General features: G+C 50.4%; 4 protein-coding genes across 20 annotated transcripts; 2 read left to right on the forward strand and 2 right to left on the reverse strand.

Annotated features, from left to right (window-relative positions):
* Positions 1–6818: 6818 nt before the first annotated feature.
* Positions 6819–38559, forward strand: si:ch211-285f17.1 (sickle tail protein homolog). Of its 14 annotated transcripts, none has more exons than XM_049749002.2 (22): positions 6819–7074; positions 18459–18736; positions 24380–24463; positions 25034–25223; positions 26002–26200; positions 26793–26886; positions 28328–29007; positions 29503–29595; positions 29883–29932; positions 30649–30818; positions 30888–31063; positions 31410–31549; positions 31678–31825; positions 32159–32534; positions 32820–33012; positions 33082–33350; positions 33427–33573; positions 33834–33935; positions 34436–34516; positions 34593–34694; positions 36624–36749; positions 38117–38559. In XM_049749002.2, exons 1-22 carry the CDS (start codon positions 6825–6827, stop codon positions 38318–38320), a joined length of 4152 nt encoding a protein of 1383 aa, XP_049604959.1. In that variant the 5' UTR covers positions 6819–6824; the 3' UTR covers positions 38321–38559. The 14 variants fall into 14 exon arrangements, 13 of the variants coding, with proteins under 13 accessions (XP_049604959.1, XP_049604952.1, XP_049604949.2 ...); XM_049748995.2 differs by having other exon boundaries at positions 6824–7074; positions 34593–36155; XR_011085674.1 differs by lacking the exon at positions 38117–38559 and adding an exon at positions 37853–38018 and having other exon boundaries at positions 6825–7074; positions 34593–36155; positions 36624–37312.
* Positions 38560–39533: 974 nt separating this feature from the next.
* nphp3 (nephronophthisis 3) lies at positions 39534–60221 on the forward strand. 4 transcript variants are annotated; one of them, XM_049749006.2, is made up of 46 exons: positions 39534–40722; positions 40878–41003; positions 41064–41214; positions 41298–41450; positions 41588–41721; positions 41831–41991; positions 42179–42335; positions 42407–42481; positions 42553–42723; positions 42802–42905; positions 42991–43105; positions 43179–43322; positions 43390–43487; positions 43584–43686; positions 43748–43830; positions 43914–44043; positions 44130–44294; positions 44400–44494; positions 44569–44691; positions 44757–44946; positions 45012–45253; positions 45330–45405; positions 45531–45658; positions 45741–45981; positions 46120–46245; positions 46323–46438; positions 46511–46687; positions 50297–50396; positions 50938–51063; positions 51122–51283; positions 51381–51545; positions 51615–51756; positions 51844–51965; positions 52211–52317; positions 52537–52648; positions 52870–52947; positions 53018–53156; positions 53403–53510; positions 53933–54031; positions 58330–58399; positions 58540–58625; positions 58761–58832; positions 58952–59106; positions 59184–59300; positions 59419–59528; positions 59597–60221. In XM_049749006.2, exons 1-46 carry the CDS (start codon positions 40399–40401, stop codon positions 59703–59705), a joined length of 6087 nt encoding a protein of 2028 aa, XP_049604963.1. In that variant the 5' UTR covers positions 39534–40398; the 3' UTR covers positions 59706–60221. The 4 variants fall into 4 exon arrangements, with proteins under 4 accessions (XP_049604963.1, XP_049604960.1, XP_049604962.1 ...); XM_049749003.2 differs by lacking the exons at positions 50297–50396; positions 50938–51063; positions 51122–51283; ... (14 more) ...; positions 59419–59528; positions 59597–60221 and having other exon boundaries at positions 39534–40297; positions 40375–40722; positions 46511–47336; XM_049749005.1 differs by lacking the exons at positions 39534–40722; positions 40878–41003; positions 41064–41214; ... (22 more) ...; positions 46323–46438; positions 46511–46687 and adding exons at positions 49793–49867; positions 50110–50232.
* Positions 47299–49706, reverse strand: uba5 (ubiquitin-like modifier activating enzyme 5). The gene is made up of 11 exons (XM_049749020.2): positions 49525–49706; positions 49390–49435; positions 49227–49316; positions 48948–49057; positions 48782–48868; positions 48624–48708; positions 48448–48552; positions 48218–48345; positions 47873–48008; positions 47620–47796; positions 47299–47536 (listed from the first exon to the last, which is right to left on the reverse strand). The coding sequence occupies exons 1-11, from the start codon at positions 49671–49673 to the stop codon at positions 47459–47461; spliced, it is 1191 nt and encodes a 396-aa protein (XP_049604977.1). The 5' UTR covers positions 49674–49706; the 3' UTR covers positions 47299–47458.
* ackr4b (atypical chemokine receptor 4b) lies at positions 54044–58184 on the reverse strand. The gene is made up of 2 exons (XM_049749021.2): positions 57354–58184; positions 54044–56580 (listed from the first exon to the last, which is right to left on the reverse strand). Exon 2 carries the CDS (start codon positions 56572–56574, stop codon positions 55459–55461), a length of 1116 nt encoding a protein of 371 aa, XP_049604978.1. The 5' UTR covers positions 56575–56580; positions 57354–58184; the 3' UTR covers positions 54044–55458.
* Positions 60222–65310: the final 5089 nt, after the last annotated feature.

The following is a 65310-nucleotide window of genomic DNA, read 5'->3' on the forward strand; positions in this document are numbered from 1 at the left end:
TCTAATGGACTTTTGAAATGAGACACAGCGGCTGGTCTTGGTATAGAAAATGGAGGTGCGGACTTTTTGGATTGCTCCTTTCCGACTTCTCGGCTCCCCGGAGTGCCCGCTTAGCCGTCGAGTGGGAAATGAAAGAAGCGAGTCAACATTGATGTATTATTGATAATATTTGGTTAATATCTCAATGCCTTTGTGAGCAAGGCGCCAGAGTGAGGCACCTTTTTTCGGACTTGTCTGGTAAAGGTGGACGGACGATTGGCGTGGAGCGGAAGCGCCGCTTGGGCCGGCCGGAGATTGGCGGGCTAAAGCAGATCTAAAGATCTGCACGTGTGTTGAGCAAAGCGGCTATGATGTCCGATTCCCCGCTTAAGCCCGCTTAAAGCCCCAGACACTCGCCCAGCGATTGGAGGACGGGCGGCGTCAACAACTAGCTTGTCGTCCATTCCGGCCGGGGATGATCAAGTGCAAGCGACGCCATCAATGGTTTGTCTGATCTTCACAGGAAGCAGCCCTCCCTCCGCCGAGCCAAATGAAAAGACTGGAGAGCAAATGAGTATTTTGGTCTTTGAGAGCAACCACCCGCTTGTCATTTTAGCCCTCATCCGTAGATCATGGCTCCAATTGGCTACTCTGGATGGATCATTCCTGGGGGAAACGAAACATTCTCCACTGTATTTATTGCTCCCACTTTTTTCTTCTTCTTCTCCCCTTCACACATGTCTGCCATCTTCTGGGAAAGTTGTTCTTCTCTAGCAATAATGAAAGAAGTGTACCTCCGTTGTAGACGTCAAGAAGCTTGGCAGCAGCAGCCGGATCAAGTGACTCTCTCTTAAGGGCTCTAAAGTGCGCCGTTTCAACACGACGCCGTGGCGTGGCGTGGCCTTTTTCTGCTTGAGAGCAGACTGATTCTCTTGTTTGACGTGTTTTTTTTCTTTTCTATCTCTCTGCAATGACCTTGACTTTACCAGTTGCTCCAACAGCGATCTCAAAGGACCTCTTGAAATCTCCCCACCCCACTCTCTCATCATGCTCCCATTTTGTGCTTCAATCAGCATAATGTACTACACAATACTTTGAATGTGGCTGGCTGGCTTTACGTTGCACTTTTTCCACATAGCAACGATGCTTAATGGCATCGTGGGCGGGCGGGCGGGCGGACGGACGGACGGACGGACGGACGGACGGACGGACGGGGAAGAGTTGCAGACTGTCATTTATTTGTGATGGTCCACTTGAGTCGCTTTGGGCTGACTGGCGTTTAGCCTCGGATGCTCGGCATTGCCATTGCGCTCCGACCTAAAAGGCTCTTCGTGTGTGTGTGCGTGTGTGTCTGCGTGTGTGTGTGCGTGCGCGCGTGTGCGCGCGTGTGCAGCCGGCCGCGGGCATTGCGATGATATGGAGAGGAAGCAGATGCTTTAGTCCCCCTCCAAGCCATGTCAGGGGAACAATGAAGCTCACCTGTTCAGCCAGCAACAAGTGACTTCTCAGCGGCGGCCGATTTCAATTTTTTTCTGGCTCCGGGCCGCCGCAGTCCGGCCGCCGGCGGGATTTGCAGAGGAGTAAACAAACTCTTCTATCACGTTTACGGTCGCCTCAAGACCGAGAGAATCCGAAGCCTGTTAACGCGCGAGTGATGGATGCCGTCTGGCCTCCGAGCCGTAGCCCTGAAATACCTGGCCCGCTTTATAGGCAATTAGAGACGAGCAGGTTGTATTTGTGTCCGGGTAGGGAGGGAACTGAGAACGAGGCCTATCGTCGGCATGTCCTCAAATGCCACATTGGCCAGCGTGGTGCCCACCATGGTTTTTAATGACTTTCCAAATCAATCAAAAGATCTGGGTCGCCGCCACAGCGGTCAGACACAAAAGAATTCCCTCCCTCCCGCATCTGCAGTCCTGGCTTGCTCTCTGTTTTGCTCTCTACTGAGAGCGTGACGGATGTGCTCTGCGTTTGACATGACATACAGAATCCAGACATTTGCTGAGTCAGCAAACATGCGGGTTAGTGAAAGCGACTAAGTACAAATGAGGTTCATTCACCATGAGGAAGCAGGCGCACGTGCGTGGGAAGACGTGCGCTGCTGAGAAAAGGCCGGCCCGCTTTCTCTTCCGCCCTGAGAGAAACCCCTTCAAGCCCAGCAGTGCAGTGGCACATTCATTCGTAGCACTTTTTTGCATTTTCTGCTGATAGCCAGCCGTGTGTGTGCACCGGCGGCCGGCTCAGCAGCAGCAATGTGTACAAATGAGCAAAGAAAATCACGTAATTTTTTTTATTCAGCACCTCCTGGCAAAGTTTGTAGGGGTGATCCACTTTGGAAAGTCTGCAGCATGCTAAGGGCTGGCTGATCCATCACTCCTGACTCTAATGTGAAGACAACGAGGCTTTTCTAACCCCATTCCAACCGTATCACATTTAATTCAACTCTATGCCTATTTGGAGCAGGAAAATGTGTACGCTAAATACACTTGGTTGTAGTAGAACCTGATAAGAGATAAGTTTCAGTTAGCTAGCTAGCTAGCGAGCGAGCGGCTTGGTTGGTTGAGTATGATGCTGTTTTTATGAAATAAAAGGCCGCCGTCGTTTATTTGCATGACTAAATTGTTGTCCCGGGAGGTGTACCCGCAATCCCCCACTTTGTCGATTGCGCCTCGGAGGCAAGCAGCGGTCATGACTTAAGCTCAGCTCTCAAAGTTGAAATGTGGCAAGGAAAGTGGCTTGCTCCTGACGGATGGAGCTCTGCGCTTGGTCTTTGATGTTCCAAATGAGGCTCAGGTTGGGGCCAAAGCGGCCGGCGGCGGTTGAAGGACCTCAGCGGGCAAAAGGCTCGCCTCCCTCGCTTTAAAGCTTTATCATCTCCTCGCTTGTCTTCAATCGGCCTTCTCACCGCCTTCCGCGTCATCCGGCCGCTTCATCAGTGGCTTTGAGTCGGTCGGACTTTGTAGACTTTAAGGAGGGCCCTCCCTCCTCCGGGCCTCAGCACATAGATAAGGTTGGGCCTTGAAAACTCACCCGGCGGGGTCTCGTATGGCTCCGGAAGCAAGGGCCAGCCGGAGAAACGTGTGTACGCAACTCTGTGATGAGGTCAAAGGTCAGAGCAGATGTCAAGCAAGGGGCGGGCCAGACTAACCCCTGACCCAGGTTTTGAAATTGAAGGTGAATAAGTAACACGTGTGTTTGACTTTTCCCCAGACGCATTTGATGTATTCACGGAATGGAACAAAGAGCCCCTGTGGTGGAAAATAGCATCGATGAAAAAAAAACATTCATAGGTCAGCAATGGGGGGAAATTCGGCTTTTATCTCATTTTGGATTTGTCTTAGGATGTTACGGCTCGCTGAGGGCGGAACTGAAGTCTTTTGGGTTTCCCCTGAGCAAGCAAGCGGGCGGCAAAAGCAGAGCCCGCTACAGCTGTTCCCCACGCTGTCATTGGTCGCCATCCACCTCAAGTCGAGCGCTCTTCATTCCTTTCTTTGCCTTAAACCACCGGAGATCATAATGGAGGCAAGTGGAAAAAGGGGTCTTTGGAGCGCACGCGTGTGTCAATCTATCCGAGAAGCGCTTTTAAATCTTGTCCCGCGTCAGATGATTATCTATCTGCTCTGCTCTGCCCTGCGTCGACCCCGACCGAACCCAATCGCTGTTGGCTCAGCACGTTTCGGCTGCTGACTGCCGCGTGTGCGCGTGCGTGCGTGCGTGCGTGCGTGCGTGTGTGTTTTGCTGGACTTCCTGTCCTTCACTGTGACACCGATGCCCCGCGTTTGCTGTCGGCGCACTTGACACGTGATGGGATCGGCGGGGTCGCCCATCAGCCCCCTGCTTGTTCTTTGCATCCCAGCATCCAAGTGTTCCTCTTTCGTTCTCGTGTGGTAATGCGTCTTTTTTTCACTCACGTTGTCATTTGCATGTCAAATGGAGGCAGTGCAGGCAGGAGTGACTAATCAGGCCACACGGGGGCCCCAGAGAGAGAAGCCAGCGACAGCGACACACAACTATGGATTGAAAGGACAATGCAAACATCCAAACATCAATGTTTTTCTTTTCCACATGCTCTTGTTTATCCTCTACTACAATGGTCTTACTTCCTGTTCTGCTTCTGGCTATCAGCTGACTGTTCATCGACAAGACTGGGAGAGTCCCCCCAGCAACTTTATTTTGTTCCAGTTTCTGTTCAGTCAGCAGGAAATGGCCCTCACGTGCCCGTTTCACTTTGGATTCACACCGCGACACGCCGAACACTTGCGACCCTAACCCTCAACTTGGGTTGTCCCTGTGACTGAGCGAACGTTCCGATTGGTATTAAAAAAAAAAAAAGAGTTAGAGTACACTGAAAAGTCGCTGATAGAATATTGATTGCTTGTTCTGCTGAGAAACTGTTGGTGCTCTGAAGAGTTGTTTTGCCTCTGCTGGCGCATCAAATCAAATGACCTCATGAGCCAGCAATTTCCCATAACGTGTTTAGTGTATAGGTTTTTATTTATTTATTTATTTATTCATTTTCCCTGCCGTAGCGCATCGCAGGGAACGATCGCGATTGAAACTTTTGTCGTCTTAGCCGCACCGCACTGCACCGCACCGCACCGCACCGCACCGCAGCGCTGTTGTTGGGCAACTGTTTGAGTGGCTGCTGGTGAGTAATGACTCATGATGTGGCTGAGGGATGGAATGTCTGCTCCGGCCGGGGGCAGGCAAAACATCTACTTGAATCCTCAGCGGGGACCGTGCGCCTCCAGACGAGCACCCCCACCCACACATCCAGATGCTTCCTTGACATTCTCCCAAAGTAAGCTACCTTTTTTTTTTTACCAGCTACAATGTGGCTTGTCGCTGGAGTAGGACACCAAAGATGTACACAGCGCTTTTGCTATGTTGGCTCTGGAAAAGCCACAGACTGTTTCCTCGAGCCATGTCCTACCATCCAACACTTCCACTAACAACTGAGGCACAATTCCTCGACCCTTGTGACTACTTTCCTGTTAGCCTGGGCTTTGCTATCGCATCATCAAAGTATTTTAAAAAATCGAGTGGCGTACAAGCAATTCCAAACTAAATACACCGTAATGTGACAGGCTGGAGTAATGTGTCAACACTAGCCTGTATGATTTGCCATCAAGATCCAATTCACAGGCTTGTGTGGAAGGCTGAAATGACAAGCTTCTTTCTCTAAAGGCGCTGCTATTTCAAGCCTTTGAAGTGGGCTCTGCCTGACTTTTCGGATGCTGTACAGTAAGTGAGAAGTGGCTTCTTCCAGTGCGCACGGCACGGAGCGAGCGCTTTCATCTACTCCTAACGCACACAAAGCGCAAGCTAACCGTTGGAGTAAAACCCATATGCAGTCCTCAGTTTGGAGCTAATCCCCGCTGCTAGCTAGCATGTTGCTAGCGCAGCAAAAGCAATCCCCGCCGGTGACGCACGTGCCCAAATCCGTTGGCGATATCCAATGGCTCGCTAATGGCACGCACGCGGCTCTATCCTCTTGCTTCCCAAAAAAAGTCCCACGAATTTCGAATCCCAGTGTGTCATGGCCAGGGAACCAACGTATGTAGGTCAATCTGCTTTGCCTCATCTAAAGCCATGCAGATACACATATGTGGCCATCATATTAATATAACGCATCCATACAGTTGTTGCGCATTCTGGAAAATTGATCTTTCCGTCGTCGTTTTTCCCCGTTGAGCAAATGAGTCGCTTACACCAAATGTGGCTTTTCTCAAAGTGTTGAGGTTAACTCCTTTTCTGGCGTTTGGTCAGCCAGCACGCAACGCAACGCAAAGCAACGCAAAGCAACGCAACGGCGTCGCCCGTGTAATGCAGCACGAGCAAAGTGTCGAGACGTATCCAGGTGCCTCATGTCACGACCCGTCCGTCCATCCATCCGTCCGTCCGTCTCCAGAGTCCAGCCACCGCTATGAAATCCTCTTTTGGCGTGGAAAGCCACATCATTTGGCAAACGTGGCTTTGCGTGACGCTGGCTCCTTGCAATTTGTCAAACCAGTCAAATGTGTTGTTGTTTTTTTCTCCCCCTCTCGGAGAAGCTGTGATCTTCTCTTCCTTGTGAGCCAACTTGTGCTTGCGCACCCCCCTCCTTTTTCCCCCCTTGTCACAGCTGATGTTTCGGGCGCAGCAAATCGCACAGCCAGCGCACACGCGCGCTCCGCTCTCTCCTTTTTTTAATTCTCGGCTCGCTCGCGGGAGCGCCATTGCCGACTCGGCTCGCCACCTGACATTTGCGAAGGGGCGCAAAGCGTCTCCGGGGACAAGAGACCAAAGAGTAGATGATGGATGGATGGAGGGAGGGAAGCAAGCGGAAGGAGAGAAAGCGGCACGAGACCGGCCGAGCCCGGCCACTGAACCCGAGCCACGCACGCGCCGATGACGCCGAGCGGCACATCTGGAACAGCTTGGGCGGCTGCACCTGAACCGGGACTTTGGCTCCTTTTTCCACATTGACCTCTTGAAAGCGGGATCTGGTCAGAAAAAGAAGAGGAAGCAAAGGTGCAAGGTCGGAGTGAGATGCTGAAGGAGGACGAATCAAGAGTCACTGGCCAGGAACAGTCTGTTCGTTTTGGCAAAGCTGCTCCGCAGGTTGACGCGCACACACACCCGTTGTTTGTCTTGGAGAATGAGCCCAGCAGGCCACGCCAGGAGAGGAGAGCACCTTCCACAGAGCTAATCATCCCCCACCCCCAAATTCCCCTCCCTCCCCACTGCCTGCCTACCTGCCTGCCTGCCTGCCTGCCTGCCTGCCTGCCTGCCTGCGCCAGTCACAACACGCCGGAGAGCCGCGGGGAGTTCCGAGAGGACGCGGGCGCACAGACCGACTCCAGATGATGTCCAAAAGCTCCAGCTCCAAGCTGCCCTCCCCCAGGAAGGAATGCCCCGGCACGGCCGCTCGAGCGCAGAGCGTGGGCGAGAAGCCGAAGAAGGCGGGCACAGGCGGCCTCTTAAGCGGACACAAAGCGCCGAGCCAAAAGGGCCCGCCGGGCGAGGCCGGAGCCGCCGCTGCCGCTGCCGACACCGTAGAGTCCGTCATCCCTGGGAAGAGTGGAAGCAAAGTGTGGAGCCGCCATCACAGCAGTAAGTGGAATCCTCAACTTGTATTGGCTCACTTTGAAGTGGGGCCTTCTCGTCTTTCACTTGTTCTGTTCTTGTTGCTTCAATCCTCCTTTAACTCTGGCCATCTTCTTAGCCTGAAGGAAAGGCACTTGCTGCTAAAGGTTCTTCCAAGGTACTTACTACCTTTTCAAATCACAACAGACAATTGCTTTTTTGTCGCGAGAACTAGCGGCAAATAGCTCCGACCGAACAAAGGACTCTTACCGTTCCCTTTTGACTCTCGCTCGACTCGGCGGGGCGCCGACTTTCACGCTGGCGTCGGGAATGGCAGCGCCTTTCCAAAAGTCTGCTATAGCTTCCTATCAGCGGAGGAAGGGCCATTTTAGTCTTTGGCTCCGAGAGGCCGGCCAAAAGGGGCTGAACTTAGTTGGTGAAGAGAGTTGACACAAGGAGGTCAGGAATGCGAGCAGGGCATGCTGGGGAATCAACAGCCCAAAAAAAAAGCCTGCTTGTGGGGTACAAGAAGGGTGGGGGTTGGGCAGCTTTCTACTGGAAACCAGATGTTTGTGGGAAGACAAATTAGGCGGCTGTCTCTTTGTGAGGCTCTGAGCCAGAACCAAACCCTGGCCACGGGCTCACGGACGAGACGAGGCAAAGACGATAAGCGTGCGGGACAGGTGACATTTCCACCGTGCCTACCGAAGCTTCGGAACTGACCGCCGCTCCACACCGAGCCCAATTTCACACCTGCAAGGAGAATCCAATAGAATAGGACCTTGACCAAAGGATCTGGCTTTTCATTTCATTCACGCTCGCTTGGCTCATATCATTTGGAAACGCGGGCCCTGGCATGCTAGGATTCGCTCACGAGACCCGGCGGCCGGCCGGTTGGCCGGCCCGTTGGCCGGCCAGTTGGCCGGCCCAGCCATCTCTTTGGGTGATGACTCACGAAAAGCTCAGCGAGCGTGTCGCGGCGCGATCCCAGCTCTTGCTTGTGCAAGAAGATGACAAAAGGATTTCCATTCTTTTTGTTGGGACACATGTTGGGAGAGAGTGAAAATGAGAAGATGAATTGCATTCTTTGAATTTGTTGGACAATTCTTTTGACTTGGCCACATCTTCAGCACTACCGGTGAGGAGTGCAACAAAGGAGACCTTTTAAAAAGCTTTGATTCCAAATGCAACCCCTCTGAGTCATTGGAGACGCAACGGACTAATGATGCGTTGCTTGCTTGCTTGGTGGCCCGCAGTCTCACATTTGCAAATGAGCAGACCTGACTCAGGCCTCGAAACAGAACAAGTGTGGATTGTAAATTCTTCCCACTAGGCACTGACAGCAGTGTTTTTTTCTCATCCGTGGGTATAATTTCCAGTGTTGTTGTTTTTTTTTTTTTTCTTTCTTCCCTTCTCCTCCTTGGCTGCAGAGGCGGGAGCCTGTTGAGGTGATTGGCTGCAGCTGGAGAGTGAATTAAAAGAAAAGTGGCCATCTAATGGAAGACCACCATGGTGTTGCAACTCCATTTGTTGAATTATATCTTCTGAGTTGTCAAAAGTTGTGTTTGTTCTTCAAAGGATTTGGCAGCTCTTCAACTGCTTCTTTTTCTTTAGTCTCATTCAAGCTGAAAATGAAGTCCCAGAATTTGTTTGGGGTTCCACCGGGACCATCACCATAACCTTTTATTTTGGCTGTGGACTTGTGAACATTATGAACATTGTGAACCGTGTGGTTTCCAAGAACCGCTTAAGGTTTTTTGGACTGCAGGCCTTTTGTCCTACCCCCCCCTATTTGTCTTTTGCTGTTCAGTTTCACATGCTCGTCACCGCCTCTGTTTGGTCTGATCCAATGTCGGAATCTGCAAGTATTGACTACAGCCTCGTTGGCTGGCTCACTGATAGCAAGTTAGGGGCAAAAAAGCCACCTTAGATGAGGGCCTGCTTGCCGGCCTGCCTGCCTGCCTGCCTGCCTGCCTGCCTGCCTGCCTGCCTGCCTGCCTGCGAAAGTGTCCTTGAACTGCTCTGGGCGCCAAAGCTGGTGTCAGAAAGCCAACAAGTATTTACAAGTCCCGAGGCCGCTAAGAAAACCAAACGGGATGCGTCAAGGCAGGCAGGCAGGCAGGCAGGCAGGCAGGCAGGCAGGCAGGCAGGCAGGCAGGCAGCCAGGCAGCCAGGCAGCCAGGCAGGCAGCCAGGGAGGGAGGGAGGGAGGGAGGGAGGGCTGTGCGTCAGATTTATTCCCGACGCATTGCACTCGGAGCAAAATCCACTTCCTGCCCACCTTTGAATCTCTCGCTCTCTTTCTCAGCTCCTTCACATAATTGCTCCTGGAGGCTCCTTGCTCTTCTAGCACCTGGCAGGCAGCTGGCGCCCCCTGCTGTCAAAGCCATGGGATTTGAACTTGAACCCTTCATCTGACTCATGTGGCGGGCATTACGTCAGTGAGTCGCGTAACGTTTCCACTTTTATCCCTCCGAGCGTGACTTGTTCAATGAGGAATTTCTGACTTAACGCCCAGATGGTTTGGCTTCTCTCATCGCTTTTGTATAAACCGCTCCAATCATTGATTGAATCATTGATTTGGGGATAAGTGCCGCCCTTCCTTTTGCTCTCAGATCAGGGGGATTTTTTGGGAGAAAGGGAATAATGCGCTTTGGCCCGGCGATGAAGTCAGCGGTTAGACATTCGAGCTTGTCAACGAGACGGCTCAGCCCGGCCGCGTCGCTAAGCTGCGGGGGAGAGGATGGGGAGGGAGGGAGGGAGGGAGGGAGGGGTTCTGCTGAGCCGGGGGCTTTAAATTGCTTCAGAAAACTGAGAAACATACGGTGATGTCAAAAGTGGCTTTAGAGCGGAGGGGAGCAGCTCACTTGGGGCTTTGGCCCATCGGAGGCTAAATATACGGAAACGGCAGCTCCTGGGGGGGGGGGGCGGGGTGGAGGGTGGCGGCGGCGGCCAAGGCCTTTTAGGCCCTTTTGATCCCCCCCCGCTCTCGCTTTCCATATCACTTTGCTAGGAACGTGGCCCGCAAGCTAATGCTAACGTGAGCCAGCAAGAGCCTGACTTGTGGCTCTTTCTCACGCCTTTGAAATCTATTTGGGTACGAAACACAAATAGCCGAGGAAGGATTTCCATTTTGCTAACGTCTCACCAGCATCTTTAGGAATAAGCGCATTTTGTGTGGCTAGAAGAGAAGAGTCTGTACAGGAGAGTACAGCCGCCCCTCCCACCTTTCCTCACTCTAACATGTGATGCCCAGACTAAACACCAAGATGAACGTCTGCAGAATCCAAGCTGGCAAGCGAGGTGGCGCGATGGGCCTCGTGGCTCCGCTGATGTGCGCTCGGGAACAATTAAGGACGGCTTTTGGAACAAAAACGTGGCTCGAAAAGATAACGAGTGGCTCTTTTTGGTTTCACCGCTAAGATAATTGCAGTGAATTACAAATGAGGTTTTATTTTCATAGTTGAGCACATCAGAGCTGAACTGGGACCAGGTTCGAGCTGAGCTCTCGGCAGGTCAGGTCAGGTCAGGTCAGGTCAGGTCAGGAGGTGTTGGCGCAATGATGGTGTTGACGAGGCCAAACAAAAGCTCAGTGTGCTCCCGTCAAACTGCCTCCTCCCACTCGTCACCTCCCGGCCCCGCACCCCCAAATCTCACCTCGGAACTGGCCGCCCGACTTACGCTTGGGCGGAGGCAGAAAAGCCGCTAAAAGGCAGGCAGGCAAGCAGGCAGGCAGGCAGGCAAGCAGGCGCCTTGTCTTTGGAATTGGGCAGCTCTCAACTTGAGCCTCGTCGAGGTTTGTAACAGCAAACTGCTGGCTTTGGCGAGAAAGTTCCAGACGCATGGAAAAAAAAAAAAAAAAAAAATCTTCAGCGTGCTCCCCCCCTCCTAATTCAAAAAACCGATTCATCCTCGTCAGACATTCAAGCTGGGAGTCGAGCACCGGTTTTGGTCCGCACTCTCTCTTGCGGGCATACATGTGACAAGCCTTTGCCAAAACAATGGCCGAGCGAAAGGGAGGGAGGGAGGGGGGGTGAGCACTTTTGTATGGCTGACCTGATTGGAGCATAAGCAGCAGCCCAGGAAGTAAGAAAGCGAGCGAGCAAGCGAGAGAGAGAGAGAGAGAGAGAGAGAGAGAGAGAGAGCGAGAGAGAGGGGAGGCAGTGGGAGTTGGGAAAAGGAGCGGAAAAAGTTTTTGGGACTGTTGCGTTTGGACGCTTAATCGTAAAGGTGAGTGCCTCACCTCGCCGCTACCATCAATTGTGTACATCTTGCAATGACTTATTGTCATTTGCATGGCAAAGGCAATTTCCTTTGGGGATCTTTGTCTTTCCCTGCTCGTTTGCTTCCGTATGCCTGCCGCTGAAAGCTTGTTTTGCATTTGGGTTGTTGTGTTTTTGCCCTGATCGGAACTGCAGCCAACCGTTCGTTCAGTGAAGCTGCTTTCTGGCTGTGTCTAATTAAACTAAAGGGGGGTTGTTGGGCGGGGGGCTCCAAACAAGAGATTGTGCGTTAAGTCAACCAAGCGTTTTGTTGCATGCGTCGGCCGCCGCATAGTCATCCCTCCTGAGAAGCTGGCTGGCTGGCTGGCTGGCTGGCTGACTGCCTGCCTGCCTGCCTCCCTCCCTCCCTCCCGCCCTCCCTCCCGCCCTCCCGCCCTCCCGCCCTCCGTGGATCACGAGGAAGCCGACAGTCAACGGCTGACTGCGGCTCAGGCTCGCGTGAGATTTGGATGTCCGAGTTTGCTCAGGGGGCGAGCAAGGTTTTTCCCACGAGGGGAGACTCGCTCGCTCCTTCTCCGACGGCGGCACTGATGTCGTCACGGAAGTTCCAGCAATGTCCTGTATTTTCTACTTATTGCCACAATCTGTGTGTAAAAGGGACTTTGGCCTGAGCGCTTTCCCGCTACTGTCAATTAATCTCATCTGGAAAGCTCCAAATTTCAGCTTTTTTCCATCCTTCAGTGGATTTGCAGATGCAGGACAGTCTCAGTCTCTTGTTATCAGTGAGACGGAACCTCATCATTGGCCGTGGTCGTCTCTCCCGAGTTTCCTGCGTGCTGATGTTATGAAATGGAAGGCGACGGCTGCAAGTGGAATTCGGCCAAGCCGTCAGTCTGTTCTCCCGCCCGCCCGCCCGTCCGTCTTGAAATGCCATTATATGAGCAAACAGCAGCAGCAGATTCTGTCTTGGGTATGGGGCTGGTAGACCAGGTGTTTGTCTGCGCTGTCGTTTCTCATCGTGGCGAGGAGCCAACTCGCGCTCACATCGCATGACTGCTTCTGGAGCTGCTTGAATTAGCTTGTGTAGTAGATACTTGGATTAGCATTGCGCTTTCTTTGGATCTTTATGACCTCACTCACTCACTCACTCGCTCACTCGCCCGCCCGCCACTTGTTTCTCAGACTCCATCTCCTTTGTCGCTTGCCTTTGACGGGAGCGGAGGTCCGAGACAAATGTCCCGGGGCGTGAAAGGACGCTGGCCCGCCTGGCGCTCTTCTGGCGCTATTAACCTGCCAAGCTCTTTTTCCTCTAGTGTAAACAGAAGCCAACCCCTTTTAGAAGCGTAGCGAGTAGTTCTTGCTCGCCTCTTCGCAAACAGATGAAGGTCAAGGAAACAATCTTCAGCAAAGTTACCATTGGAATGAAGCGTCTCTTTTCCGCCGACTCTGGGATGTTTTTGTTCGCGAGAGCTATTTTTGGCCAAGGCTGCCTTGTGTCTGTGCGCGATGTGTTTGGAGAACTCCTTCCTGCTCAGACTGATAACTGGACAGCATTGTGTAAATCCCCAACTTGATGCAAAGTATAGTGTATATACAAACATCATGGCTTCCCGTCTATTTTGACGCACGCGGCCAACCCAGAAACGTATGGTTCAAAGCAAGCCCTGAAGCCTTCGTGCAGTCCAGAGAACGTCGGTGTTTAGCGTCGCCACGTAGCGCCGCAGTAGTTTATTTGGAGTGGGCGCTACGTAAAGACCTGGGTGCCAGAAGATGGCGTCCGTTGGCTGAGCCTCACTTCTTTTGGGGGCTCTCCACTTTGTTTCCACAGTAGGCGTTTGCGGTCTCCAAGTCGCTCTCCAAGTCTAGACGGCACCCCAGAGTACGTCTTGAGCCATTCCCGCCTCACCTCACCTCACCCGCTCGCTCTACAGTTACCGGCGCTAATAAAAGCTAAACGATTCCCCAGCGTGTAAATGTTTAGGTATGCTTTTTGCGGGCGCAAAATGAGATCAGAACCCAGACGGGCCTCTCGTATCTTTTCCCCTCACGAGACGTTTTGGCAAACTGTGGCCGAGATGTATTGGCTCATTAGGATTCTTGGAAGAAAGCCAAGACCGCGGCCCGGCTTCTCCATTCCCCTAAGATGGCGACGGCGCTACCTTAGGCAACGTTCCGTTCCGTAACCTTTCCGTTCATTTTCAGAACGGCAGGAAAAAGGCCTCGCAAACACACCACGGGATCTTGGTGTACTTTATCGCCTTTGTTTTCGAGGTTTTCTTCCTTCCGCAACAGTTTTCTTGGCAGCGGTGCAGCTGCCGCCCCCCGCCCCTTGGGTTATGGGAAAGAAAATGGCACGTAAAGCTCCAAAAATAGATAATTGAATTCCAGCAAAACAAATGGTCCATTCAGCTCTGACTTGTTGAAGAGGAGCTTTCGTGTTATTCGACGCATCCCGTTGAGTGGGTCGCCTCTGACAGCTCGATGGATAGGACTTGCTCTGTGGGGCCGCGGACAGACTTCATTATAGTCACTATCGCACTTTGGCTTTAGCGTATCCATAATGCATGGCTTCCTCGCAATCACGCTTTCCGACGCGCTGTGTCGCTACGCCAAAACCAAAGTCGCCGTTGTTCCCAAATCCCATTTAGGGGGAGCGTAATTGCAGAGTCACGGCAAACTAACCGGTGGCGACCAGATTTGACCTCCGGAAGATTTTTTTTGCTCAACTCTTCTGTCTGTAGGGAGACTCAATCCATGGCTTGTTGCTTTGTTTTTGGGCGGGTTGCTTGTTACAGCTGGCGAGGCTTACCGAGCCACGTGTTTTAGAGGCAAGGTCGTGGCTCGTAAATGGCCGACAATCCGCCGAAAGATACTATAGCGCCGTCTTGAAGCCGAGGGGGACCGTAACGCATCGTTTCCGGTGAGCGCAAGCAAAGCCATTTGTACATAAATCCGCCTGTCGTTAGAATAATCGGATCGTTATTAAGACGGGCCGATGGTTTTCGGACAACGAGGAGGGAAGGACGTGTCGGACGGCGCGCCGACAAAAGACATCAAGATTCCAATAAACAATGGTTTTAATTGGGAGCGGTGAGACCATCTTGGGGCTTAGAGGCGTACCTCGTTAAAAAGAGTGACGGTGGCGTTCCACTTTCCTGCCTTTTCTAAAAACACACACAAATGGTTTCTTTGATAGCTTGGCCAGATATCAAAGGAGCATTTGCTTGCACCGTAACTCCTCCCACGTGGCACAACAATTTTGTTCCAATCGGCTCGGCGAGTGCGGCAAGCGGGTGCAAGTGTGCGAAGTTTCAAATGAGGGTTTGAATTGAGATGTTCTAGCTGTGACGTATTTGCGCAGCGCTGGCTCGTAAAGCTGCGTCATGTCATGTCATGTCCTCCCTTCGGTAAGCTGAATTCGCCGCCGCCGCCGCCGCCGCTTTGATCAGCAAAGAGTCCCGTCGCTAATCCTCTTGAGCTGTGGATGTTTGCCCGGGACGCACAGACTTTCCTTTCCAAATGTGATTAAAAAACAGATGCAAAGGCCCCACCAAAAAAAAAAAAAAGTTGGAACCGGAAGTGACATAACGCTGACGTGTGCAACTTCTGATGCCTTGCCACCCATTTGGAACATCACATCACAACATTAGATGACTTGTGACGGAAGAAGAGGGAGAAAAGAAAGGCACTTGAACGTCAGCCTCATCCCCCCCCTCCATGACATCACTGGTGGAGTTCTGGGAGGGTGGGGCTGTCCCCTGAGGATGATGTCATCCATAACCAATCGGCGCATACCTAGGAGACTTGTTCCCGAGTTGTGGAGCCTCTAACATGTGAATTTTCATTTGAAAACATCCTAACTATTTGTAGCATAGAAGTTCTGATCTTTTGCTAAACACATTTTCCCACACCGAGCTGACTCCCTCCCTCCCTTCCCCCCCAAGATCCAGATATCAAGCTTCAGCCCTCCATCTTGAAGAGTTTAGGAAGACTTCAGGTGAGAGAACTGGGCTCCAATTCCTTCACCCGGCGGCAGCTGTTCCGTGCATTTAACGCCCGCCCCCTCTTAGTTGGCCCAGAGAGCGCCGTTGCCACGGGAGACCGGCGAGGCATTCGAGTCTCCCTCCACACACTCGGAGCCCAAGTTAATGAAGTGCACATTAACACACGCTCAGCTCGGCGCTGCTCAGCTCGGCTTAGTTAATGAACGGCAAAAGACGGACTGGAGCGACTCCCTGATCGCTTCACAGCGCGTGGACTGATCAGTGTTTGCAAGTTGTGAGTGTAAGAAATGAATGTGACCTTTGGCGTTGCGCCTCCGGCCGGCCGGCTGGACTTTGCGACATCTCCGGAGTGGCTTACCTGTGGCCAAACTGACTGAAAGTCACATTTGAGCTGCTGCTTTGTAGCGCAGGTTGCTCATTTTCAAGCTTTTATTTCATACAGACAATTCAGCTGTGTAAAAATAAATCCTCATCATAATAGCGCTGGTTGTTTATTTCCAATGAGCTAAACCATTGAGTAGCATTTTTGGTGGTGTTGTTTTTTTTAGGTCCGAGTCAGCACTTTGTGTATCCAGAGGCTTAGTTGCACGGCAGAGTTTGGCACGAGCACGGGGCTGGCTTCATTCCTGCGTACGGCCGGCCGACAGGTGGAGGCTCGCCAAGCTGGATGTTCAAACTGCATAATTTACTCGTGGAACCTTTGTGATGCTGTCAGAGAGGGGGGGGGGGGGGGGTTAACATGTGGAATGCTAAGGGGAGATTTTGGACTACAGGCTGTAATTTTCGGTTGTGGTTGGATACATTTTACTCTTTAGGACAGCGCTTGTCAAAACTGGGGTAGAAAAACAAAGATCTTTATAGTTTATCATTTAAAACCATGCCTCCCTCGAAAAAACTAGAACTGATACTAAAACGGATACAAACTTAACTAAAAGTACCTCAGCAAAAAAATCAAATCTGCTGGAAAAATTAAAAAGGCCCAAAACAAAAGCAAGAGCAAAATCCCAACGATTCTCTAAGCCCGCTCTGTACCTAAAAGCTGTGAATTTCATTTGATGATGCTAGCTAGGCAGCATCTGCAAAGCAACAGGTTGGAGCCTGTTCTCCGGAGCTTTCCACCTCCATTTAAGGGCATTGCAAGACGCCATGGCCAACAAAAACACTTTGGCAAAGAGCCCCGCCGGGGCTGAAAGTGGCGCCGGAGCGGACGCGCCCTCTCCCATTTGGACATTAGCCGTCGGGTCGGCCGTGCGCTGGGACCAGCGCTCCCAATTACACGGCTCGCCCCCCCCTCCAACCCTCCTATTGATCGTGTTGCTTTCCACGGACCACCGTGAAGGTGCGCCAATGTCGCGGCGTCGGATCGATTCCCAGCCGCTACGGGCCAATGAGCTCATGAGGGTTGGCGGTGAAAGATACATAATATTGCATTGAAGACCAGACGTGACCAAAACGGCAGCGGCTGGGTTCTTCTCCTACCGGGTGGGTTCCTAATTAGGAGCAAGCGCTGTCGGCTTGGGAGAGGATTTGCTTAGGCTCGGTTCTAGCTCAAATGATAGCGCTCAAGAATCAAAGTCCAAGGATTTAACATGACACCTGTTCATTATTGTTGTTGTTGCAAGTGTTCTGGCGGTGTTGACACGCACTCTGTGCTTGCCGTAGATGTTCCGAGGAGTGCGAGGAGGAGCCTGGTCGCACTTTGGCCTGGAATGCAGTTGACTTTCTAAATCCCCCAGCAGTCTATCCTGGGGTGAGGGAGGGAGGGAGGGAGGCAGGGGGGCAGGGCCTATCTCAAGCCCCCCATTTTTGTCCACGTGAGCTGCTCCTGGAATCTCAAAGCAATTTTGGCCAGCGAGCAGCCAGTCAGAGGCTCAACCGGAGATCCGTCCCCTCTTTTGCGCGATGGAGGAAGAAATGCCAGATGAAGATTGTTCCTTTGTGGAAGGTAATGAGTTGTTGTTATTTGAGTTTTCGCATAGCACCCCAGCCGGCCGGCCGGCCGGCCAGCCGGCCAGCCACCGACCGGTGAGCCCGGTACACTTTGACTTTGTTTTTGTCTGCTGAGTGTAATTTAGTGAGCGGTGAGGGGGAACTGTTGGGGTGTTAAAAATAGCTCTCCAAGTACACCAGACGTGCCGTGGCCCCGAATTAGAGCAGGAAGTTGGGCGGGAGGTGCCGTGCAGGGTGTTTGGGACCACGGCCGGCCGCCGCATGCTTATGCACCGTCGTCGCTGTTTTTTGTGTGTTTGCCCATCAAAGCTGGGATTCTTCAAAAGATTTGCAGTTCGAAGCGGGATCATCAAATTTGCATCAGGTTTTCCTCCAATTTGCTTGAGTTCAAAGGCTGCTTGAGCGCAAACGGCATGGCGTCTGCAAAACATTTTCCCGTAAGCGACGGGACCTCTGCAAACGTAAACCTTAACCCATCGGCACGTTAGCTTCATTCTGTCATCTTGAGTTTATTTTCCCCTTTCTATGCTTTGACATTTTGTGTTTACAAGGATCAATCCACATCTGGTATTTTTGGAGAAATGGGCCATGATGATGATGATGATGATGTGTTTCTTGCGCTGTCAAGCGGAGACGCTGTTTATGCGCGCAAACGCTCGGACGACTGCGAGGAGACAACTCGGCGCTCCAAAAGTGGAAAACTCAAGTGGCGCTCTGTGGTGACAATTGTCATAAATAGAAAAAAGAGAAATAGCATTTGTTCCCTGGGTAGCGCCACTTGACAGTTAGATAAGATAAGAAGCCTTTATTGTCATTGTATGGTGAGATGAAGAGACCAATAAAACAAGTCAAACAGAGCATACACCGTATACGGTGCAGAGGACATTTGATGTGAAATTTCTAACCATAACGGTGCAATGCCATAGGCGGATGGACAGATGGACGGACGGACGGACGGACGGACAGGTTGTGTGCAGTAGCAGCAATGGCATTTGGACTTCAGTGCAGTGATGGCCTGCCTGTTCCTAAGTCTGTTTGTTCTGGTCCAGCGGTACAAGGTCTCAAGCAGCTTCTGGCACTAAACTTCTCGTCCAAATCACTTTTCATCTTCCAAACATTTCTCGACTGGCCTACGAGTATATAAAAGATGGAGTCCAAGTATATTGAAGAGCCTTGAAGAATACATAGTATATCCCCTTTCATGTGTCTTGACCTTGTGCGTTTTGTACGTTCAGAGCAGACCAAGAGCAACCTCAGGGTCACCTCCCCGGAAGACGCCGCGCGCAGGCAGGCCTCGCCAAATGGGCTGCCCGCTTCCAGGGCAGCAGACGCCAAAGATCGCGCCGTCCCGCGGAGACACACGTTAGGGGGCGCCCGCGGTAGCCGAGAGATCCTGGCCATGCAGCCGCCCGACATGGACAAGAAGAGGGAGGCCTTCCTGGAGCACCTCAAGCACAAGTACCCCCACCACGCGTCGGCCATCATGGGCCACCAGGAAAGGCTGCGGGAGCAGGTAAGATCGGCTCCGGAATGTGAGTGTGTGTGTGTGTGTGGGGGGGGGCATATTGCTGAAATTGCATCGGCGACTCGTGGAGGCTGCCGATGCTGTGCACCGATACTTAAAGGAAAAAAAATCTGACAAAGTGACTGTGTGTAGGCAAAACAATGAAGGTAATGGTGACTTTGGCATCTGGCCATGACGGACGCTCCAGGCCGTGATGGACGCTCCGGGCCGTGTTTCCCTTGGTGGTGGCTTGCGAAGCACTCGGTGCCCGCGGTGTCATAAAACAATTCCTCTTACTATTTGACAACAAACACTTCTAAAAGATGACACGCATGCAAGTTAAACATAAGCAGGCAGTGCACTGGATGTAAAACAATTGTACAGTTTGAACATTGAATTGAGTGATTATTTCACCTACCACAAGGGGGAGCAAACACTAAATAAATTCCTCTGATTGTGATGTAGCATCCCGTCATCATAAATCTGACATCGTATTTTTTCCAAGCAAGAGAGCAAATCTTAATTGTTGAAGAATACGGTACTAAGGTGCTTTTTTTAGTGCTGCTTTTGTTTTGAGTCACCTAGTGTCTGGCAAATGTGTGAGCGCAGCAAAATGCACTTTGCTGTCGCGAGCTTGTCAAACAGGTAGGTTCAGTCAGCTGCAGCCCGGCTGGATTGGCTAGGCCGGCCGGGCCGGGCCGGGCTGGGTGGAGTCACGGCCGGTCGCCATGGCGACGCCGTGTGATGTCACCACTGGAGGGGGCTCGCTGGTTAGAGCTTGACTTGCAGCAGCCTGCCTGCCTGCCTGCCTGCCTGCAAGAGAAAGAGGTGTCGAGACTGAGCTGAGCCATGGTCGCACAGCAGAGTTTGCGCGTGGATTATGGCTTTCTTTGAAATGAGCACAACAACTTCTTCCACACTCCGACTACAATTATTTGTTTACCAGTGAGGTAGGTTGCGATTCTTTTCCCTTCCTCTGAGTCCAAGTTGCGTTTGTTAGACGTGCGCAGACTCGTTTGGCAACTTGCTCGCTGGGCAGGTGCTTGTTGGCTCCATTGCAAAATGACCCAAGAAAAAAAAAAGAAGTTGTTTGGGGTTATTAATGGGGAAAACTGTGCTTGTGGGTGTTGCAACATAATCTATATAATCATTTGATAAGGGTGTCGTTTTGACGCAAATTGTTTTGCATCGGTTCAAGAAAAGAAACGAGCGTGTTCTCATTTGTTTTGGCAATATTGCAACAGTGTTGCCATTTGAAGTGAAATCCAATGCGCTGCTGTCCTTTCAACAGTCCTACTTGTTGAAGAAATATTTTGGAAGTCATATTTAATAGTTGCATCTGCCATTGCCAAGCTCAGTATTTGTTTTGACTGTTGGGTTGCAATGTTTTTGTGTTGTGCCATAGTAATGCTCTTATGCACAATGATCTCCTAGTGGCAGAAATGCATGTTATCAACTTGTTTTGTATTATAGTTTACAATATTGGAAGTAGAATTATCATATAGTGTCATTATTTTCTCTTCTTGGCCTTTTTGCACATTATTCCGAATTTTGCAAATATTTGGGTGGGCTACAATGAGTCACCTTTCACTGCGTGATTAATCATAAAATCATTTTATTGTGATATGCTAGTTGTGGGTCTCCTTTTTTTGTATTTTATTTCAGATATTGTGCAGTTATATTTTTATAATACTCTCATGTTTATTTTTTCCACTTTATCATTATTTCTTATATTGTTCTGCTACCCCCCCACCAAAAAAAATGCTGCATCTTCAAAAAGAATTGGACAGCAGTAAGTGGTGTCACACTGCACCCTTTTATTCAAGCAAGACTGAATGGAAGTTTTTCCCACGCTGTGCCCCCCACCATACAGGAAGAGCAAACCCCGCTGGCGGCGGACGGTGCGTGCCTCGCGGGTGTAAAAAAACAAAACGGTCTCAGGAGGTTTGAGTTACTCGAGGCGGAGGGATTGAGAAAAGCCCAAGATATTATCTCAGGCCTAACTTCCTGAATTGTCACCTCCAGAGTGTTTGACTGAAATTGACATTTCTGTATCTGTCTGCCTCACAAAAGCCAGTCGTTTCATTTCCGGGGCCGTGAAAGACACGGATCACTGGAGATCAGATAACATCTACGCTGGCACCATTGACCCCTCGCAAACACACGCGCGCACAATTCCTTCCTTCCTTCCTTCCTTCCTTCCTTCCTTCCTTCCTTCCTTCCTTCCTTCCTTCCTTCCTTCCTTCCTTCCTTCCTTCCTTCCTTCCTCCTTCCCTCCCTCCCTCCCTCCCTCCCTCCCTCCCTCCCTCCCTCCCTCCCTCCCTCCCTTCCGCCTCTGTGCGTGATGAGCCGTGAATTCCGAGGTGAACAGTTTTGTTCGACACAGTCGAGCGGCCTTTTGAGACCGTTGGCGGACCGGTCTTGCATCCCTGGGATGTGATCATCCTTTGGCCCGTGAGAGCGGCTCACCAAAGACTTGACCTGTGCGGCGTGGCAGGTCAGGGAAAGGTGAGCTGCGTTCAAGTGCAGCGGGAACTCTGCATGCTTCTGTCCTCCTATGAAACTGCCACCGTTTCACATTTCCTTGTTACTTTGCCTGATCAAATATCGATGCGTCGGGTATGAACGTCACTTAGGTAGGACCGCTTTTTGTGTCTCCTGTGAAAGCTCTCGAGTTCATTTGTTGTCGGTTGCCTCCAAACTGCCCGAGACAAGAGGTCAGCTCATCTCCGTTTGTATTGCAAAGCTTAAGTCGGGCTATCGAGTGCAAAAAAGCGCCCGCTGGAAGGAGCTCAGACCCGATTAGCTGCTCTGATTAAGACACTTGTATTGTTGTGTTAAAAACAACAAAAAGCGCCGTCTGGCTTTCGTGGCTATCGGCGGCGATCAGATGCAGGCCAATCATCTGGCCTTCTGTCGGGAGGGGCTTAACCCCAGAGACGCACCGGATTAGACGAGACGAGGGGGCATCGGCGCCACTGCGCGCGCCGCTTGCCCCCGAAACCCCAGCGGGGGGGGGGGGGGGGGTTCACGGTGCACGCCGCCAACTTGCTCGCTCGTTCCGAGTCATTAAGACGGACGGCCTCTGCTACGAATTTTGCCGATGATTGGAAACAGAAGCTCTGCTAGCAACCGCGGTGACAATCCTTCCAGGATGACAATCAAAGATTGTTTCCTGCCTGCAGGAGTCCTTATTCTAGCGTCTTGAGATGTTCTCACCCGAGTAGACCTTTTCACATCAACAAACCCACGTGAAATTTGATCTTCAGCCGGTATGACTGGATGGAAGCGCTCCTCCTCTTTGTGTTCCACCATCGGTGCTGTGTGTTATTCTGGCCGATTAAAGGGCAAGTCCGGGCAGATTGGAGCAGTGTTACCCCGTCAGCAAATAGTTTGGAGGTGGCAAGAGAGGCAGTTTGGACCGAAGCCTGTGTGTGCGACTGTGTGTGTGTGTGTGTTTAGTCCATCACCTGCTGAGTGTCTTGCATAGACTGCCGTCTTATCTCCGTGGGATACGAGTAGTATCTTTTTATCTTCCGACACGGGAGATCCGAACGCGGGCACGAGTGTTGAGAGGCTTTTTGAAAATGCATAAGAAGGGTTAGGGCAGCGCAGCGCAGCGCAGCGGGTTGAGGTAGACCAGAAAGGAAACGAGTCAGGAACAGTTGTACAGAGAAAGTGCTACAAGGTCTAAAACAACACCCAGAGGAAGAACTGCTTTCCTCTAGACCAGGGGCTTTCCATTTGCACATGTTGGTTGGAGTGCCACACGTTTCCAATATGGTAAATGCTGCATAGTTTCATGTTTCTTTCTTTCCTCTATTCTTGATGTAAATGTTGTCATGCTAAAGCAATAGCAAATGTTAGCATGTTAACATTTTCCCCATTTGACACAGTGTGTGAGATGCAACTGGAGTTACTGTCTTGCTCTGTTATGGAGCCAAAAAGTCATCCGTTTGGACTTTTATCGACTTTTATGAGCATATTTGAATAGAAAACCCAAAATGAAAATAGCAGAGCCCTTGAGTGCTGTGCTGTTGTGTGTAAATGTTATTAGCATTTGAACAATTTGACATGGTGTGTGAGAGATGTAAGTCACCCGACTTTGCCCTGTCAAGTGCCGAGAGTGTTAACAAGTCATCCATTTGTACTTTTTGATGAACTTTTTATTTGAATAGAAAAGCAGAAAATGAACCTTGCAGAGCCACGGAGTGATCTCTGTTCCCGGCCGGCGGCAGCCGTGTCTGATGCTTACGCAAAGTTGACTCTTGAACGCCACTCGTTGGGCGGAGCGCGCGCTTGATGTCTGCCCGTGCTAACCGCGACTAATTTGGATACGCTTGCGAGCGTGAACTCGATCGGACCGCTCAGACGTCAGAAATGTCAGCGAGGTGGACGGGCACGTCATTCATCGTCTTCGCTGTTACTGCTCAGATGTGGAATGGCTAGGACAAAAATAAAAACAAAAGGAGCCTCCAAAAGTCCCGTTTGATTCCCGCCCGCTTAAATGAGCGAGTTGGCGCAAGTCCGAAAATCCATCGGCGGAGTTTAGAAGAGGAATGCATCAGAGGAGGGAATGGATGACCAGGGCCGTAATGGCCGTCATTAAGGAAGACAAAAAGAGGTTCTACTGCTCTGCTCCATGCAAATCTTTTTTTAGATTGTGATGTGCTGAAAGTAAGCGATTTGGCGCTGCTTTGGAAAAACACACCTCCTTTATGGAGTTCTTTGCAAAAGACAACTAAGTGCGCCTGAAGGGAAAGCAGATAAAAGGAAGCCAAAATGTGTGTTTTGCAATGCGTCCCGTCCCGTCCCGTCCCGTCCCGTCCCGTCCCGTGTGTGTTTTGGAGCGAGGAGGCTAACAAAGAGGGACACGCATGAGCGAGTAGGAGCCATTGTTCCAGAAAATGTGACCCCAGCCCAGGACATCCTGGAAACATTTCCGCCGCCTTATTTGTATGCTAGTCAAATCTCACAGGTCAGCGCAACGGCTTGCTTTTGAGCACATATCGCCACGCGCATGGAAAAAAAAAAGAAGAAAAAAAAAGCTTTCAAGCCAACGACCCGTCAGCCTTCGGCCGCTCGGCCGAGATGGCGCGATTAAAGAAAATTGCCGAGAGTAGCCCGCTGCGAGGTTATTCTAGTGTAATGTACCTGGCGACAGACAGCCCACGCAAAGGCTACCGCCACCAGATGCCCTTTTTTCCCAGCAAGAGGCAAGGCCTGGCTGTGAATTTGGGAAGAGACACTAGCAGCAATGCACACCCAAAAGAAAAGGTTCCATGACGCCCGGCTGTTGTAGAAAATTCCAAGGCGTTGCTATGGACGCACATGAATCTTTCAAAGCGCGTCGCACGTGTGGTTTCGGCCGAGTGAGCTGTGGACTGCGGGTCGCCTCTTCCTGTTAGCATGTTTTTAATCCCATATGTGAAGGAGTCATCGATATTGTCGGCAAAGCCAATCAAATGGATGATTCAAAGTGACCAAATTGTTAGACGTGAGGCGAAGCACTTTTGGCCAGGCCCCCCACCCCCCCATCAAGTTGTTGTTGTCGCCACGGCGCCCTCCGTTTGCTCCGATGAGCGCCTCGTTTTCCAATCTCGGGCCGCCCTCCCGCCGGCATTTGAATTTGCTCCTTTTCCTTCCCGTCAGTCTCTGCAGGCCATGCTCTCCTCCCTGCGCTCGGAGCTGGACATTCAGAGCTACTTGATGACCATCCGCTCGCCCGCTCACACAGTTAGTCGGCTCGACCGGGGTCTCTGCATTTTGCCGTGTGGCGCGCGCGCGTCTTGTAACGATACGCTACTTTATCACAAACATTTCAAATGCAAACATGTGTGACAAAGTAGCAGCATGTTTAATGGGAGCAATAGAAGGTCAGTGCATAAAGAGCCTACTGTTCCACGACCCCCCCGCCCCAGCACCGCCACTTCGTCCTCGCGGCGCAGATCGTCTTACCGACGGCACAAAAGCTGGGCGAGCTCCTCGGTCCTGTCCCACACACGGCCGTATGGAAGCTTCGCTTAACCAAGGCCCGATCCGATTACAAACGACGGTCACGTCTCGTAACTCCGTAAGGACTGGCTGCGACTTTTGTTTTGTCTGTGTGAGAAACTTTGCCACTTAATGCATCGTTTGTCCGACGTTATCGCATGTTGACGAAGGCAGAGCCGACAGAGTCGGTCGGACTTAACAGTTCTAGCACGGCTTGACAAACTTGCACTGCATGAGTTAGATCGATTGTTTTTTTTTGCAATAGTAACTTTTGTTCCAGATTCTTACTGCATTTTTTTGGGGGTCTTCCAGAGCAGAAGCCCCAAGCACTGCCCCAGCCCGCAGCCCGGTGTGGACGCCGACCACCTCTCCCTCACCTCCTTGGACTCGCTGGAGGCCATGTCCGAGGCGGACGCGCCGATGGGCTTCACCCGGGGCAGCCGGGTCCGCGCCAGCCTGCCCGTGGTGCGATCCACCAACCAGACCAAAGATCGATCGCTCGGTACGTTGGCGATATGTGTATGCTTTCACCAAAATCATTCTTCTTTTTTTTTTTTTTTTTTGCGTGTGAGTAGTTTTATTACCTCTGATAGTTGGCAAAGAGATGCTCTACGTCATTTGGGAGAGGGGGCAGGGGGGTTGTTATGGCGTGACAAGAGGGAGGGGCGGAGTGAAGCGGGGCTTTACTGCCTTGTCCCTCCCATGATGACACACACACACACACAAAACGCTCATCAGAAAATGTCTGCGCGACTTCTCGTCTGAGAGAGAATATGTGAGTATGGAGCTTTTGTGTTTTTAACTTGGATGGGAGGGATGTAAAGTCGCAAGGCCGTTTGCGATCGCAAGCAGGCTCTGTTCGTTCACCTTTGTCCTATTCCGTCAAACATCTGGATGCAGAGTGCCGACAGAGCGGCTCTCGGGGGGGGAGCCTTTAGCCGCCAGGAATGGGAATCTCACCGGCATCTGGTAGCTTTTACCAGCTCGCACTAAGTAAAAGCGCGCTTTGTTTGCTGTCCTCCTTCCTCCTGTCGCGCCAAACCTTTCCTTCTGGAAATTTGTCAGTGCGGTCAGTTCAGCTACTTTCTTTTGGCGTGGAATCTTCACCAGACATTTTGTTTCTGTCCGCTATTGTTTGCACAAGTGGGCGTGTCCAGACAGTCGCACTGCAGCTGCTTTTTCCAAAATCCTCCCACGTCTGACTTTGATTCTGGCCTGTCGGCCGGCCGGCCGGCCGGCCGGCCTGCCGGCTACCGGCCGCCCACCCCCCGCCCCCTCAGGCGTGCTCTACTTGCAGTACGGCGACGAAACTAAGCAGATCCGCATGCCCAACGAGATCACCGGCATCGACACGGTCCGAGCCTTGTTCGTCGGCGCCTTCCCGCAGATGCTCACCATGAAGATGTTGGAGTCGCCCAGCGTGGCCGTCTACGTCAAGGACGACATGAGGAACGTCTACTACGAGCTCAGCGACGTCAGGTGATACGTGTGCCGGAAATGAAACCGGATTTGAAGTCATTGGCTGATTGAGGCGTCGTCGCCGTTTGATTGTGCCAAATATAGCCTTAACAAACAAACCATTTGTCGGGCTCCGGCAATAACCGTGAGAATGCTTTGAAAAGAATTCATCCGATTTTTCATTGACATTTCAAAACAAACAAGCTATTCTGCTATTTCTTTGCTCAGAGCGCACCAGCACAGGCCCACTCGCCGTAAGCGGCCATTTTGTTATCTCTAAACGATAAGCGCTTCCACCTTTGAGGCCGCTTGTACTTTGGGCCCGACACGTTTATCAGGTGCTGTAAAATGACTTTTGCGCTTGCTGAAGGTTGGCACAAGTGTCCCTCCCGCCCCTCATAGTGAGATAGGGAGCGGAGCCGAGGTGTCGGGCTGCATTTGAAAGCACCATGGAGCGCAGCGGCGGCGGCCGATGGTCAATCCCCGTTTCGGGCTACGTGCCGCTGGCCGGGCTGGTCAAGAGGAGGAGCGGCCCGTTGCCACCGCGTCGGCCCTATTCCGACGGCGACGCCTGGGCCGCCTTCTTACCCTTGTGCGGCTCATCCCCCTACAGGAACATCACGGACCACTCCTGCCTGAAGGTGTACCACAAGGACCCGGCGCAGGCCTTCAGCCACGGGCCCCGGCCGACCAATGGCGACGCCAGGGTGAGCGGGCGCCCGCCCGGCCCATTTTCTTCCCTGGAACTGATTTTCAGATCCTTTCATACATATATCTTGATACAATACGCTGCTCGTTTCTTCTTTGTTGTTTTGAGGGGCTGGGACGCACGATTGCCATTTCAATTCATTTCAGTCAGAAAATGTGATCAATCTCATGGTGTCTGTACTCCTTTCCTCTTGTCCTGCAAGTTTAAATTGTGAAAGAAAATTGCATAGTATACTTTACAACAGGCAGTAATGGTTACGTAAAAGCCAGGCAGGCAGGCAGGCAGGCAGGCAGGTAGGGCAGCTTGTAAACAACACTTTCTTATCGTCATTCACTGGAAGATGGGTGTCGCGATAGCTCTGTCACTCTTTCACCCGTGTGCGCTTGAACCAGATACAAAAGTTACGTGTGGATGAGACGTGCGTGTGTGTCAATGCATTGCATCATGATACGAACCGGCATATAGTAGCCCGTACATCTAAGAGGACACTGGAAAGTTGAAGAGAAGCCCTAATTGAAAGCAAATGTTTGTGTCATTTGCCAAGCGCTGCTGATTCAACAAGCTCCCTTTCTGTGATCTCCAAGCTTTGAGAGATTTATGCGTATTGTGCAGCGAGGTAGCCAAACGCGGCTCGGAAATTCAATATTTTTTGCACCATTATTTGTTGTGTTCTATGTGTTGTCCGCTCTCCCTCCCTGCATGCGAGTTTTCCTGACAATTTCAAAAGCACTTAAGTTGAAGTACAAACAAATGGAAAAAAACAAGGCTGGTAAAAGCTGCAACTTAAAAGGCGTCGGCCGCTGTGCTCGTCACACCTCTCCCTTTTGTCAATCTCGTGAGAAATGGAGGCCTCAAAAAAACAAAACAGAAAAGATACCTGGAGCCCAAGTGAACTTTGCATGTGGCTTTGGCTTCCTATGAGTCAGGCTTTTAGTCTGTGTGAACAATAGCTTGTTTGTTTGTCAGGAAGATTGTTGACTTTGCACTGCGACACAATTTTATATATATATATATATATATTTATTTATTTATTTTGTTTTTCACTCCACATAACTTCCCTCAAATTTCACAGGAAGACTTGCCAGATTTTTTTTTCAGGTCCATCTGCTCAATATTGGGAGCTTTGCCAGCGTGTCTGGAAAATGTGCTGACAACAGCGCTTTTGCCGTAAAAAGCAACAGTGTCAAAAATGAGCTGGGTGAATGTTTTTGTTTCAAGGGCAGTTTCCAGAAACTCCGGATTTATACGGGACACAAGCCAGAGCGGCACTCGGCAAGCGTAAGGAGCAGAATTTGGATGGGCGCCGACTGGCGGAATTTTGTGAATCGCGTGTTGACAAAAGTGGGAGGGAAAACGACTCCAACTAGTTTCAATTTTCTTGCAGACTCGTTTTGCCTTGTTGTGACATTCCACCAAAGTTCCACATTTTTGTTGTTCAGATGCACAGCGACATGGTGAATCCTCTGAGGCAGATTCCCACGGCGGCGCAGCACCCGTTACAGGCGGCCGTGCCGCCCTCTCCGCACTCTCCCTCCCGGATCCCGTTCAGCCCGCGGCAGGGCTCTTTGCCCGGCAACGGCACGGTGCCCAGGGAGCGCCTGTCCAACCCCCCGGCCCGCTCCAGCTCGCCCTGCCCCAGCGCCATCCTGGAGAGGCGGGACGTCAAGCCCGACAGCGACGTGAGCGGCAAGGCTCACGGCCTGACCAGGGGGAACGAAGGCTCGTACGCCGACCCGTACCTTCTGCAGGAGGGACGCACGGCCCACGGAGCGCACCCCAACCCGGGGCCCGACGGTCCCGACCACGGCTTCCACCGGGCGTCCATCCGTTCCACCGGCTCCTACAGCGGGCCCAGCCCCACGGACTCGGTGGACCACCCTTCCCTGTACAGGCAGAAGTCGAGAAACAGCCAACTTCCCACGCTGGGCTCCAAGACGCCGCCGCCGTCCCCTCACCGGATGGCCGACGTGCGGCTCGTTGACATCCACGTTCCCGTGGAGAGGAGCTCGTCGCTGCGCCAGTCCTTCCGCAAAGAGGATGTGGCGGGGAGCAAAGCCAGGAATAACGTGGCGCCGTCAGACCCGCAGGGCCACCCGCCGCCGAGTGACATTCAGACACGGTAAAGCAAAAGAGTGCGCCGGCCGCAGCATGGGCTAACTAACTCTGCATCCCAGTTTTCAAGCTAACGTCATGTCATGTCATGTCATGTCACGTCACGACTTCTCCCTCACCCGCCCGAGATGTGCGAGTTGCCGCCCGGCTAATGCGCAGGATCGTCACTTTGCTTTGTGGAAAAAACAGAAGCGGGAGACTCGGATCCATTCAATTGACTGGCTCGTTGTAGTTCTTGGCTTAGACTCTTACTTGGCTTTGACCCTGTATTCCTGAGACTTGACATAGTTTGCTTTGTCAAGACGGCCCGGCGTCTTTCCGTAAGGAAAAGTGATTTCAAAACCAAGCCTACTGAGTTGGGGGGGGTTAGGGTTAAGTGGGGGGCATCCATCCCTCCCTCCCTCCCTCCTTCCCTCCCTCCCTCCCTCCATTCCTTCCTCCCTTCCTTCCACCCTCCCGCATCTCAGGCGCTGAAAGTAGAATTTTCTGCTGTCTTCTGCAGAGAGCGAATGAAGGCAATGGAGCAACAGATTGCCAGCTTGACTGGTCTTGTTCAGCATGCACTTTTAAAGGGGCCAGACAAGGAGCCTCTCAGGTAAGTAGAAGACGCATCAGGACGGGGATCAGGGCATTAAAAAAAGGCAACCACCAGAATAAATAGCTCAAAATGAAATTGGACAATCCTTTTGCTGTAACGCTTTCCAAGCAGACCTTTGCCTGCCAGGCAGACAGACGCGCGCGTCATTTTAACCCGGCTTTGGCCGACTCTTCCCGTCCGTCATCCTTGGTCTTGCCGTGTCCTGACTAACCCCCCATGCCTTAGAAATGCCTGCAAATGTTTTGCTTTCAAAATTGCTGACAGATGTCTTTTTGTGGTCACAGTGAAAGACCCTCAAAGACGTCGTCTCCGGCCCACAGCGCGCACAGCTCCGGTGAGTATCCAAAACGTTTTCTTTGGACTTTTTCTAGGGTGTGTGTGTGTGTGTGCGTGTGCCTTTTAAACTGCTTGCCAACACCGATTATGTGATGATGTGACTCGACAATCGAGCTCAAGTCAGGGCCTGTATAATCTGCAAGTGGTCTCGTCGCCTACGAGCCAACGCTGCGGTCACCCTCGCTCATTCGAGTGGCGGCTGAACTTTGGTTGACACTGGGTGGGCTCGTGCGCACGCCAACCTGCACTTCAAGTTGGGGCGGCTGTCAGTCAGTCAGTCAGCAGATAAGCGGGCGTCATTTGTGGTGGAGACGAGTTTATTCCCCAGAGACGGAGCCAGATTTTACCAACCCACTTCCTGAATGATTGTGTTGCCTCTGGGCAGAGAGATAACATTGTTTTATGTTGCTCATTAGTGTTGCTTTGGAAAAAAAAAAAAAAAAAGAATGCCTTATTATTGCAGCACGTTTGGGTGCTGGAGTCATTTTGAGCGCAGAACACAGGTCGCAGTGCTGGTTGAAATTGCATCGCAGGGCAAAATTTGGATTTGCTCTGTCAATTTTCACGTACAATAATATAGACCAACTTTTTTCATTGGTAGCGCAATTCTGAAAGGTATCCCGGTGAAGTTTCAGAAGCACACTATAACTTGCCTGAAGTGTCCTAAGTTATGTTTGTTTATTATTTGTTATTTTGTGATTTTTCACGCTTCAGGTGGCTCACCCGTTTTGGCACCCAAGTGCAACGCTTCCACCTCGGCGGCGTCGGCAGCGGCAGCAACGCAAGACCAGCAGAGCCAGATTCCTCTCAAAGCCAACCTGCTGCAGTTCAGGAAGAATGTGTCAGACCTCAGGATGCAGCTGCATCAGATGAGGCAGCTGCAGGTAAACAACTGTATGTGAAAACGAAAAAAACAACAACATCCCCAACGTTTTTCAATATTTCCCATTCAGCTGCAAAACCAGGAGATCATGCGAGTGCAGCTGAAGCGGACCGAGCAGGAGCTCGGCGCTAAACTGGCGGAGGCCGTGCGACGCCTGGAGGACCCGGTCCAAAAGCAGAGGGTTCTGGTGGAAGAGGACCGGCAGAAGTACTTGGGCCTGGAGGAGCGTGTACTAACGCAACTGGGGTAAGGAGGCCGCTCCGAGCGCGCACGCACGCGCACACCCGTGTTGTCGGGGAAACATCTCCGAGGCTTGATTTATGTCGAGCCCCCATTTTCAAGACGCAGGTTAGGACAGGCAAGCTATGCCGAGCTCTTATTTCCACTTGCGCTATCTTGCCTGGGACAGCTGAAGCCTTTTGACGAGCACAATTTGGCCATCGGCGTGTAAACATTTGCGGGTGAGGTCTGACGCTAAAACAGGTCGAAGCAGTCTGGAAAGTGCAACGCTAATTGTCTGAGTTTGTTTTTTTTTTTTTTTTCGGGCCCTCTTTGAACACCGTGTGTCATTTCCAATGTTTTTGGTCTCTAGGGATCTGGAGCAATATGTGGGCACGCTGCAGAAGGACTCGTCGGGCCCTCACCGAGCGGCGGCGGCGGCGACCCTCAAGGACGTGGAGGATGGCGCGGTGAGGCTGAGGAAAGTCGGAGAGTCTCTCGCAGGGCTTAAAGGTGACTCTTGCCTTGCTCTTTTACAGTGCACCTACAAATGACACCACTCAATGCGAAATGGCACGATTTGCACGCCGCAATGTTGTGTACGTCGACAACAATGTCTTTCTTTTTCTGCCTTGGACCAGGAGAGTTTCCAGCCCTGCAAACCAGGATGCGCGCCGTTCTCCGCGTGGAGGTGGAAGCCGTCAAGTTTCTCAAGGAGGAGCCTCACAAACTGGACAGCATGCTGAAAAGGGTCAGGAGCCTGACTGACACGCTGAGCGGTCTGAGAAGGTGAGGGGGGGGGGGCAAAAGTGACAAGTGGAAAACAAAGCCACTGAGCTGGCAGGGTGACTTGCCGGCCGGCCGTAGGCACAAAGCGTGACTTGTCTCCATCACCTCTACTCAAACATGAGCTGGATTCAGTGGGTGGACACAGGAGCGCCACCTTTCCTTTTTTGTACGGAGTAGAATTAGAAGTGATTTCGGTCGCACTCACGCACGCACGCACGCACGCACGCACGCAGGCACGCACAGGTGTCTATTCTTTATCCTCTGCCAAGAACGGCTGCAACTTCCCGAGGAGCTGTGTATAAGTCGTTCAGTAGGTTCCTCTCATGGTTGCAGATCTGCAAGTGAGAACAATCAGAGAGTAGGCCATCCTTCTTCTAACATCTTGCTGGACAACATCCCATCTCCAGTGGAGAAGTCGGTCGTCACAGCCGCCCTGCCGGAGTCCCAGAGCTCCAGCGCAAAGCCCTCCTCACCGCCGCTGATCCATCATGTCCAGAGCCCTCCGGTTCCCGTGCGGCAGTCGGCCAGCTTGTCTGTGGCTCAGCCCAGCTCGCCTCTCACGCCCGCGGACCCGCCCAGCCCGGCCCACCCCAAGAGGGCGCACGGGAGCCCGGTGAACCACGGCAACGGGACCGCCAGACAGGATCTGGTCATTGAAGAGTTGCAGCATAGTAAGGACAAATGCAAGAACAGGGCAATGTCTATCGAGGTACGTGCAGCTATTGTTTTTCAAATGAATTTATATATTGATAACTATCAGATGAATAAATAGCAGGCAACAACTGAAAGGCTTTTTCCAATTCGATTTTAAAACCGTCCAAAGTAATCATCTCATAAAAAAAGGAATATGGGCTTGATTGTTTAGTTTTTTTCCTCATCTTTTTGTATTTCAAAAATAATGGTGTATTAATGGCTTTCAAAATTCCAAACCTTATGACTAATGTTCAGCCTTGGTGCTCTACTTTTCAGCCTTTTCTGTTTTTTCTTTCCGTAGGCAGCAGAGAAAGAGTGGGAGGAGAGGAGGCAGAACATGGGGCAGTATGATGAGAAAGAGTTTGAAAAGCTCCTGCAGGAGGCTGAGGCCAACATGATCAAGGGCCTTCCCAGTCCTGATGTGGAAAGTAACCCAATACTGCCCCCTGCTGTCTGCAGAGAGCAAACAAAGAGCCCTTTGGAGTCCCCAACAGGTGTCTGTCTGCAATAATCACCGCATTTGATGTTCAGTGACTAATAAACATTTTTCTGCTTCATCTTAGAGTCGCAACCTGAGCCTCGGTCAGACAAACCGGCCCAGAGGGTTCTTCCCAAGCCGGCCATGGAGAAAGCCGCCGCCAAAGCGCCACCGGAAAGACCCTCCAAGAGCGCCGCAAAACCCGCGTCCCCGGATTCTTTGAACAAGCCGGGATCTGAAAAGGCCGCCAAGTCCCCACCGCCGCCGCCCCCTCCCAGGAAGACCTTTCCCACCTCTGGCATGACCACCACACGTTCTGGAGAGGTGGTCTACACCAACAAGAGGGACTCTCGGGTGAGTCTTGTAGATTCAAAGCACACAAAAAGCACAAATGGTACAATTGAATTTTTTTTGGGTTTGTTTCTTCCAGGAGGGTGAAGAGGAGGGATTCCTTCCCGCCGCTCAAATCAAGCCCAACAAAAGCGCCCCGCCGGAACCCAAGAAGGCTGCCACCCCACCTCCTGTTGTTGCAAGGGAGGAGGAGGATGATAGTGACAGGATCATGGCAGAACTTCAGGTGGGTCACACACACACACACACACACACACACACACACACACACACACACACACACACACACACACACACACACACACACACACACACACACACACACACTTTCTTGTGTGATTTGACTTGGGTGGCTGATTTTTGGGTGGCTGATTTCCACACTGTCGGTGTCGGGGTTGCCTTCCTTCCCAATGCGGTGAGTGCTGGTCCTCGCAACAAATCCAGTTTTCCCTCAAATCCCTTGTCCCTGCAACTTTCCTGCACCAGGTTTTCCAGAAGTGCACTATTCAGGAAGTAGGCCCGCCAAACACGGTGGAGCCAGCTACTCACATGGAAGCTCAAATCAGAGAGCTAAGAGCCGAAAAGAAGGTAACCCCCCCCTTTTGTGCACGCTGCCTGCACCTCTAACACTCGCTTGGGCTTCGCCAACACTTTTAACCTCCAAGCCTCCCTCTGCTGCCTCCTCATCATGCTTCCCTCTTTGGATTCTGCCGCTTGAAAGGATTAAGTCTGCACGACAGGAAGACTCTGGACGCCAACACAGATAATGTCTTCCGACCTTGCTTTCACCAAATCGACCCCAAAACCAAAAAAAAAAAACAGTGCCCTTTGATCATCATCATCATCATCATCATCCCCAATTGGACAAAAACCTCGTAGTGCAGACTCTGTCCGTGCGGCCTGGCGCGCATGCTTCTCTCACGTCCGCCGCTTGGCCTTTTTTTCCCGTCACTGCTTAACTTTCCTCGGCCTCACGACTTCAACCTTTCAATCATAATCGTCGGTACGGGGAGGATACGTACAGTCGGTTCCAAAATCAAGCGTAGAGCCCAGCTTACGACACGGTGATATCATTTCCTGAACTGCAGAGCTCAGAGCCAAAACGGGACGAAAAAGATCCAGACACGGACGAAAATGGAAACACGACTGTGCGGCGGCAAAGCCAAGGGGTACGTACCGCGTCACCTTTGGCTGACTTCCAAATGCTGCCGGGCCCTTCCTTTTTAACAACGGCAAACTTTGCAGGTCATATACTACGTGACCGGAAAGATTCCCAAAGAGCATCCACCCCATCCTGGAACGGAGGAAAGCCACGCACACCGGGAGCCCGCCCAGTCTCCAACACAGGTGTCAAATGTCACTCTTAATGACAATTCCCCAGGCCAGCAGGAGCAGCGGCCGTCAAAATCACCGGCGCTCAAGTCCCCGCCGCCAATTTCGCCCAAGCCCGTGGGACTGTCTGCGTTCCGACTGCCCGGGAAGGCCCTTAAGCGCTCGGAGTCCTCCGAGACCAGTGCGGAAATTGAGAAGGCAGAGAAAAAGAGTCAGAGCGTCCTGGAGTCCGTTCCTTCGACTAAGCATGTCAAAACAGAGGCCGGCGGTGCCAAAGAGGGCTCTAGCAGTTCCACTCCGCCGCCGCCGCTGCTGCCGCAGAGGAGGTCCTCATCAAGTGAGGAGCACCATCCAGCCAAAGCTACCTTTGACGAAGAAGCCACTCTTAGTCCTGATTTGCCAGGGGAGGAGGCACCTCCTCCGCCGGACAACATTGCCTTTATGATCACCAACACCAAGGTTCAGGCCCTTTCGTGCGGGGAGTACAAGGAGCTGGTCAATGCCAAGAAAGGAAGCGTCCAGACCGTGACTGTCGGCGGAGGGAACAACGCGGGGGATCCCCGCACGGCGCTGGACAACGGCTTCAACAAGAAGCCCGTCATCATTATTTTCGACCAACCCATGGACATGGACATCCGGGCCGCTTACAAGCGCCTCTCCACCATCTTTGAGTGCGAGGAGGAGCTGGACCGGATGCTAGCGGCGGAGCGCATCGACGAGGAGAGCGAGGAATCGGACACGGACAGGAGCGGCGGGCCGCAGGGGATAGCCGGAGCGCTCGACGGCGAAAAGGTCGCGTCTCCTCGAGCCGCGGGAGATCGCACCAGCCTGTCGTCGTCGTCGTCGTCGTCATTGATTTCGGAATCCGCGGACGCCGCAGCGTCCAACGGAGAAGCCAAGCAGGACGGCAAGAAGAAGTTCAAGTTCAAATTCCCCAAGAAGCAGCTGGCGGCTCTCACGCAGGCCATCCGCGCGGGCACCAAGTCGGGAAAGAAGACGCTGCAGGTGGTCGTGTACGAGGACGAGGAGGAATCGGACGGAACGGTCAAGCGGCACAAAGAGGCCAAGAGATTTGAGATCTCGCGCCCAAAGCCCTCAGCGGAGGCACCGAGCCCCGCTCCGCTAAAGAGGCAGAACTCGGAGCCGCTGTGCAGGACCGACCAGATCCGCAAGAACACGTACAAGACGCTGGACAGCTTAGAACAGACCATCAAGCAGCTGGAGAGCACCATTAACGAGATAGGGCCCGTCTCCGCCGAGGAGAAGAAGGGAGAGAACGGGAAAGTGTCCGAAGGCCTGAGGAGGTCGGCCTCGCTCCCGACCTCCAAGGCCTCGGCGCTTAAGCTAGCCAGCAAAGGTTCTTTCCAGAAGAAGAGCAAACCTCTGCTCCTCCCGCGCCCTGTCGTCATCCCCACCACCGGCAGCGGCGGCAGCGGCACCATGGGTTCCCCCGGTGCGCCCGGCACCATCCAACAGGTCTCTCTCTAGCTCTTGCCGCTCCACAAAGGCTTCGGGTCCTTCTCTTTCCGACCTCCCCCCCACCCCCATTCACTTCGAGCTTCCCCGCTGAAATGACAAAAGCGTTAATCCACTCGGCAGGAAATGTTGGAAAAGTCCACCTTGGCTTTGTGTTGGGTTCCTGCCTCCCACCTAACTCCCTTACTTCATTGTTGAAAGGTTTTCAGCACTCAATAATCAAAGACACCTCAATCTCAATGGTTGCATGAGTGTGAGGTTCAACAGGGCTGCATGATCTGTCACCGGTGGTGGTGGTGGTGGTTGTTGTTGCTGTATTTTTTTCTTTCTTTCTCCAACTCTCGGTGCCTTAAAGTCTGACTCTTCTTACGTGTTTTGTTGTTCCTCCCTCTCTCCCTCCCTCTTCTTTTGTTTTATTTATTGTTGTTTTTTTTTTTTTTTTTTTGTTCCGTTTGGGTCCCCCTGCAGAACACCAGCTCCCCCACTAGTCGGATGCCCGTCCCTTTGTCGGCCAAGTCCAGGCAGTCGCCGGCTACTACTGACAAAGCAGCAAAACAGCAAAAACTGCAGGACGCTCAAAGGCAGTTCCGACAGGTAGTTTTACTCTAGGGCCACACCACGACCAAAGTGTTTTGATTGCGGACCCCCCTCCCCCCGCTTTGACGGGAAGGCATGATTGACTCTTGACTGTTACCCCATAACATCTTCTGCATGTCCACACTGCTCATGGTGTTCACTGTGTTGGTGACTTGAAAAAAAACAAAGAAAAGCGGAACGCGCCTGCATAATGCTCATCGCATCTCCAGTTCCCACCACAGCTGAGTTCCTAAACAGTGTCGCCGAACCCTGCCATCCACCCCCCCCCCCCCTTCCAGGATGCTTCCATTTCACACTTGCCCCCAACCCTTCTTCTCACCGTACACCCCAAACAACTGCTTTGACAACTTCTTAACCTCACTCCGACTGATTTCCTCTCCTATCCAATTTTGAAACTCAACTCACCACGTCCTGCCTGCTCACGCACAAACACAGCCCTTAACTGGGTTATCTCCCCCCCCCCCCCAAACCTTCCGTACATCTAACCTAACACTCTGACTAACAAAAGAAGCTGAAGAGATGCCCCTTCCAGTCTAACCTGCGCTGCATCCTGTTTCCTGGTAACGTCTCTCTGTTTCAAGTCTCCATGCGGATCAAGTGATGCGTACCGGACAAGGAGTTGAATCAAAGGCAACTGGACTACTTAATTGCGGTTGGAGCACGCCAGTCCAAAAATGTTCCGTTGAGTGGCTGGCTGGGGGATGAGATACGATTCTGGAAGGACAAAATGGCGGTGCTAGCAATACTGAGCTAGCATTAGCAGTAAACGAACCACGTTTAGGCAGCGCGAGTGTGACTATGTTAACACTAAATTCATGGGTTTCCGATGCACTTCAAAATGCCAACTATCCTTCTCCAAGTCCCTTGTTGTCCAGTTGCCTTGGTTTCAAACCTCCTAAAAAGATGACGGTGTGCCATTATCAAGAGCGACTGCTGTCTTTGCTCATGCAATCCGAGTAGACCGATTGTGTTCATTGTCTGCGTAGCATTACGTATTAGTCTTCACTGTTGTGTTCCAGTTTGTATCGACTTTTCATGTGTATAGTTGAACCTTTTTTTCTTTTGACAATCAGTTTGTGTTTTGGCATCTCTTTCCACAGGCTAACGGAAGTACTAAAAGAGTGGGAGGGGATCATAAAAGCACTTCCCCCACTGTCTCTAAAATCCCCGCTTTTTATCCTAGCGCTACTAAAGATGCCGCTAACCCGTCCTCCTCTTCATCTTCCTCCAAGTCCTCCCTCCCAGCCCCTCACAACGCTCGCTCGGCTTCCCTGCCCTCTTCGCACATCCCCTCACTGTCCAACGGCTCCCTGAAGCCCCCCTCGCAGCACGCGGCTAAAGCTCTCTCCTTCTCCTCCTCGCAGACCCCCAACGGTCGAGTGCACTCTTCCCCCTCCTCCTTCTCCTCTTCTTCATCCTCCTCCACCTCCCCCTCCCCTCTGTCACCTTTGGGCCCGGGCGGGAAGAGCATCCGCACCATACACACCCCCAGCTTCACCAGCTACAGGGCCCACAACGGCAGCGGTGGCAAATCCTGCATCCCGACAGCCTCGGCGGCTAAGGACTAGCCACGCTTTAGCCTCCCCGCGGCCCCCATCTTTTTTTTGTCTTTTTTTTTTTACACAGAGACCAGGCGAAAAGGCCGCATCATCATTTTTAGTGGGTGGCCGTGGACTAACCCACCTCTTAAGACAATCACATCATGTAATTGTGATGCAAATTTGAAAAACACCACCACCAAATTCCCCATAGTTGAAGTTACATCAGCAAGCACCCCTCCCTGCTGCTGAAGGCCCTGGGAAATGTGATTGGACAAATAAAATGTAGCCAAAAGAAATGTTCCAAAATGAAGAAAGTAGATTGTAGGGAATATTGTAAATCCAATAGTCCATTGACCATATATTGGAATTCATAGGTTTGAAAAAGGTCCGTTTTCAACCAGCAGCGATTGCCTTCCTGGCAAACTACTGCCTTAAAAAAAATGTCCAATCTTGCTTTCAGCGCTACAGAGCAGTAGAAACGAGTGACCCCGCTGTCCTGTCTCTCGTCGCTTTCTTCTAGTCTGCCTTGCTTCATCCTCATTTGTACGTATAGAAAGGTAAAAAATATACGGGCGCTTTGAAAGAGGCAACGGCATTCAAATCAGATGTAGTGTATTACACAGACGGTGTACAGATTGTTTTATTTTTCGTACCAGAACTTTGGGTAAGCGTAGTATATTTAATCTGTTGATGTTTATTCACCCTTGTAAATGCCTTGTATACAGATCGAGTATTTTCTCGTAAACGTTAACGCGTCTCAACTGACAACACTTTGTGGGGGGATCGATAAAGTAGCAACACGTGGACAAAAAAAAAAAAAAATTGTGCCTATTTGCCAAAGTTGTCCAGATTTTGGAGGGAATTTAGGGGGGCGTGCATTCGTGCACCGCCACGGAAACTACTCGAAACAAATCAAAGCGGGGGCTGTAAACAGTAAATGCCTATCAGTGTAAGGAAGTAGTAAGTAGTTTTGTTCGCACACCAAAGTTTTTATGCTTGACTTCATCAGACACTATCGGAGAGTGATGTGAAAAAAATGTTTGCACAGAGAGACCTTGTAAATATATTTTGTTTTTGTAAAGCTTTAAGTCATATCTCCATGTTGGGTAGCCACAGACATTGAAGCCTGTTTATAAAGCAGGCGTGGGCAACCTGTCATAAAACGCCTCACAAACGTTTAACACGCAAATGCTTGTCATCTCTATAACCTTGTAAAGGTTGTTTCATCTTATGTTTTCATCATTTAAATAAGGAAAAAGGTTCCCCACTCTTGCTGGATTGTGAGCTTCCATAGTTGTTTTTTCCTAAATAAAAGGTTTAAAAAAAAGTCCCGTCTGTGTCTGTCTGTCTCTGTCCGTCTGTCTGTCTGTCTCTCTGTCTGTGTTTGTCTGTCTCTGTCCGTCTGTCTGTGCGTGTGTGCGTCTGTGCATGCATGCGTGTTATTTTTATGCCAAGGAAAGGTTGTCCAGGAGTGAAAGATGCCGACATGACTTGTCTTCCCTGAAACTTCTGCATCAAGGCCTCACAAGTGAGAAAATGACCAGAAAGTCAATTTTGCATCTTAATACTTGAAATAAAGTTACATTGTAGGTAAAAGATAAGCACATTCTAATCAAAAGTGGGAATTTACCCAGTGGATTTTTTTTTTAAACGCGCCTTCAACACGGTTTGTCCCTGGCGCGTCCCCGTATGCGACTTTTACACGGTTTGTCCCTTACGGGTCCCCTTATGCACTGCCTGTTACCAAGGTAGCCCAGAAGAAGCCCAAGTGAATCTGATTGCAGAACGCAAATTTTATCTAACATTTTCTCTAACATTTTCACCGTGACAACCTTGCGGACACTATAGTGTAGTTAACCCCCCACCCCCCCCCCGTTATCCTAAAATATATTTTTCACTCGTGACATTACTGTTTTCTTCGAGAGCCATCTTCGTGATGCTAACGCTAACGAAACCAGCAACAGGTTGTACACGGTCGGTGCTAATTAGCATGTAGCATAGTGGGTATGTGGAGTGTTTTAAGACAAGTTTAGTTTAATGACACTTTTACGGCAACAATTTGCAACATATTCCCCCAAAAGGCTAACGGGGGCCCCTTTGCTAACATGGGAACGGCCTCCTCCCTGGTCAGCCCCGGGGAGGTGATCGAGGATGGCTACGGCGGCGAGGGCGGCGAAGCGTGCGAGATTCCCGTAGAGGTGAAGCCAAAAGCCCGACTCTTGCGCAGCTCCTTCCGCCGGGGACCTCGGGCGATTGGGGCCAGCTTCAAGTCGACTGGCTCCGTGGACCTCGAGTACGCCGCCGATTACGAGCGGCTGCGGAAAGAGTACGAGATCTTCCGCGTAAGCAAGAACAACGAGATCACGTCCATGCAGAAGAAGGAGTCCAAGCTGGACGAGGAGAATAAGAGGCTGAGAGCTGAGTTGCAGGTACTGCAAGACTGCTGAAAGAAAGTAGAAGCGCTGTGCTTAACTCTTAAAAAAGAAAACAAATAATAATCATAATTTGCAAGTACTTACCAAGTCCTTATAATATTCAGAGGAAATCTGCCGTTTTGCTCTAAGCGTCTTCCATGTGACCCCAGGCTTTGCAGAAGACCTACCAAAAGATCCTGAGAGAGAAGGAGAGCGCCCTGGAGGCCAAATACCAAGCCATGGAGAGGGCTTCCACTTTTGAGCACGACCGGGATAAAGTGAAAAGACAATTTAAGGTATGTCTCAGTGATTCAAATATCCTCTGTCACGTTAATCTTGTTGGATTTGCTCACCAGATTTTTAGAGAGACGAAGGAAAAGGAAATCCAGGATCTCCTTCGCGCTAAGAGGGACTTGGAGTCCAAAATGCAACAACTGCAAGCCCAGGGCATCCAGGTGTACTCTCCCGACGATTCCGATTCGGACGACAACCAAACGACTGTGACTGGTAAGGGACCCACGTTGAATTCGAAAAAGTAAAGCTGCCAGCAAGTTGCGCTATCTGTAGCCAATGACGTTTCACGTCTCGAGCTGCGGGAACCCAGTCCGAGTACTGGACCGGGGGTGTGCTGGGAAGCGAGCCTTCTATGGGCAGCATGATGCAGCTGCAGCAGACCTTCCGGGGACCCGAGTTGGCCCATAGCCTCATCGACGTCGAGGGCCCCTTCGCAAACGTGAGCCGAGGTAAGGGAGCGAGTGGGATGTCACCAGTAGCACGTGTTCAAGCGGTAGCGTGCTAGCAGTCGGTGTGCTGACGCCACAGCGACTTCAGTGGAAAGAGCGCAAAAGCAGATTGCTAACGAGAACTTGTCAAATGCTAGACGACTGGGATGCTGCGGTGGCCAGTCTGCTGCAGGTGTCGCCTCACGTGCCTCAAGCCTTGTGGAGCAACACGGTACGCTGCTACTTCATTTGCACACCGGAGACCAGAGCTGAGATGGACATTTTTACCAAGGTGCGACGAGTGTTCTGATGATGTGCCAAAAGATAACCTGTATGGATGGTGTTGGTTGCATTCAAATGATCTGTAAAATGAAAACCTTGCACAAATGACTCGAATGCAGAAGCACTCTCTGGTGCTGAGGAGGCTGTGTGAAGGTCTAGGACATTTCTACCTTAACGTCTGCTTCCACGAAGACGCCGCCGCCTCGTTTGCGTCGGCACGCAAACGGGAGATTGAGAGGAGCTCCGTGTGCGTGCTGCTTCTCAAATCCACCGTCAACAGGTCACGCGCCGAACCGCCCGCCTGCCCGCCCTCCCTCCCTCCCTCCCTCCCTCCCTCCCTCCCGCTCGCCCTCCCTCCCGCTCTCCCTCCCTCCCTCCCTCCCTCCCTCCCTCCCTCCCTCCCTCCCTCCCTCCCTCCCTCCCTCCCGCTCGGGCTGAAGCTTCCCTCTGCTGTTGTGACGTCACAGCTCCGTGGTGGAGGATTGCGAGGAGGCTTTTGTGAAGAATCCAGATGGCCATCCATTAGTGCTCTACCTCAGGACGGAAGGAGATGGGAACCTGTCCGGGCCCACCAGGAAGCTTCTGGAAAGGGTCAACGTTGCGGACAAGGCTGCAAAAATTAAGGTCCCGTTTGCTGACGCATTGTCAGTATTGGCACATGCAGACCTTGATACTTGTGTTGAACATGCGAGCAGGTCTTGGATCACAGCGGTTCTGCTGAAGATGGAGCCAGCCTCATTTCAGCTCAGCTGGAGAAAGTCATCAAGCAGGTACTTGGCCACCCATGCCTGCCTTGGTACGCACGTCTCCTTTTCAAGTCGCGCTGATTATTCCGGTGCAGGAGTTGCTCGGTTTGGAAGGAGCCGACGGCGACCCGAAGGACTCCGGGATGGAGGAGGGCCGCGAGGAAGACGCAGGCGACGTCCTGTGGGACCTTCATGACGAGCAGGAGCAGTTGGAGTCCTACCAGCAGGCGTGCGGCAGCACCGGCTCCCAGCTGGGCTTCCACAAGGTGAGCTTCCCTCCCACCCTCTTCGCCAAGTTCTTCCTCCTGGTCAACTTCAAATCCCCACGAGGTTATTCTTCTCAGTACGTGGAGCGGCTCGACGACATGATCGCCGCCCCTCCTCCGACTCCGCCTCTGCTGGTGTCGGGCGGTCCGGGCTCGGGGAAGTCCCTTCTCCTCGCCAAATGGCAAGTGTAATTCTCCTTTTTGTTTGCGGCTGTCATGTTTGGCGGCGAGAAAAGCAGCGTGACTATTTGCGGTCCTCCTCGCTAGGATGGAGCTGCAGCAGAAGCAGTCCCCCAACACCTTGTTCCTCTCCCATTTCGTCGGGCAACCTTTTTCCTCCAGCTCCGAGCCCGTGCTCATCATCAAGCGCCTGACCGTGAAAGTGAGAGATGGCTTCCCTTCTGTTGAATTGTCTCAAGTCAAACCCCGTGACGTCATTGGTCCTCCGAATGCAGCTGCTGCAACATTTCTGGTCCATTTCGGGCTTGTCCATGGAGCCCAGCAAGATCCTGGAGGAGTTCCCACGCTGGCTGGAGAGGCTCTCGGCGCGCCACCAGGGCAATATCATCATCATCATAGACTCCATCGACCAAATACAGGTGAGGGAGGGCAGCGATTGCAGTTCACCACGACGACGACGACGACATTGGCGTCATCTTTCCACAGCACGCGGAAAGACACATGAAGTGGCTGATCGACCCGCTGCCCGTCAACGTCAGAGTGGTTGTGTCCGTCAACGTGGAGACGTGTCCTCAAGCGTGGCGGTGGGTCCCACGCGGCAGACATCCATTCAGTATTTGCACAAATCATCGCAAGCAGCGTCTCAGCGCATTTGTGATTCCCCCACCCCCCACCCCCAGGTTGTGGCCCACGCTCCACTTGGACCCGCTGAGTCCCAGGGAAGTCAGTAGTGTGGTGAACGCCGAGCGCCTCAGCGTGGACCTCCAACTCGGCAAGGATCAGGTAGGAAGGAGCAAGTCATCGTCTGAGTGCTGTGGGAGTGACTTGACCGTTTGTTCTCAAGGAGAAGAAGCTGGAAAAGCACTGCCGCTCAGCCTCCACCTGCAACGCTCTATACGTCACGCTGCTCGCCAGGATGAGCGCCAGGTTCCTTTGATGTCTTCTCTTTTTTGTGCGTGTGTCGTTAGGATTTGAAAAATTGACGTCACCTATTTGTTTGTTGTGTGTAGCGGATGGTGGTTGGAGAAGAGCCTGGAGCGGTGCCTGCAGTGTCAGGACACCTTGTCGCTGTACCGCCTGGCGCTCAAAACCACGCTGGACTCCCTCGGCTCGGACAGAGAGCGACACGTCGCCAGAGAGGTGCCCGAACGACTAGGTCGGAAAGTGGCAAACGGGCACTCGTCGGGAACGTGACACACCTCTTGTGGTTTTTGTCTGGCGCGTAGATACTCTGCCTGGTGTATTGCAGCCACAATGGCGTGAGCGAGTCGGAGGTTCTCGACCTTTTCCCGGAGTTGCAATTTCCGGCGCTGGCGTCGCTGCTCTTTGGTCTGAGTCGACTCTGCGTGCTCACCCTCCGCTGCGGCCTCATCAAGTTCCGCCATCTGCAGGTACCTTTTTATTAGGAACCCAGGAGGAAATTGAAAGGATGTGATGCAGTATTCGGAATGATTTTTGCCTAGTGGGAAAAATCTTGACCTTTGTCTCCTCACCAGGCATGGGAAGCAGTGCGATTGGAGTTTCTGAGCGGAGGCCGCGGCTGCGCTTCCTACCGAGAAAAGCTGATCCACTACTTCAGCCGGCAGCTCAGGTGCGGCCGGACGTCCGTCCGTCTTTCTTTTTTTCCGTTCTCTCTGTTGATGCGGGATGTCTTGTGGGTGCTAGTCACGACGGCGTGACGTGGCGCGTCGCCGACGAGCTGCCCTGGTTGCTTCAGCAGCAGGAGGACCGCAGCAAACTGCAGCTGAGCCTTCTCAACCTCTTTGTCTCCCAGAACCTTTACAAGAGGTCGTAAATCCCAGGCCGAGGCGGCGCTCGGCCAAACTTTCTGCTAATTGAGTTTGGATTTCCAGGGGTCATTTCTCCGAGTTGCTGGCCTACTGGCAGTACGTGGGCAAGGACAAAAGCTCCATGGCCACCGAGTACTTTGACTCGCTCAAGCGTTACGAGAAGAACTGCGAGAGCGAAGACGGCGTAACCAAGCTGGCCGACTTGTATGAGACGTTGGGACGTTTCCTCAAAGACCTGGGCCTGCCCAGTCAGGTGAGCTGACGGGTTTTGGCTTCGTGGCTTGTGAGAAGCGTAAAAGCCAGCTGGTTCTCCGCCAGGCGGTGGGTCCTCTCCAGCGGTCGCTGGAGATCCGAGAGACGGCGCTGGACCCCGACCATCCCAGCGTGGCACGCTCCCTGCACCAGTTGGCCGCCGTGTACGTCCAGTGGAAGAAGTACGGCAACGCCGAGCAGCTGTACAAGCAGGCGCTGGAGATCAGCGAGAACGCCTACGGGGCCGAGCACGGCAGCGTGGCCCGAGAGCTGGAGTCCCTCGCCGCCCTCTACCAGAAACAAAACAAGTACAAAAGTGCTGCCGTCGTTGCCCCCGTCATTGCCGCAGCCGGGCCATCTACTTTTTATCACTGTCGTGGTCAGGTACGATCAGGCGGAGAAACTCAGGAAGAGGTCCATGAAGATAAGGCAGAAAACGGCTCGCCAGAAAGGCCACATGGTGACTATAGAAATAATAACGGGCCTCTCCACATACATATACTATACCATACCACACCACACCACACCACACCACACCATACTATACTATTGTGTCACAAGACTCGCGTGTTCTCCGCACTGCAGTACGGCTTCAGTCTGTTGCGTCGCCGGGCCCTCCAGCTGGAAGAGCTCACCCTTGGGACCGACTCGGCCGACTGCGCCCGGACCCTCAATGAGCTAGGAGTGCTTTACTACCTCCAGAACAACCTGGAGTCAGTCTCAGCCGCCGACGTTTAGCGCACGTGGATCCTCCCGGAAGCGCTTCCCATCCTCTTTGTGTCTTCCGACCACCAGCGCGGCCAAGGTGTTCCTGACGCGCTCGCTGGAGATGCGCCAGCGTGTCCTGGGCCCGGAGCACCCCGACTGCGCGCAGTCCCTCAACAATTTGGCGGCGCTGCACACGGAGAGGCGGGACTACGAGGCGGCCGAGGACATGTACGAGAGGGCGCTGGACATCCGCAAGAGGGCCCTCTCGCCGGACCACCCTTCGCTCGCCTACACGCTCAAACACCTGGCCATGCTCTACAAGCGCCGGGTGAGGCGGAAACATTCCTTCGGCGCTTGTTTCTTCCAGCTGAGATAAGATGCCTTACTTCAAATGCCAGGAAGGGATGAAGACGTCGTGGCTGGCACAGAAAATCAAAGAATCAAATCAAACATTCTGTCTACGCAGGGGAAGCTGGAGAAGGCGGTGCCCCTCTACGAGCTCTCGCTGGACATCCGGGAAAAGAGTTTTGGGCCCAAACATCCTAGCGTGGCGACGGCACTGGTCAACCTGGCCGTCATCTACTGTCAGCTGGTAAACGCCCCTTTTTTCCCCTCAATACATACATACACATATGGTCACGAGAGGCTGCGTTTGGGTTGGTTTGTCAGAAGAAGCACGACGAAGCCTTGCCCCTCTACGAACGAGCGCTCAAAGTGTATGAAGACAGCCTGGGACGCTCGCATCCTCGTGTCGGCGAGACGCTCAAGAACCTGGCAGTGCTGAGGTACGTAACCTGGAAAAACACTTCTCCGCCAAGCGCTTTTTTCTTCTTTGCGCGACGCTCTCCATTTTGCAGCTACGAAGAGGGCGACTTTGAGACGGCGGCCGAGCTGTACAAGCGAGCCATGGAGATCAAAGAGACGGAGCCGCCGCCATCGTCGTCGGCGTGCGGTAACGCGCCGCCGTCGCGCCACTCGTCCACTGCCGACACCTTCGGCCTGAGGGGACCGGCCCCCCTCCCTCAAGGCCCCAGGTGAGTACGCGCAGGTACACTATGGCTCGGGAAAATGAAAACCTCTACGTACAAATTTCATTCATTCCGGGACCTACTTCTTATGAAATATTCCCATAGGAATATGCTGTCTGTCATTTGTCCCACAAAACAACGATAACTCCTTAATAAATACTGCAGATAATTGCACATAGCAATAAAACAAAAGCACTATATTGGAGAGATGAGATCAATTGCAAAGAAATAAGTTCTAATGACATGATTTACAAGTGAAGTGTTAACAAGTGCGAAAGGCTCTTATTTGTGTAAGATGTGACTTTGCCAAATAATGTGTTCTACACAGGTTTTCTTGAAATCTGTTCTTCCAGTGTAACGTTTCTATTGCAAAGTTGCCAATGACCGAACCGAACAAATGTTATGTTTCTACCGGTCTAGAGAAGCTCTTTAACCCAAGTATGTTTAATGCTAAAATATGACTGCTTTACCAAAAAAAGTCCAATTTCACAGCGATGTCAAATTCGAGTTACTCACTTGCGTTCCTGAAAAAGCAGCAGTTGTAGTGACGTGTCTTTTTTATATGTATGTGTTGTAATATCGTGTTTGCTTCGTTACCATTCAATATTGCACATGTATTCCTGCTAATAAATACTTTATTGAGATGTTAATGTTAGCCAAGCATTGCAAGCTTAGTTCATGCATTCAGCTTTTTCTGTTTTTATTGATGGTCAGTCGTGGGCTGTCATCCAATGTAGTATGCCATGATCATTTCTTTCAATTTGCCCGCCGTGCAGCTTACAACTTTCTCATCTGCGCCATCAGGTCCTCCAGACTCTGTTCCGTCTCTTCCACCATCTCCCCGTCGCCCTTGTTCTGTTTCCAATGAAAAAGAAAAGCCTAAATTGACAACATCCCAGCCCCAACAGTCATCAATCGTTTGTTAGTTGTGAACTGACCGCCGCCGGGACGGTGTAGGCGACGGTGATGCCTTCGGGGAGGTCGGCGACGGCCGCCGTCTCCTCCTCGTTGGCCTCCTCTGACACCAGTTCGATGCCCCATTCGTTGTCCTCGTGCAGCACCACCTCCTCTTCTTCCTGGACTACCTCAGTCTTGGGTCGCTCCGCTTCCCGTTTCTGGCAGCACACATTGGGACGCCACGTTAGCGATGGTGGATATTAAATTGGAATCCAGCGCAGAGTTCAACTTGACCTCGTACACCTCCTGCTGTCTTCGGCAGTGGCGGTCGTTGCACTGCGGGTTGGGCTTCATAGCCATGCTAGGAAAGAAATCCTGCATGGCGTTGTAGCCCAGGTAATAAGTGACGCGACCGAACTTCAACAAATACCTGCAACGTCGACAAAGTCACGTTTAACCGACAAAATCCATCTCCAAATGAAGGAAATCGACTGTAATTTGCTTCTAAAATAACATTTGGAACTAATTACTCGAAATACTTTATTCTCATAATTTTCCACAACAGGAGCTTTTTGTAGCGGAAAAACAAAACAAAGAAACAAACAACTCATTTTTGATGGAGCTGTGTGTAAAATTTACTTGAGGACATTTTGCACCAGGATGCCAGCGACGACGCCCATGGTCGTGGGCAAGCTGGCGGCGCACACGCCCTCCCTCTTGAGTGTCTTCTCGTCGATGTTGGCAGCCACCACCAGAGGCGGCGCGCACTGTGCAAAGACACGCGAAACACTGACTTGGTAGAAACAATTGCAGTGATGCAGATGTAAGCCTCCGGAAAAAGCGCGTGTATTGGATTTGGGTGTATTTACAGCGAAGCACGCCGTCTCTCCCGGGTTGATGAGCTGTATGTGTCCCGACACGGCGTTCTCGCTGACTCCAGACTCCATCCAGGTCTGTCCGAGCTCATTACAAGCCTTGGCGAAAAAGAGTGCAACGATCACACGCAGAAACTAACAAAAGCTTAAGAACAAAAGTCATTCCTCACTGTATTGATGGCCATGCGGGCCTCGAAGTTGTCCACGCAGCTCAGGACTAAATCCACAGGCTTGCTGTCGTCCAGGCCTCCGTGACTGAGAAGACAGAGGAGAAGTGAGGAAGGACAATTTGGCTGAGGGCGGAAGAGAGAACGTGAGCAAAAGCCACCTGAGACGCTCCATGAAGTGGTTGAAATTGTCCAAGGTGGTGATGTTGTAGTTGTGCGTCTCAAACCGCACGTCCGGATTGATGTTTCTGGTCAACAGGTCAGTAAGAAAAAAGCAATTACTATTATTACTACTACTTTGTCCAATAGGCCAATAACGAGTGTTACCTTAGCGTGTGTTCCGCGGCCTCCACTTTGCTGAGGCCGGCCTGGTGCGGCTGGAAGAAGAGTCGGTTCATGTTGGCGAGCTCCACCTTGTCGTAATCGAACAGCAGCAGCTGTGGAAACAGTATTAGGTAGGTAAAATACATACTTTAAAAATGAGTCAAATTCTCATGTTGCAAAGAAGTCAATTTCACATACCTCACTTACGGCTATTTTTCAACGGTGCGGGTGTATCTAATATCCTGACCAACTTATATTAGGAAAAGAGTTTTGTATCATTACCTTACCGATGCCACACCGAGTGAGCATTTCGGCTGTCACGCTGCCCACTCCCCCGACCCCAACCACGGCTACCGTGAACGTCCGGATGCGCTGTCACACACAAGGAAGAAAAATATGGCAACAAACCATGAACAATTTAAGCAAACTGGCTAGGTGAGCTTACCTCGTAGTTATCAACGATGCCCATTCTCTTCAGCGCCATTAGGCGACTGCAAGAACAGTAAAAAACGAGTCACTCGTCTCCCGATGGGCGCGGCACCCTTCGAAATACATTTCAATTATTATCGCGAAACGTTACCTGTAAGGGTTGGAATCGACAACCTCTGCGCTCATCTTTTCGATTTTGGGTCTGTGTAACTGCTTGGCGGCGCACTGCTTTTGCTGACACTTAATCAGTTCGTTCTCCAATTCCCTCACGCGTAGCTTGAGTTCCTCCAGCGTCGCCATGAGCTCACGCTAAAACTAACAATGAAAACAATAAGTGTAAAAACGTAAAGCCCAGACAGCAACAACTGACACGGGAAAAAAGTACACGTCTTCACAAGTCCAATCAGCTGTCAGGATATGTGTTACAGCAAATACAGTTCGTGTGGAAATGTGGGTGTGTAGGACGTTCCAGATAACTTGCCCCGACATATCAAGTAAATTTGTTTTTTTACTCTTTTGCGTTCAAATATTACTGTGCGCACCGCCAATTCTTTGATTGATTGATTGATTGATTGATTTATTGATTGATTGTGGTTGTGTTTTGATCCAATGTGCGTCGCCAATTGATTGATTGTGGTTGTGTTTTGATCCAATGTGCGTCGCCATAAACGACTCGGCCATCGAGCTAGATGGCGAGCGAGCAACAGCTGGAAAATAATTAGTCAACTCTTTTCAGCATGGACGAATTGACGACTCCCGTGCGACCGCAGCATAAATTCAACGAGCATAGACTCAAAAAGTATCTGTGCGCCAAGTTGTTCGTGTCAAATGACGACACGCTCGTTGTCAGGCAGTACAGGTGAGTTAGTGTTTGGGTCACAGGTTGACAACTATGTTGGGCTAACATGCTAAGGTCTTTCCAGTGCGGGGCAGTCGAATCCCACTTTCCTGATTCAAACACCTTCCAAAAGTTACGTTCTAAGGAAGAAGCCACCCGGTGTGTTGCTACCTGGCGCACACAAGGTATAAGTCAACTCAAAAAAGCACGACATAAAGTACCGTACTTGGTCACCAATTCTTTTGTATGTAGTACTAATACTTGTCCAGCAGGGGGAGCTATTTAATTCGAAACCGCTGTACCATTTTATTTAAAACTATTTCTATTACGAGCCATCACAACATCATCGCTGACTTAATGCAACATACACACATACATACATACATACATACATACATACATACATACATACATACATACATACATACATACATACATACATACATACATACATACGTACGTACATACGTACGTACATACGTACATAAAAGTTCAATATTTTTGTCACTCATTTCAGAGCATTAAACCAATGTCATTCATTACACAGAGTGAACATTTTTAGCGTTTTTTTTCCTTGCAAGTTGATGGTTGTAGTTCACATAAAAGGAAAAGCAAAAATGACTGTCTCAGGAAAGGAATTACTATATTACATGAGCTCGGTTCTCAAGACAGAGAGCGTTTAAACAGAAAGAGACAGTATAAAGATAAATATATATTTGTTTACAGGTGGACAGGGAATATCGTGTCCAGAAGGCATTGCATTCCGCTGGTTTCCCTGTGCCTCAGCCCCTTCTCCACTGCACCGACATGGACGTCATGGGAACAGAGTTCTACCTGATGGAGCACGTTGTGGTGAGTTTGCAAAGGTATGCTTGAAATATAAAGTGTGACGGCAATGATAACCGAGCAGGGCCGCGTGTTTCGGGATCTTCGTCTGCCCGGAGTGATCCCGGCGGAGAGGGCGGCTCTGTACGTGGCAGCAGTGGAAGTTTTGGCCAAACTGCATTCATTGGACCTGACGTCCCTGAAGCTAGACGGCTACGGGAAAGGAGCAGGATACTGTAGGAGACAGGTTTGCAAATTCATCTTTTCTTTCTTGAGGCCCAAGCAATTCAAAAATGTTCAATATGTCCCCTTGAATGACATTAGCAGCGTGTTTCTTCTTCAAGGTGTCCACATGGACCAAGCAGTACACGGCCTCGTCTCACCGAGACATCCCTGCCGTGAACGAGCTCTCCTCGTGGTTGATGAGCAACCTGCCCGTTGACGATCAGGAGGTCACGCTGGTCCACGGTGATTTCCGAGTGGACAACTTGGTATTCCATCCGAGCGAGGTACCGTCCGTCCGCCTTCTCATTCGCTCACGTGACCGTTGGGAGTGACGTGCGTCGTGGCTCCTTTAGGCTCGAGTGCTGGCGGTGCTGGACTGGGAGTTGTCCACCAGCGGGCAGCCTCTGGCAGACTTGGCCTACTTCCTCATGCCTCACTACTGGCCCTTCGGCCTCAACATACTGAGCTCTATGGGTAGCTTGAAAGGAATAGAAGGTGTGATCTCGGCTAACGCTCGACGTTGAAATCAGCTAACAAGGCCGGCCTGCGCCCATGACACGTTTCTTTCTGTGTGTTGAGCAGGTATCCCCTCAGTGGACGACCTGATTTCCATTTATAAATGCTGCCGGGGGGTCCCGTCACCTTTGCCCTGCCTAAATTTCTACTTGGCGCTGTCCTTCTTCAAAATGGCAGGAATCGCTCAGGTAAGGCTTGAATGGGAAGTTTCTGCGTGTGCATTAAAAAAAAGTGAGTCGGCATTCTTGTTTTGCCTCAGGAGCAATCGTTGTTTGCAAATGCTCAAAAACATTTGAACTAGGTTTAAAAAGCATCCAAACCTTTTTAGGAGTTTCACGAAGTTTCACAATCTGACCCTCAAATGAACTCATTACAATCCTTCTGTCATCATATGAAGGCCACTGTGATTGACTTTGTTTTTCTCTCTGTCCAGGGTGTTTATGCCCGCCACCTGCTGGGCAATGCCAGCGCTCCCAATGCCGCCGAGTTAGGCCAGTGCGTCGAGCCCTTGGCTGTGCTCGCCCTGCAGCTGGCGCAGAGGTTGGTTATTTCTGTTAACGTGTTTCCCTTCACACCATGTTGTGTCTAGTCCATTTGACATGAGTTCCACCGGCTGTTTGGAGCCTTTGCCAGTAAACGTTGGAATCTCGCCTTTGCCAGTAAACGATGGAATCTTGCCTTTGCCAGTAAACATTGGATTCTCGCCTTTGGAAACCGGCATCCAGCTGCCGACTGACTTTTGTCTCACCCTCTTCGCAGGCCTCCGGAGGCCGCGCAGGAAGCCCGGCTGTTTCTGCAGACGGCCAAAGGCCAGGCAGTGCTCCAGCAGGTGAAGGACTTTATGAGGCAGCACGTGCTTCCCGCACAGAAGGTCAGCGCCGACACAAAGCCTCCCTTTGTCCACTCGCCGTTTTCCCACGAAAACTTTGGACCTAGTTAGTGGAGCGAAAGAACAAAACCTCTATTGATTTCACATGTCATACAAATTGCCCAGTCGTCACCTTTGGCCCAGCACATCGCCGCTGTCTCTCTGTTGTGCTTGTCGAAAGGAAAGCAAATAGAAGATTTTCACGACAGCTTTGTTTTTTGCAGGAAGTAGCGGAGTACTACATCAAGTATGCTCACTCGCCCCTGAGGTGGAACACCCCCCAAATAATCGAAGCTCTAAAGGTAGGTTTTAGAGGGGAACCTCACTTCGGAGCAATCTTCAGATCACTACATTGGAAGTGGGTGTGGCCAGGTGAAAGCTCGAGAGGCAGGGTTATGGAATCTCTTCCTGCCGGCGGCCAGCGGCCTCTCTCAGCTGGACTACGCCCACATCGCCGAGGAGACCGGACGCTGCCTCTTTGCTCCGGAAGTATTTAACTGCCAGGCGCCGGGTAAACAACAACCCCTTCACGGCCCATCTGCTCACTGACAAGTTGTCGTTCTTATTCGAGGTTCGGGCTTGCCTGAAAAGACGCAGGAAGTAAGTCTGTCATTTGAGGCTCAATTCCAGGGCTCAGGCAAACGCAAACATGGTGCATCCGTCCGTTTTCAACAGGAGGAGCCGTCTACCTATACAAAGCTGGCAGTCCCTTGCGTGTTGCATATTCCCAGTCACGCTTTCCCTCTCCTGTCAACAGACACAGGCAACATGGAGGTGCTGCACATGTTTGGCAGCGAGGAACACAAGAAGACGTGGCTGGAACCTCTGCTCAGAGGAGAGATTCGCTCCTGCTTCTGCATGACAGGTACACTCCACGCGCGCCAGAGTGGCGCCTTTCTTGATTTAGGAGGATAAAGCGTAAAGTGCTCTTTTTGGCGAAGCTTTTTGCTTTGCGGCAGTGAGTCATTTCTCCCAGTGTGCGCTTGCTTGCTGTGCTGCGTGGAAACAGCTGCAGGCCAGAGGTAATGACAGTGGGCGTCGGCCCGCCCCCGGGGCTTTTCCCATTGCCCCTGGCGTTTGCCGCACATGTTGCCAAATTGTAAGAGGGAAGGAACATGACGTAAGAACAATGTGTACAAGACTTGACGTTTGGAAGGACCTCGTAAAACTGAGTCACTACAACACAATGAAAGTGAGGAAAAAGAATGCAAGTGTACCAACTTTTCAAATGCCATCCAACACACAATTTCACCCTGTGAGACTCAAAAGGCACTTGTGCTTCTTCAGAGCCCGAGGTGGCGTCCAGCGATGCCACCAACATTGCCTGCAGTCTCCACCGTGAGGAGGACCAGTTTGTCATCAACGGGAAGAAGTGGTGGAGCAGCGGTGAGTCCACCCTTCGTTTCTTTTCTTTTCTTTTCTTTTCTTTTCTTTTCTTTTCTTTTCTTTTCTTTTCTTTTCTTTTCTTTTCTTTTCTTCAGAAGATGAGTCATTGAACGTGACAGCGCCGCACGTGACGTGGCTTTGTGACGGCCGTGCGTGCTTTGCCTCAGCTTGGCGGCGCAAACATACTTTGTTTATTGGAAATGTTTGAATCGGAGTAATCGTTTTCTCGCTTGCTCTGTGAAATTGTTCGAGGCCCTTGAGAGACTTGATGACGACTAATGATATATACTTCAAACCCTAACTCCGCCCTTGGTCTACAGGGAGTCATAACGTCTCTGTTATTCAATCTGACCCCCAAAACCCAAAAGTAAACATTGTTGACAATGACCGAGCGTCGTCTCGAGGGAGTTTCCCCCAAATGGGTCCTCCCTCACGTACTTTCAAGAATGACGTCCCCTGTTATGACCCGGCAGCTTTGTTTCCATTGTCTTGGCGTAAACAGCACGCAGGACACGGCATGATTCCTTCCAAATGCTTGCGGTCTCCCCTTGTTGTTTAGCCAGTGTGGTGGAAAGAGGATGACTAACAGGTACTGAGCATGGAAAAAATGATCAAATGGCGTTAGGCTTGAGCAGACTCTGGCTTACTTTTATTTTTTTATGTAGACAGCTTTAAAAATATTTCTTTCTCAAACCTAAAGCATTGAAATTGCACGGTAGAGCAATGTCCTTTTAATTCAGTCAAGATAATGTACAAATGAGATCAAATACAAAGGTTAGCGCGTGTGCCCACAAACGCTTTACGGCAAATGTTCCACATTAGATAGACTGCATCCATCTCATAACATTTCACTATGGAAATATTCTGCCTCTTACAGGTCAGTGCCTCAACAGCTAGCTTTGTGTGTGCTGTGCAGTGATTGTGTGTGTGTGTGTGTGTGTGTGTGCTGTGCTGTGTAGTGATTGTGTGTGTGTGTGTGTGTGTGTGTGGGGGGGGGGGGGTTCTGACATAATCAGAATTCATGTGTACAATGACTGCCCTCCTATTTGCGGTTCGCTATTCACCTTTTTCATGAATTTGTGCGCTCTTTCTGTCGTGCCCTACAGATGGCGCCAAAGCCCTGGCTGAAAAGGAAGTAGTATTGCGTAACTAATACATCTCGAGTGAGTAGCGGAATGCTGGGGAGAAGGTCAGCCTGGGATGTTAGTGATGGTTGCATGTAGCACGTGCGCATCTGGTGTGGTTTTCAAAGCCCATCTGTAGTGATGGTTAACTGTACGGGCTTTACCACTTCAGCTATGGCTACCTGGTCTTATGTATTACTTGAACACGTTGCTCCAGCTATCTGGGACCATAATAGTATTTTTCCTTTTCGGGACTAAAGCGCTACAACTGTTGCTAATTAGCAACTAGCCGTCGTCGTACCTTTACACGCTGAATGTGCTGGTGTCCGGTTCCTCTGAACCAGACTGTGACCGGATTTGGTTGCGCACATTGAGCGAGATTTCCACCGCCGGCTCGCCCTCTTCTCGTCCGGCGCGTCTCCCGAAACGCCGTCCGAGATGCTTTGCGGTTTTGAGGACGCGGCCCTTGAAGGAGGACCCGATGAAAGCATAAAGGAGCGGGTTGACGCAGGCGTGGGTCAACGCCAGGCTCTCAGTCACCTGCAAGGCACGGTCCAGGCCCTTGCTGACCTCGCAGTTGGTCACCAGCATGTAGATGATGTCCAGCGCTCTGCAAAGCTTCACCACGTTGTAGGGAAGCTGCGTTAGCAAGAAGACGGCCACCACCGCCAAGAGAACGCGTAAGGCCCGCCACTTTTTGTCCCGCTGCACCCCGGGCGCTCGGGCCAGGGCCCGGCCCACCCGGCAGTAGCACACCGCCATCACCAGGAACGGCAGCGCAAAGCGAAAGCTCACTTCCAGCAGCTCCAGGCTAGCCTTGGCAGGGCGTCCCATGCTTGCCGGGTACACGGCGGTGCAGTACATCCTGTAATGGGAATGCTTGACGGTTGAGAAGAGCAGTTCCGGGAGCCCCAGAAAGATAGCCACCCCCCACAGCGCCAAGCACGCCAGGATCCACTGCCTCCGCAGCCGGACGCCCCTGCCGGACCTGCCGGCCGCGGCGTGAGCCACCGCCCGGTAGCGGTCAACGCCGATGCACGCCAGAAGCAGCATGCCGCAGCTGAAGTTGGCGCTGTAGAGGAAGGAGGTGAGCTTGCAGGCGGCCGGCCCCAACCTCCAGCCGTGAACGGCGTCAGCCGCCCAGAAGGGCAAAGTGACGAGCAGGAGCAGGTCCGACCCGGCCAGGTTCAGGATGCACACGTCGGTGAAAGTGCGCAGGCGTGAGCGGGAAGCGTACACCGCCACCACCAGGGCGTTGCCCGCCAGGCCCACCACCAGAGCCAGCGAGTAGATGACCGGGAGGAAGACGCCGGCAAAGGAGCGCACCGCCTCCTTGTCGCAGACCGAGTGGTCGTAGCTGTAGTCGTAGCTGTCGTTGTGGCCGAGGTCCTCGTCGTCATGGTAATAGTAATCCTCCATCTTTGTCTGTATGGGGGTGGGGGGGGGATGAAGAATTGAACGTGGAAAGCGGAATGTCTCCTGCGTGGCTTCCCTAACGCTTTAATCCTCACAACCCCTCAATGAGCTTGTGCACTTTTAACTCATCCTTTCTCCTCACAGTGACGAGCAGCGTTTAACCGTCGGAAATTCATCAGAACGCGAACGTTGTCGAAACATAGAAAGTAACCGCGAAGCACCACCGGTGATTTAGCGCCTTCGAGTCCAGGTTTATTACGCAATAGATGAAACGGACGGAACGTTACGAAACGTAACACAAGTATTTTCCTAGCTGCGTTATTCAAGGTTGGGATAAGCGATGCCGCTCATTGTTTTTGCCAATATGGCTTGGAAACGAGAGCTTAAGATGACTGATCGAAGAGGATTTTGTTCAAGGAATGCATAAGAAAATATTGTAATTGCAGCGGAATCTAACAAGAGCCGAACATCAACCACAAGTCGTTTTAGGCTTTCATGCAATTTCGAAATGGTTCCTTTATCTTTCTTATGTAATTAACATCTCTTTAATACATTCATTTTTTTATGTGAACAAATCTTGTCCTTTACGTGTTATCACCATCTGATTGTAAAAATGGACCTTGACTTATTGTTAAACTCTGACGGGGTAAACAACAATTCCATTTTGATAGCATACCAGGAAAGTATAGAATACATTGCAAAAGAAGCCAAATAAACATTTATACACTTGACATATGATGGGCATACCAACTTCAGCCAAAAAAAACCAAAACAAGTCTTACCTTCTTTTTTTTTTTATGCTCTCTCTGACGCCCAGTAATCAGACGTCCAACATTCACGCACACTGCAAAGCCTGTTGTGTGTCTGTGGAGGCAAATTGTCGGGGCGCAAAAAAAAAACCCTACGCACACTACCCCTCCCTCCTCTGTCGCAGGGCGTCCCACTGTTAGCGATTTGTGTGTGTGTGTGTGTCTGTGTGTGTGTGTGTAGAACAGTAACTTGTGACTCTGGCCAGTTTACACAGCATGACATTCCTGGGCGGTGCAGAAAAACGTTTAGCAACCGAATATCACCTAAAAGGGAAAAGGTCTAGCAGACGAGAGGAGTGTGTTTTAAAACCAACAACAAAAAAAATGTTGGCAAGTTTGTCGTTGCATTCCGGTGCAGCTGGAACACGTTTGGACCTGACAGCCTCTGACATTCCGTCTAGTGTAACTACGCTTGGCTTGATGCTCAATACTCAAAAGTATTGGGACGGATGCCGGTTACAGCATCCGTCCATGTAAGGTGCAAGGTAAAATGGGGAAAGAAAATCTGCTAAAATGAAGAATTCAGACAAGATTTCTGTCATCATGTCTGGTAAAATACTAACAATGGGTACGAACGCTTGAGCGTGTTGCACCGTGCTGCCAGTCTTGTCTGGTGTCCATATGTCCCCCGTCCTCAGGGAGCGGAGCCCCTTTCATGGAAGTGGAAACAGGAAGACGGGCCTTTTTCCAGAATCCAATCTGCGTCAAGATGCCCTGATCTGCCCCCTTCAAATAGTCTTGTTTTGTCGCCCCGAGCGACAAAATGGAACCATTTCCGGAAATATAAATCAGCGTCTAGTCGCTCAGCAGTCCCTCACGGCCCGGCTCGGCCGTGCTTTCCAGCTGGGGCCGCATTTCCTAGCCCTTGTAGAAAGGTCACAGTGGTGAGACAGTCATTCAAGGTCATAGTGGTGAGACAGTCATTCATCATTGTTTGTGCGGTTCTCAGGTGCGGGGCATCCTCGATGCAAAGTGGCCATTGTGATGTGTAGGAGCGCCCCCGAGGAGGCCGGCAGCAGGTCGGCGGACCATTCATCGTCTTCCCAGCCCCCCCCCCCTCGATTGTTTTGTCAAATATCATTATTTGGTGCTCAGAGGTGAGAGCTAAGGCTAAGAGATAATGGATGTTTTTTTTCCTGTCGTCTAACACTTGTTGCAGACATGCCAGACACAGTATGATCCTGGTGCCAATGGACACGGCGGGCGTGAAGTTGGTCAGGCCTCTCACCGTGTTTGGACAAGACGGTACGAACACAGCGCAGCGCCCGTACCAAAAAGCGCTACTGCGTGTTGGTCACTCACTGGACAAATGCACAGCGTGAGTGAAATGTCGACGTTGGGATTTTTATTAAGCCGATATCTCGGTGTCTTTTTCCAAAGACGCTATCCACGGGGGCCATTTTGAAGTGCTCTTTGAGAACGTGCGCGTACCCGTCGCCAACATTATATTCGGTAAGTGGCGGCAACTCGATCTTAATGGCTGTGGTTTTTAAATGGACATAAATGAAGCCACCGGTCATATTTGCTGCCGTCATGCGTGCTTTTCTCTCTGAATGTCATCTTGTTGGCAGGCGAGGGTCGAGGCTTTGAAATCGCTCAGGGACGTCTGGGTCCGGGCCGGCTGCATCACTGCATGAGAGCCGTGGGCCTGGCGGAGCGGGCGCTGGAACTGCTGTGCCAACGCGCAGCCTCCAGGCGAGCCTTTGGCAAGAAGCTCTATCAACACGTAGGCCAGCGATGCTGATTTAAAAGCTTCTGTCGCACCCTAATGGACATCACGTGCCATGACGTGTGTGCGTGCAGGAAGTGGTCGCTCACTGGATCGCAGAGTGCCGACTCCTGATTGAGCAAACGCGCCTCCTCACACTTTGTGCCGCACATGCGCTCGACACGCTCGGCAGCCGTGCCGCGCGCAAGCAGGTGAAAGAATAGTCACTTCGATATTCATTTCCGTTTTTTACATATTTTTACACATATTTTTTGTAGAATTTTTGCACCCCCTCCCCATTTAGCCATTCAATTCCCTTCATTTGTGCAGATTGCGCTGATCAAAGTGGCAGCGGGCAGAATGGCATGCAAAGTGGTGGACTGTGCCATCCAAGTGTTTGGGGGTGCCGGTGTTTCTGGAGACTTCCCTCTGGCGCAGATGTGAACATGTACTTTGATTAAGCAGCCAAAGTTTATTTGTATAATGACCCCCCCGCCTCCCTTTCCAGGTATTCCTACGCAAGAACTCTGCGTGTTGCTGACGGACCAGATGAGGTGCACTTGTCCACCATCGCCCGTCTGGAGCTGAGAGATCAATTGTCCAAAGCCAAGCTGTGACGTCTTCATAACGTGACTTCCAACCGCAAGCACAGGTCTCTCACATTTGGATTCCGCTACGGTGACGTAAGACCGGAAATAGAACATAGGGTGCATTTATGAAATAATAATACACGGCTTTCGTAATTCCAGCGATACACACAAAATGCGGCCTGCAAACATTTGCAGCCAATTTCCTGTGAACTCTCAAGATAAACAGTGACCTATGCGTATGTTTAGGCGACAAGGGAATTGAGCTACGCAGTTGCTAAATGATCATAGTGCCAAGTGGCAAACCAATCATTCTGATTTACTAGTACAATATGACATGTCGTGCCTTATGGTTCATAATTTGATTTTCGCTCTTTGCCAAGTGTCATGACTGCCTCACGAGTGGGACAAGAAAATCGCCGTCGAGAAAAACAAACATGTTATGTTTTACGTACATCATTTTGATCTATCCACTTCGTCATCCTTGAGTCGTTTGGACTATAAAAGTCTCTGCGAGTAATAAACATGGCGGATTTGCAAAACCCATTACCTTGTTTGGTTTGTCCCGGTATTTTTGCAGCACCTGGAGGGGGATATATATATATATATATATATATATATATATATATATATATATATATATATATATATATATATATATATATATATATGACACTTTTCGACATTGCTGGAGACTTCAAATACACAAGAAAATGATTTTAAAAGAAGAAAAAAGGCAATTTTCCATGAGCTGCCTCGCTTTATTTAGGTTGAGTCAAAGAGGTATGTAAATATTTGGTTGGGCGTGGCAGTGCAGATGTCGAGTATTCAGCAATGGGATGGATCAAGTCCCAGTTTCTCGAGTCTATTTTAATATGTGCATGCTCCTAATTCTGTGTCGCTTTCTTGCAAACATTTTGAATCAGACAAATCTGCCAATGCATTCAAATGTGCCTTTGAAAGGTAAGCCCGTGGCACTTTGTATTTTTAAGCACGTTTCTGGTACTTGCAGGAAAATGACATCACGGTTACTCAGTTAACCGCCAATCACAGCTGAGCTTCAGAAAAGCGCTAAGCAACTGTGATGTCAGCAAAGACGCGTTGAAACATTAACTCTGCGCCCTCAAACTCGAGCACACCATATCCAAGAGAATTAAAATAATATTAAGGTATATACATACTAAGGAAATAATGCTGAACCTAGTGTCAATCTCGCAACATGATGTACGTGAGTCGGACGTACTATCTAGTGCGCCACTACGTCGGCGAGTAAAACTAAGTTTACTATATAAAACAGCGCTTTTGGTCCGGACCAAACGAGGACTAAAATACTTTTCTGGACTAAATAAACCCTGAGATACAATATCCTTAATATGATAACAATAAAAATAATATTAAGGTATATACATACAGACAAGGGAGAAAAGAAAAAGTACTGAGACGGGAGTCGAACCCGTACCATAATGTTTGAAGGTGGCGATGCTAACCAGTGCGCCATTGTTTCGACGTATTAAGGTAAGTCTACGGTACAAAACAGCGGTTGCTATATGACGTCTGCTACGTCGCAGTCATGTGCCGCGGAAATTACGCTAATGGGCGGAACTTCCGCCGAAATTTAATTACGTGGGCAGAGTTAACGTGTTTAAAAGGGAGTGGGCAGAAGACTTATTTAATTTATTTAAATCTATTTTGAGTGTGCACCATTATGTCAACGCATAACTGTAAGTCTACTAAACAAAACGGCGGTTGCTATATGACGTCTTCCACGTCGCAGTCATGTGACGCGGAAATGACGCCTATGGGGGGGAAGTTCCGCCAAAATTCAAATCCATGGGCGTGGCTTTCAACAGGAAGTAGGAATCAGGCAATGGCGGTGAACGAGGCACAGCGGATAGTAACACGACGACGAACAAGAGAAATATTTTTATTTTCTGCTTGCAACTCGACCATATAGAGCGTACATGGTAAATACAACTCATTGTTTTTAAAAATAAGTACTTTTGTAGCCCCGAAAAGCGAGTGAGTGGGGTGGGGGACGTCGAACTCAGCGTCTGCTGCCAGCCATAGACTCCGAATTTCGACGATTCTCCCTGGTCAACGGTTGTAAATGATTGCGTTGATTAAAACACAAAACTTTATTTAACTCTACTTTTAACTTTGCCGTTTTAGATAAGCGGGTATTACGTCGCAGTCATGTGCCGCGGAAATGACGTCAGTAGGCGGGAAATTCAAATCTGTGGGCGGGGCTTTCAACAATGTAGCGAACGAGACACAGTGGATAGTAACACGACGACTAACAAGAGAAATATTTTTATTTTCTGCTTGCAACTGGACCGTCTAGAGCGTACACGGTAAATACAACTCATTGTGTTTAAAAAGACTTACTTTTGTGTAGTTTGACTAAAGTTGTCGATGTAGCTAGCGTTCACTGTGCATAGCTAAACCTAGCTGAAACGGTCGCGAGCGAGACAGCGGATACAAGCACGACGATTAACAACAGAAATGTCTTTATTTTCTGCTTGCAACTGGACCATCTAGAGCGTACACGGTAAATACAACTCATTGTTTTTAAAAAGAAGTACTTTTGTAGCCCCGAAAAGCGAGTGAGTGTGCCGGGGGTGGGGTCGTCGAGCTCGGCGTCTGCTGCCAGCCACAGACGCCGAATTTCGAAAATTCTCCCTGGTCAACGGTTGTAAATTATTGCGTTGATTAAAACATAAAACTATATTTAACTCTACTTTTAACTTTGCCGTTTTAGATAAGCGGGTATTACGTCGAAGTCATGTGCCGTGGAAATGACGTCAGTAGGCAAAATCCCGCCAAGATTCAAATCCGTGGGGGCGAAATGGCCGTAAGCGAGACAGCGGATAGTAACACGACGATTATCAACAGAAATATCTTTATTTTCTGCTTGAAACTGGGCCGTCTAGAGCGTACACGGTAAATACAACTCATTGTGGTTAAAGAGATTTACTTTTGTGTAGTTTGACTAAAGTTGTCGATGTAGCTAGCGTTCACTGTGTAATAGCTATGTGTAACTAACCCTAGCTGAAATGTAGTCGCGTTGCCTTGTATCTTTGAATGTCTTGAGGGTAAATGTTAATGTTTAATTTCATTCCTTTAGGTTACATGGTGTTTGTTGGCTGTATGTTTTCCACTGTAAGAAGAATGAATATACACATCAGTTGGAGGCTCGCATCATTGACCAGGCGCTACAATGGTGAGTAGCCCTTTCTTCCTCCATTTATGTTAAACACCTCCTATTTTACGTCTAACAGTAATTGATTTAACACATCACCATAAGTAAATTGAGTGTGGGCACTCTCAAGTTAACATATGCGATTATACTGCCTAATCTGTCACCGTGTATATTGTTGCAAAGTAATATGAGAAAAGATCCAAAGTTGTAATTCAGAATAGTTTTCAAAAGACGGCCATTACAATTATATACAAATCTGATTACCCTGAACATAATAAGCTATTTGTTAAATCACAAATTCTTCAATTCAAAGATTTGGTACATTATCAGACTGCTCAAATGATGCCTAACAGTAATTAATGTTACACATAACCATAAGTAAATTGAGTGTGGGCACTCTTAAGTTAACATATGTGATTATACTGCCTAATCTCTTACCGAGTATGTTGTTGCAAAGTAATATAAGAAAAGATCCAAAGTAGTAATCCAGTGTTTAATATGTCCTATCAGGGCTCAAGTCAAAATTTGGCACCATCATGTGGTGAATTTTGGAATTGCATCACATCCAGTTTTGCCTGGGAACAAACAGATTAAATAAGTCGTAGTCTTAAATAAGCCACCCCTTCTCAAACAACTAAACTCTGCCCATTTTGCGCAGTAGATGTTCTGTTAATACCTAGTATTTAAACAAAGTCATAATTTAAATTACTTTCAACATTCATTCATCCATTCAACCACGGCTAGTCCACTCGCTCTTATTACCAACTCCTATCAATGTAACTAAGCGTTTAATACGTCCTATCAGATCTCAAGTCAAGATTTGGCACCGTACTTTTTTGAAATTTGCAATAGCAGCAAATCCAATTTTGCCAGGGAAGAAAAATAGTCTTACATGTTCCCATTAAATAAATTAACTAAGTCTTGCTTGCTCCCACTCCTTTTGAAAAAAGTAGTTTAAAACGAGGGCCCCTCCCTCAACCTTTAACCCGAACGAGCCCCAAGCCCGCACGTCACATTGTGTTGTATCTGCGAATGTTGCTTGAGGCCAAATGTTAAAGTTTTCTTTCATTCCTTTAGGTTCTACGGTGTTGGTCGGCTGTACGTTTTCCACTGTAAGAAGGATAAAAGTCCAACGGTTGGATGTTGGCGAAGACGTCTCCGGTGAGTCCTTCCTTCCTTTTTAGTCATTGGAAGTCACAGACAACAATAGATAAAGTAACACAATGTTAGAGGTAACTACATTTGTCTTAAATTGGATAGATTACTTCTTCCCACACCATTTCAAACAAGTAAACTGGCCATTTTGTGTGTTTATACCTAGTACTTATACAGTCATAATTTAAATGAACAAATAAGATTCATTCACTCACCCACTCACTCATTCATTCAGAAGATCCAAAGTTGTGTGTGCTGTGTAATTGAGAATAGATCTCATGTTACTCCACTTGCTCATATGACCAACTTCTATCAAATTAGCTATTAATACGTCCCATCAGGTCTCAAGTCAATATTTGGAACCGTAATTTGTCGAAATTTGCAATTGCAGCAAATCCAATTTTGCCTGGGAACAAAAATATATTAAACTAAATAATTCTTCTTCCCATTTAAATAAATGAAATAAGTCTTTTCTTCCTAGTCCTTTTTAAACAAGTAAACTGGCCATTTTTTGCAGTCGTGTTTATGTTCATACTTAATATTTATCCAAAATCATAATTGAAATGACTTCATTCATTCATTTTTGAAATTTGGAATTCCACCATATCCATTTTTCCCATTAAATAAATAAGTTTTACTTTTTCCGTTTAAATAAATGAAATAAGTCTTACTTCCCACTCTTTTTCAAACAAGTAAACTGCCCATTTTGTGTAGTATATTTTCTGTTTATACCTGGTATTTATACAAAATCATAATTAAAATGATTTAACTAACAATTAAGTTAATGAACTTATTCAAAAGAGTCTTTAATATGTCCTATTAAGTATAATATTAAGATTTGTCACCATCCTTAGGTATAATTTGGATTTGCAGCAAATCAAATAGACAAACGCATTGGCCAAGTTATTTTAAAAGAGCATGTGGGGTGATGTGATGTCTTTTTTGGGATGATGTTTTGCATTTGTGATGTCATACTCTGTTTTTTGTGATGTCATATTTTTGGTTCGTTAGGCTAGGTGCTAGAGGCTAGGTGCTAGAGGCTAGGTGCTAGAGGCTAGGTGCTAGAGGCTAGGTGCTAGAGGCTAAGGTCTAGGTGCTAAGGTCTAGGTGCTAAGGTCTAGGTGCTAAGGTCTAGGTGCTAAGGTCTAGGTGCTAAGGTCTAGGTGCTAAGGTCTAGGTGCTAAGGTCTAGGTGCTAAGGTCTAGGTGCTAGAGGCTAGAGGTTAGGTGCTAGAAGCTAGGTGCTAGAGGCTAGAGGTTAGGTGCTAGAAGCTAGGTGCTA

This window comes from Syngnathus scovelli, chromosome 18 (assembly GCF_024217435.2).
Source record: "Syngnathus scovelli strain Florida chromosome 18, RoL_Ssco_1.2, whole genome shotgun sequence".
Classification (NCBI taxonomy): domain Eukaryota; kingdom Metazoa; phylum Chordata; class Actinopteri; order Syngnathiformes; family Syngnathidae; genus Syngnathus; species Syngnathus scovelli.

What these genes read in the sequence shown, in the direction of transcription:
- si:ch211-285f17.1 (XM_049748992.2), top strand. Translation starts at nt 6,828, where the DNA reads ATGTCCAAAAGCTCCAGCTCCAAGCTGCCCTCCCCCAGGAAGGAATGC. An exon ending in GTGGAGCCGCCATCACAGCA is followed by an intron (nt 7,075 to 18,458) that starts GTAAGTGGAATC and finishes TTGTACGTTCAG; the next exon opens with AGCAGACCAAGAGCAACCTC. An exon ending in CCGAGTGACATTCAGACACG is followed by an intron (nt 29,008 to 29,882) that starts GTAAAGCAAAAG and finishes TTGTGGTCACAG; the next exon opens with TGAAAGACCCTCAAAGACGT.
- nphp3 (XM_049749006.2), top strand. Translation starts at nt 40,399, where the DNA reads ATGGGAACGGCCTCCTCCCTGGTCAGCCCCGGGGAGGTGATCGAGGAT. An exon ending in CTCTACCAGAAACAAAACAA is followed by an intron (nt 45,254 to 45,329) that starts GTACAAAAGTGC and finishes TGTCGTGGTCAG; the next exon opens with GTACGATCAGGCGGAGAAAC. An exon ending in CTCCTGCTTCTGCATGACAG is followed by an intron (nt 53,511 to 53,932) that starts GTACACTCCACG and finishes GTGCTTCTTCAG; the next exon opens with AGCCCGAGGTGGCGTCCAGC.
- uba5 (XM_049749020.2), bottom strand. Translation starts at nt 49,673, where the DNA reads ATGGCGACGCTGGAGGAACTCAAGCTACGCGTGAGGGAATTGGAGAAC. An exon ending in GTCGATTCCAACCCTTACAG is followed by an intron (nt 49,436 to 49,524) that starts GTAACGTTTCGC and finishes CTGTTCTTGCAG; the next exon opens with TCGCCTAATGGCGCTGAAGA. An exon ending in GACAGCAGGAGGTGTACGAG is followed by an intron (nt 47,797 to 47,872) that starts GTCAAGTTGAAC and finishes GTGTGCTGCCAG; the next exon opens with AAACGGGAAGCGGAGCGACC.
- ackr4b (XM_049749021.2), bottom strand. Translation starts at nt 56,574, where the DNA reads ATGGAGGATTACTATTACCATGACGACGAGGACCTCGGCCACAACGAC.